Source organism: Furipterus horrens, unplaced genomic scaffold (assembly GCF_987537825.1).
Source record: "Furipterus horrens unplaced genomic scaffold, mFurHor1.1.pri manual_scaffold_3, whole genome shotgun sequence".
NCBI classification, from domain to species: Eukaryota; Metazoa; Chordata; class Mammalia; order Chiroptera; family Furipteridae; genus Furipterus; species Furipterus horrens.
This window is the reverse complement of record NW_028327173.1, coordinates 15,827,486-15,883,069: the sequence shown is the minus strand read 5'-3', so window position 1 is coordinate 15,883,069 and position 55,584 is coordinate 15,827,486. Positions and strand designations below refer to the sequence as shown.

At 41.9% G+C, this 55,584-nt stretch overlaps 2 protein-coding genes across 4 annotated transcripts; one reads left to right on the top strand and one right to left on the bottom strand.

Annotated features, from left to right (window-relative positions):
* Positions 1 to 576: 576 nt before the first annotated feature.
* Positions 577 to 31,558, top strand: RHCE (Rh blood group CcEe antigens). 3 transcript variants are annotated; one of them, XM_090268814.1, is made up of 10 exons: positions 577 to 807; positions 7,701 to 7,890; positions 15,017 to 15,167; positions 16,558 to 16,708; positions 18,399 to 18,565; positions 20,596 to 20,733; positions 24,136 to 24,269; positions 26,351 to 26,430; positions 29,484 to 29,557; positions 31,377 to 31,558. In XM_090268814.1, the coding sequence occupies exons 1-10, from the start codon at positions 663 to 665 to the stop codon at positions 31,401 to 31,403; spliced, it is 1,257 nt and encodes a 418-aa protein (XP_090124940.1). In that variant the 5' UTR covers positions 577 to 662; the 3' UTR covers positions 31,404 to 31,558. The 3 variants fall into 3 exon arrangements, with proteins under 3 accessions (XP_090124940.1, XP_090124939.1, XP_090124938.1); XM_090268813.1 differs by lacking the exon at positions 20,596 to 20,733 and having other exon boundaries at positions 597 to 807; XM_090268812.1 differs by lacking the exon at positions 26,351 to 26,430 and having other exon boundaries at positions 597 to 807.
* A 1,482-nt stretch (positions 31,559 to 33,040) lies between these two features.
* TMEM50A (transmembrane protein 50A) lies at positions 33,041 to 54,135 on the bottom strand. Its single transcript, XM_090271497.1, has 7 exons — positions 53,980 to 54,135; positions 51,212 to 51,317; positions 47,582 to 47,694; positions 45,040 to 45,107; positions 43,025 to 43,117; positions 38,965 to 39,025; positions 33,041 to 33,321 (listed from the first exon to the last, which is right to left on the bottom strand). Exons 2-7 carry the CDS (start codon positions 51,302 to 51,304, stop codon positions 33,276 to 33,278), a joined length of 474 nt encoding a protein of 157 aa, XP_090127623.1. The 5' UTR covers positions 51,305 to 51,317; positions 53,980 to 54,135; the 3' UTR covers positions 33,041 to 33,275.
* Between the last annotated feature and the right edge of the window lie 1,449 nt (positions 54,136 to 55,584).

Here is a 55,584-nt window from a genome sequence, read left to right as displayed (position 1 = left end):
AAGTACAGATTCAAATACATACGATTTCAGCTATGTAACTCTGAGGAGTTAGTTCTCCATGGGGCCTGTCTATATCCTCCCAGAACTTAGCATTATACTTTGCTTTCATCCATTCACTCATCCTCATTTAATACATCCTTATTAAGAGCTCACTGGATGCTCTCTGACATGTGGTAAGGTTTTAAAGAGAAATTTTGCCAGTCCAAAGCCTCTTCTGAGCCTCAGTTTCCCCATTTGTAAAATAGGAGTATTGATCCATTCTTTGCCTTTCTTGCAGGAATATGGTGAGGGTACTAAAGGAATGAATAAAGGAGGATTCTTATGTTGGTTGCCAAGTGAATGAATGCTTTCTTTTAAACCGAGCACAATGCCTGCCCTACAGTAGGAATGCAGCAACCTCTTGTTACATGAACAAATGAATAAAAGAATGAATGAGTAAATGAATGAATGAAAGCATGAATGTTGGGAAAATGCATTTCTTCCCCCTCGCTGTCATAGTCCCTTTGATCCTGTGTTAACTCCATAGACAGGCCAACAGAGCCGGCCTTGCAGCTTGTGATAAGGCCTTTGGCGGGTGTCTCCCCATCACTCCCTCCAGTGGGTGTGGGGACAGCGGGATACTGCTTGGTGCTGATGGAACCACGCACAGAGAAGCACAAAGAATGGGCTCTAAGTACCCAAGGTCTGTGCGGTGCTACCTGCCCCTGTGGACCTTGATGCTGGAGGCAGCTCTTATTCTCATCTTCTTCTTTTTCACCAACTATGACAGTTCCTCAAAGGATGGCAAGGTCATGGGGCCTCAACAAGGTGAGTGACCAGAGGAGAGGTGGTCAGAGAGGCTAACAGAGGCAGGGACAAAGGAGGTCAGTGTCCTCCAGAAGCCTAAACATTCCTTTCCACAAAGTCTCCAAGGAAAGGGGTTCTCTCATCTTCTTCCATAGATTGCACAGAGACACAGCCAAAAATGTAGGTTCTCTTTTAGGACTAGTATAGACATCACTTCTTCTATGAAGCCTTCCTTGCTTTGTCAGGGCAGAGTGAGGAGCCTCCTTTTCTGTGTTCCCAGAATTCTCTTTGCCAAATAGTCCTTATAATTCCAGCTTCCCCCCAACTTCTCTCTCCTTCGCGGCAAGGAATTTCACATTGTTGCGTTTTTAGTTTTTGTCATCTTGTTTGGGTCTCTCTTGCTCATTTCTGTACCAACATCCTTTTAGAAGCTTTAGTCTATTGCCCCTCCCCCACCCCCAGGCCTCTTCTCACTTGGGGGCTGGAAGAGTCTGCATTCTGTCAGCAAATAAAAAGCCATAAGGTATAACTGAAGGGGAGTGTAGGATGGTTGTTACTTTATATGCAGCTAAAAATATTCACAGACAGTGACGACAGCAACAGTAAACAAGATAGATGTCCACAGTGGCATGACTGTTGCTTTTTACAAAAATTGAGATGAGTTTTCAAGCATCTCAGTGGGCAATATGTTGTTCATGATAATGGACAGGCTTCCTTGAGTGACATTCTTGAGCTAACGCTGATGCTTGAGTTCAGCTGAGTACTTGCTTGTTCCTTAGTGATGTTAACTGACTTGTTAACTGGAAGCAAAGGGAAGGTATCCCTGGGCCCTCTGCAGTGGAAAGTAGGACATAGGGAGAGGGAAACCCCTACACAACTCAATGGGCTGGCCCAGAGGGGCCCTCACAGACAAACAAGACCTGGTCACTGTTCTAATTCATTTCCATTTACTTTAATTCTTTTCAATCCAGTACAATGTAATTCAATGCATTCATTCATTCATTTATTCATTCACCATTGTTACAGCCAGTGTGGGCTCCAGACACATGCTAATTAGAGCTGGTATTTATTGAGCTCTTAATATATACCAGGAACTATTCTAAATGCTTTCACTGAACCCTCGCAATAACCCCATGAGATGGGCACTATTATGATCTCCGTTTTTCCTATGAAGAAGTCAGGCGCGTGGATATTAAGTAATTTGCCCAAGGTCACTCAGCTAGCAAAAGCACAGCACATTTAAATTTAGGCAGCCTGGTTTAAGTTTCATTCACTTAACCATTATGCTTCATGGCCCTACTTGACAGTGAGGTAGAGTCACTTGTCATATAACCAGTAGGTGTCAGGGCCAGTATTCCAACTTCGTTGACTGGGCCCTGGATCTAAGTCCTTCACTCCTATGCTATGCAGCTAATGTAGCTATAAAGTGTCCTCAAACACTCGCTATATATGGAAGCACAGAGAAGGACCCACAACCCAGGCAGGAAGGTGACTTCCCAGTCAGGTCTTGAAGGTTCAGTAGAAGTTATATGAAAACAGAAGGTCAAAAGCACAGCAGGAACCATTGTGTGTGTGCTCATTGGAGTGGACCAGGTGAGGGTTTGATAATGCAGTGTTGTTGGAGCATAAAGAGGAGGCAGGGCAAGGTGGATCCACTCGATTGAGTAAGGAATTCAAACTTCATCCTGCTGTCTGAAGAGGAGGGAAAAAAATCAGCTGCGCTTGGTGAAAATCAGGGAGTTGTCAAAAATGGCTTCAGATGTGTGGTTTGGCAGATGGAGGTGCCAGTTCCTGAAATGAGAGGCATGGGGAGGGGCATATTGTGGGATAAGTAAACAAGGATATGTTCATTTTAGGGTTGGGATCGAGATGCCTGTGAGATACTTAAGAAAAGCAGAGAGTATCAGTTATCTATTGCTACATAGCAAACAGCTCCCAAACTTAGCGTCTTAAAATAGCAACCATTTAATTTGCTCAGGATCATGATTTTGTGGTTTAGCACTTTTGTTTGGGCTCAGCAATGCGGTTCTTCTGTTGGTTTCACCTGAGGACACTCATGCATCTCCAGCCTGAAGATTTGACTGGGGCAGACAGCTTCAGAGGGACTCATTCACATGTCTGGCAGCTAGCTCTTGTGGTTCCATCTACCAGACTTCTTCACATGGCAGCAGGAGAGTTACCACAGTAACAGAGGGCAAGCCCCAATGTGCAGGTGATTTTCCAAGCCTCTGCTTGTATTAAGTTTACTAATGTCCCATTGCCCAAAGCAAATCACAGGCCAAACCCAGGTGGGAGGGGTCTACATTGGAAAGCATGAGTCATTGGGGGCATTACTGTAACAATCTGTCACACAGAGCCTACTCTAAAGCTGCCAAATTGGGGAACCAGCCCGGGCCCTGCACTGTGTCTACCACCCAGTGCCACCCCTGTACTCCTCAGAAGCCAGAAGGAGATCTGCTGAAAGATAAAAGGAGCTTTGCCAGTGACTCAAGAATACTACCAAATTCTGGTGCCTTCCACACCTTAGCTTTGGCTACCCCTCTGATTGGGAAATCTCTTTTTCTCTTCTCAGGCTGCTGCAGGGGGGAGGATGGGAGGAAAGAGTGTGGGAAGGGGAAGGCAGCATGAGGCTCCACAGATGGTCCCAGTCTGGGGCTGCAGATGTCTTCCCAGTTAGCAGTAGAGAACAATGTGGAGGTCAAGCCCAGATCCTGAGGGCAGAAGGTGGCCCTGGCTTCAGAGTTGATTGTGCTGAAGTGTCTACAGGCCAGAAGGAGGGGCAAGAGCACGTGGGAACACAGAGCTAGAGTCACTGGGCATCCAGGCCAGACGTGGGGGGGGGGGGGCACAGTCTTGCCCAGTAACACAGCTAACAAGTGGCAGGCATGGGATAATAGTTACTAGCACTTACCAGGCACCCAATGCTAGGTTCAGTGATCTGCATGAGCCAGCGAGCTCAATGCTCACAGCAATCTTCTGAGTTGGTTCCATTGTTTCACACCCATTTTACAGATTAGGAAGCTGGGACACAGAGGGAGAGCCAAGCTGTGAGCTCTAACAACCTCATTCAGAGGCCCACACTCTTCACCATTACACTATATATGCTGTATGAAGGGCAGGATTGTGTAGTGGTTATACCCAGATAGTCAGAATTCAGATCTCCTACCACCATTTGCTAGCTGCGTGACCTGGGTTAGTTGCAGCATCTCTCTGTGCCTCCCTTTCCCCATCTGTAAAATGAGGGTAATAAATAGTGCCCACCACATGAAGCTGTTGCAGGTTAAGCCTGTCAGGTGCTTGAAACAACAGAGCCTGGTATGTGGAGGGCGCCATATATGTGCCTGCTGTTACAGTGATGGTAATTATTGCCTCATCTCACACTGCTGGACTCCCAAGTTAGATTATCTTTCTCCAAGTCATGCCTTAGATTATAAAATTCTCCTCCGGAGCCCAGTCATTGGGGCCCCTGGAGCACATCCATTCCTTATCAGTCTTGAACACCTTAGAGTCATTAGCTTATTAGACCAGTGGCTGATGCGGGTGTAACACAGGCTCTGAGAGAGGAGGCTGACACTGATGGGGATGCCCAGAACTGGGCCCCAGCCCTGAAGTGGGGGTCCAGGCAGTGAGACATGGGAGGAGCAGGTGTGGGCTGAGCACCCTGGGAGGCTGGGAGAGGAAAGGGCAGGGTACAAGGGGTAAGAGAAGAAGGAGCCTGAAATCAAATGTTACTCACTGACCAGTGTGGGGTGCATGGGCTCTGTCAACAACTCCCAGAAACTGCCACCCTGCCTTTATCCCCCTGACTGAAGCACAACTCCTCCCTCAGGGACAGTGTAGGGCCTTGGCGAGGAAGACCCTGAGCTCCTGTACCCAGCAGGGGTGGCAGCTGTGCCTGATGAAGCCCCCACCCAAGATCCTCTGACTTTCTCATCTCTAGACTCTACCTCTGCCCTAATCCTGGGGACCCTCCTCTTCTCACCCACTGGTACCCTCCTCTGAATATTCCAGAGTGGTGGGGTCCTTAGAGAGTATCAAGTCTAGTTTCCATGTACTACGGACAGGAAAACTGAAGCCCAAAGAGGGCAAGGGACCTGCCAAGGTCCCTTAGCAAGGGGAGGGCAAACAAGAGCAAGAGATGGCCTGGCCTGGTGGAAGGGCACTGTGCCAGGAATTCAGAGCTTGGCTCTGTTACTGGCATGCTGTGTGGCCTTGAGGAAGTCACAGGCTCTCTCTGGTCCCCTTCTATAAAATGGGGGGAAAATGGAAGGCTCTCCCTATTCATGAAGTCTTCAGTAAGTCTGAACCCTATGCCTATAGTGTTGCTGCAGAATGGCAGGTGTGTTTAACAGCAGCATTTAATAAAAGATTGAATTTGAATATCTAAAGTGGGGCATGCAGTGTCCATGTGGTTGCAGGCCTCACCACTTCCAAGTAGGCATGGCGCCTTTCACACACATGGTTTTCTGCTTGGCTCCTGGAGGAATCTGAGCAATCCCAAGAGGAATCCCAGTACAAAATGTGCCCTGCCCACCTCCAGTCCAGCCCCATTCCTAAGAGGATGCAAGCAGGAAACTGAGACATTGCCTGAACCCCTCGCCTCCCCCTTGTCAGAGAAGAAGGCACAAGAAGTTGAATCCTCCTGGATGCCCTCTTCTAACCCACTCGCTGACTCCCCAGATCCCACGGAGGCCCTCAGGGGTCTCCTATATCCCAGTGCTGTCAGATTGATCTAGGAACTTCAACAAGCACCCAAGCCCTATGTGCAAGACCCTAGATGTGTACATTTTTAAATGAAAATAAATGTAAATGTAAATCGAAGGGGCTTTTCTTGACTTTGGAGAGTTCTGATTCTGAGCGCTTCCTCCATGTTATCAGAGCCCGGGCTGGAGACCAGGTGAGTTCTTATTGCTGTGATGGTGATGGTGGTGGTGGTGGTGAATAAACAGCCCCTACTTACTGAGCCTTCTCCTTGTGCCAGGCACTGTGCCAAGCACTTGAACAAAATATTTCCTACATATCTCCCAGCACCCTCTGATGGGAGGGATAATTGCCCTCATTTAGCTGATGAGGAAAGTAAGCAATCTACGAGGCCACATGGCTGTGAAGTCAAAACACATAAACTGCCATTTTTTATAGGTCAAAAATGGTTCAAATGTTGGCAATTTAACATTGTTTAACCTAACAGAGAATGATAGAGCTAGAATTAATCAGAACTGTCTAAACTCAAAGCCGGTGCTTTTTTTCCTTGTTGTTTAAAAAGCTGTTTACTGTCTACAACTGGTTGTAGAAAATTTAAACACTGGAAATATTTTTCAAGTAAAACTCCCAAAGCAGATATAATATATCCATAGGGGGAGAAACTTCCTTCGATATGTCTCTCCAGACATTTATACACATATAAAAATAGTTGATATTTGTTGATAAAATAGTCTTTATTATTCAGAGTGATTCTGTGCACTATACCATTGGATTCTGGCAACCTCACAAAGGTGGTATGATTGTTTTTCCCATTTAACAGATGAGAAAACTAACAGGGCAGATAGCGTTTTAGTTGAATGTACAGTCTTCAGAGCTGATCCTCTAGGTTGAAATCCTGTCTCTACCAGCTGGGACAAGTTTCTTAACTCCTCTGTGCCTTAGTTTTCATACCTGTAAAACTGTAATAATAACAGCATCTACCTTTTGGATCGTTCTGAGAAGTAAATGAAGTAGTTTATGTAAAATGATTAAATCAGTGTTGGTACAGAATAAACACTTAATAAATGTAGCCTGTTATTAAAGCTCAGAGATGTTAAAGAACTAGATTAAGACATCACAGCTACAAAGTGCCAGAGCCCTGATTTGAACCCAAGCTTGCCAAGTTCTGGAGACCAAGCTGCTAACCATCCTGCAGGCCTGGAATTAAATCAAAGCGTCCACCCCTTTTCTTTTGCTGGACCTCTCTCTATCATCAGGTGAGTCTCCTGCACTCACCTGACATAGTGGGCCCTGCACTGTGTCTGAGTTTGGGAAGGTGTGGGTCACCCAGATGGCCCTGGTGTTTACTGCTGGCCCACCAGGTCTGTCTCAGCAGGTGGCCAAGGGAGATGGCTGTTTTCTGCAAGGATAATTTCGTTCTTGCCAACAGAACCTCTGGGCCTGCTTTTCCTCCCTCCTTTCTGCATGACCTGAGCCAAGCCACAGGCTTCTATGACCTTATTTTCTCTTTCTCATGATCAGGAGGTTGAACCTGATCCCCAATAGCAGCAGTAATTAATTACCTGTACTGAGTGTCAGCTATGTGCCAACTACTGGTCCTGATGCTCTATACTTGCTCACAGCGTGATGTGTTCAATAATAACAAAAACTGTTACATTTCCTGAGCATTCACAAAGGGCCAGGCAGGTCCTGCCTTTATGCTTAATCAGCTTAGCTCATCCTATCCTTCTTTCAACCTTTCACGGTATCCATGTACTCTCCCCATTATTCCGATGAGAAAACTGAGGCTCAGAGAGTTGAAGTAACTTGACCAAGCACTCTCAAATGATCTTTAATGTTCCTTCCAGCTGCCATTCTGTAAAACTAATTTCACGCAAGCCTCTACCTCACGATTTTCAACTGGTATGCCGCAAGAACTTTTAAAACATGCAGTACCTGACTATTTAGTCAGGGGCACTGATCTCTTTTCCCTTAGATTGTCAAATTAAAAAAAAACAAAAACAAAAAAATGACAACACCCAACAAAACAATAGCCATCAGTGTAAATGAATAAAAATTATACCTACTTTTTGGTCAGATCAGCAAAAAATGTATTTTTTGGTGTGCCAAAGAATTTTAGTAATTAATTTGTGTGCCTTAAGATGAAAAAGATTGAAAATCGCTCGTCTACCTCGTCAGCTTCTCTTCCTCCTCCTCCATGTTGCGTCCCTTAGCCCTCTTCCCGGATATCACCGTCATGGCGGTCCTTGGCCTGGGCTTCCTCTCCTCATCTTTGTGGAGATATACCTGGAGCAGCGTGGCCTTCAACCTCTTCATGCTGGCCCTCGGGGTGCAGTGGGCAGTCCTGTTGGATGGCTTTCTGGACCAGCTCTCCTTTGAGAAAGTGGTCATCAAACTGTCCAGGTAACTGGTGGCTGGATCGCTTTTGGGTCCTTGAGGGTATGGGGCTGGAGAGGGTGGGTTCTAGAAAAGCCGGGATGGCCCCTTTCTTTCTAGCAATGAGACCATGCAATATTTAGGACATACTTATACTAAGAAATTACTCATTGTTTATCTAAAATTCAAATTTAATTGGGCATCATATATTTTATCTGACAACTCCAAATCTACAACTCTCCCTAAGTCGCTTCTTTATTATTGAATATGATTTTGTAAAGTTACACAACCAATATGGGTTCAAAGAAAAATTAATGGAGATAAGACAGAAAGAAATAGAAATAGAAATGTTACACTCAGTGAGACAGTCTCTTGAAAAGAAAGAAGTACTCTTAGTTTTCAATGCTGATCAACAAGAAATAGCTGCGCTTTTACTTCCGTTAAATTTATTTTGGTCCATTTAGATGCATTGATATGAAATCCTAAGATGCAACAAAATTAGCCCATGTTACTAGAAGTCAGAATAATGGTTACCTGGGGAAGGTGGTGGTTATTGATTAGGAAGGGGCACAAAAGAACCTTATGGGATGCAGTAAATATTCCCTATGTTATTTTGGGTAATGGTTATACAATGGTGTATATATATCTATCAAGCTGTACACTTAAAAAGAAAAAAGTATTAGCTAGTGCCTGACAGGAGGAACTAGGTAAAAAAAATTTCTTAAATTATTGTTTTAAGTAACTCTGAATCTCTGACCTGCCCCAGATTATTGTAAATGCCATTTTAGGTATCTTATGGAACCCGTCGCCTCTCAAGGTCACTGCATCCACACCTCTAAGACCCTACTAAACCTCTGGGCACTGCTGTTGAACATCAGCTGATGAGTCAGCTACTGAGTCAGGCACTATGCCAGGCACTTGACAAACATTGTTTTGTGTAACCCTTCTAGTAGAGGTCTAACCTGGTGGACAGACAAGAAAACAAGCTCAGAGAGCATAAGGCACTTGCCTAGGATCACACAGCTAAGTGGTGACATGGCTTTAGCTTTAACCATCTTCCAGTACAATCCAAGTAGTCATGACATGCAATAGTCTTGTCAGCTCCCTACTGGCCCTGAAAAAAACTCCACATTTTTTTCCTTTTAAAATGTTTTAGAGCTGATTCCCATGGTGATTCGATAACCTCAGTAAGCACATGGGAAGTGACAAAGGGCACTCTGGGAGAACTCTGACAGTGGTGGCCCTGGTCTGGTGTTTCTGATGCCTGGGCGTAAGGTCACATAAGCTTCCAGCCTCCTGTGCCTCAGTCTACAGGCATCTGTGGGCTGCTCCCTTCTTCTGTGGTCCTGCCTGTGGTGACCTATTTATTCCTGACTCAATCCACAAAGACAAGAAGATGTCATCTACATCCTGAGTGAACTTCCCTGCCCCACCTCTGACCGGTTGGATCCTCCCAGTTGTGACCCCTGCTGAGAATGGCATCACAGATTTGAGTGATGGATTCCTTCCTGACCTTTCCAGCTGGACTGGGCTGGTGGGTGGTGCTCAGTCCTGCTGCCCAGATAGGGACTCTCCCTCTCCCTCTCCCTCAGCCTCACCCACTCTGTGAAGCCTGACTTGGCACTGAATTGGTTCTGCCTTGAGTCACCCATGACCAGTTCCTTCAGGGCAGGGTCCTATCTTATTCAACTTTGTCCTTGTCCTTTTCCTCACATAGTAAGGAATTCTAAATAATTCTAAATAATTCCTTGTTCCTGTGAGACTCCTCCCCTTGCCCTTTGCCCTCTGACCTTCCTTTTGAAGTCTTGAGCCTTAAACAGGACTCTACATTGGCAGCAAACACTGGGGAGGCTGTGTTCAGACTTCAGAGGACTCGCTTTGAATCCAGGCCAGCTAGGTTTGAACCTCACGTTTGTCATAAACTAGCTGTGTGGTCATTGCCAAAAGAGTCTCCTCTTCTAGTCTCAATGTTCTCCTCTCTAAAATGGAGGTACTGAATGACACCCTAGCACCATTTACAGAGGGTTACCTGAAGGGTTAAAATTTAAATGAGATAGATCTAGCCACAGCAATCATACAAGAAACCTAAAGATTCTACCAAGAAACTACTAGAACAATTAAAAATAAATTCAGTAAGGTAGCAGGATACAAAATTAATATTCAGAAACTGGTAGCATTTTTTTGTACAACAATAATAAAACTATAGAAAGAGAAATTAAGAAAACAACTTTATTTACAACTACATCAGTAAATAAATTACAATACCTAGGAATAAGTTAAACCAAAGAGGTAAAAGACCTGTACTTGAAAAATCAATAGACATTAAAGAAAGAAATTGAAGACAATACAAATAAGTGAAAGCACATACTGTGTTCATAGATAGGAAGAATTAAAATGTCCACACTACTTAAAAAAATCTATAGATTCAATGCAATTCCTATCCAAATACCAATGACATTTTTCACAGAACTAGAAAAAACAATCCTAAAATTTATATGGAACCACAAAAGACCTCAACTAGCCACAGCAATCTTGAGGAAGAAGAGCAAGGTTGGAGGAATCCCACTACCTCATATCAAACTATACTTAAAGGCTATAGTAATTAAAACAGCATGGTACTGGCATAAAAACAAATACATAGATCAATGAACAGATTAGAAAATCCAGAAATCAACCCATGCCTATATGTTCAATTAATATATTAGAAAAGAAGCAAGAATATACAATGAGGTAAAGACAGTCTATTCAATAAATGGGGTCAGAAAAATTGGACAAATATGTGCAAATAAAGTAATTAGACCACCTTCTTTCACAATGTACAAGGATAAACTCAAAATGGACTGAAAAATTAAATGTAACACCTGAAACCATAAAACTAGAAGAAAACATAGGCAGTAAAATCTCTGACATTGTTCTTAGTAATATTTTTTTCTGATAAATCTCCTCAAGCAAGGGTGAAAAAAGTAAAACTAAACAATTGGAAATACATCAAACTAAAAAGTTTTTCACAGCAAAGGAAACCACCAACAAAACAAAAAGACAATCTACTGAATGGGAGAATATATTCATCAAAAATACACCCAATAAAGGGTTAATATCCAAAATTTATAGATAACTCATACAACTCAACACCAAAAAAATCCAATTAAGAAATAAGGAGGACTTCCAGCCAAGATGGAGGCGTAGACAGACATGCTGCATCTCCCTCCACAACTAAGAAGGAATACAACTACCTCAAAACTAGAGACAACCAGAAGTTCCATAAAATCAAACTGCATGGAAGTCTAACAAACAAAGATATAAAGAAGAAATACTCATCCAGACAGGTAGGAGGGGCGGAGCTGGGGCGGAGAGGACGTGGTGTGGTGGTGGCAGCAGCAGCGGCAGTGGCAGGCCAGTGGAAAGCATAGTTACAACGTTTTAAAAAGTCAGGACGGACACCTGGGGAGCGTTCTCAGCTCCTCACCAGACTGCACAGCTCACAGTCCCAGTGCCGGGGAAAATCAAGCCTCATTGCTTCTGACTGTGCAAACCAGTGGGGGTTGGGGCGGAGGCAGAAACTGCCAGTCTCTCAGCAGAGTCCACTTGTTTAAAGGGCACCCACAGTCCTAGAATGTCTGCAGACCCACCCACTCTGGGAATGACGACCAGGACAACAGCTAGAGGGGTGCCAGTCCCATACTGAAGTGGGAGAAGTGCCGGGAAAAGGGCCGAGTGCTGGACAAGCGGCATTGTTCCCTCTCAGACCCCTCCCCTACACACAGCGCCACAACGTGGTGAAACAGGTCGCCCTGTGCTGACGAATCCCTAAGGCTCTGCCCCTTGCAACATAACAGGAGCAACAGCTCTACCTAAGACACAGTGGCAAACAAACACAGGAGCCTGTCAAGATGAGAAGACAGAGAAGTATGGCCCAAAAGGGGGAGTGGATCAAGATTCCAGTGGGAGAACTAAGTGATGAGGAGACAGTCAACCTAACAGATGCAGGATTTCAAACATTGGTGATAAAGATGCTCACAGGCTTGAAAGATATGCTTGAGTATGGCAAATGCATAAAAGAAGAAGTGAAGGCTATGCTAAGTGAAATGAAGGAAAATCCACACAAAACCAATGGTGAAGGGAAGAAAACCAGGGTTCAAATCAATGATCTGGAACATAAGGAAGAAAAAAATAGTCAACCAGTACAGAATGAGGAAATAAGAATTGAAAAAAATGAGGAGAGGCTTGGGAACCTCTGGGACAACTTTAAACGTGCCGACATCCGAATCATGGGGGTGCCAGAAGGAGATGAGGAAGAGTGAGAAATTGAAAACTTATGTGAACAATTAATGGAGGAAAACTCCCCAAACTTAGTGAAGGAAATAGACATACAAGTCCAGGAAGCGTGGAGAGTCCCAGGTGAGCTGGACCCAGAGGGGATCACATCAAGACACATCATGATTAAAATGCCAAAGATGAAAGATAAAGAGAGAATCCTAAAAGCAGCAAGAGAGAAATGGAGAGTTGCCTACAAAAGAGTTCCCATAAGACTATCAGCTGATTTCTCAAAAGACATTTTGCAGGCAAGAAGGGACTGGCAAGCATTATTCAATGTGATGGGAGGCAAGGACCTACAGCCATGATTACTCTATCCAGCAAAGCTATCATTTAGAATGAAAGGGCAGATAAAGTGCTTCCCAGACAAGGTAAAGCTAAAAGAGTTCATCATCACCAAGCCATTATTATATGAAATGTTAAAAGGACTTACTTAAGACAAGGAAGGTCAAAACTATGAACACTAAAATGACAACAAACTCACAGCTATCAACAACTGAATCTAAAAAAGAAAAACAAAATCCAAGTAAGCAAACAACCAGAATAGGAACAGAATCATAGGTATGGGATCATTTGGAGGGTTATCAGCTGGGAGGGGGAAGGGGGAGAAATGGGGAACTGGTGCAGGGATTAAGAAGCATAATCGGTTGGTACAAAATAGACAGGGGCAAGTTAACAATAATATAGGAAAGGGTGAAGTCAAAAAACTTAAATGTACGACCCATGGACATGAACGAAGTTGGGTGGGATTGCTGGAGGGAAGGGGGGTACTGGGCAGAGGGGAGCAAAGGGAAAAAGAATTGGAACTACTGTAACAACATAATTAATAAAAATATACTTAAAAAAGAAATAAGCAGAGGACCTGGATAGACATTTCTCCAAACAGGACATACAGATGGCCAATAGACATATGAAAAGATACTAAATATCACTAATCAACAGAGAACTGAAAAATTAAAACCACAGTAAGATATCATCTCACACCTGTCAGAATTGCTATCATCAATAAACCAACAAACAAGTATTGGTGAGAATGTGGAGAAAAGATTTCTCATGTGTTGTTTGTGGGATTGCAAATTGGTAAAACCACTATGGAAAACAGTAGGGAAATTCCTCAAAATATTAAAAATAGAACTACCTTATGACTCAGCAATTCCACTTCTAGGTATATATCTGAAGGAATCCGAAACACTAATTTGAAAATATATGTATGCACCCTTATATTAATTGCAGCATTATTTGCAATAGCTAAGACTGGAGGGAGGCCAAGTGCCCATTAATAGATGAATAAACGAAGATGTGGTCCATATATACAGTGAAATATTACTTAGCCATAAAAAATGAAATCCTATCATTTGCAAAAACATAGATGGACCTACAGGGTATTACGCTAAGTGAAATAAGTCCGACAGAGAAAGACAAATACCGTATGATTTCAGTTATATGTGTAATCTAAAGAACAAAGTAAATGAGCAAACAAAACAGAAACAGACTCATAGATACAGAGAAAAAACTGATGGTTGCCAGATGGAAGGAGGTTGAGAGGCTGGGTGGAAGAAATTAAGAAGTACAAATTGGTAGTTACAAAATAGTCATGGGATGTAAAGTACAGCATAGGGGCTATAGTTGATAATATTGTAAAAACTATGTACGGTACCAGGTGGATGCTAGAATTATGGGGGGATCACCTCATAAATTGTATAAATGTCTAATCACTATGCTGTATACTTGAAACAAATAAAAAATAATATTAAATGTCAACTTTAATTGAAAAAAAATTAAATGAGATGATGTGGTTGCAAGCCTGTTTATACATGATGCTCAATAAATTATTATGATGGTGGTGATGGTTGTAGCATCATCATTATCAACTCCCAGGTGGAGGGGTGAGTCTCAGAGCAAGGTACCCAGGGGAGGATGGATTGGTTTAGCCACCATAGATTGCTGTATTCAGCAACACCTCCCTCAGGAAGTCCTCCTTGACTAGCCCAGTCCACACTGTTCTCTCTCTCTTCAGTGTCTCCCTTCAGCCTCATTATAACATGGATAGTGCTATCAGGGTTCATGATGTCAGCTCTGTCTCTTCAGCTGAATCATAGTTCCTCAGGAACAGAAATTGTTTTCTCCTCCTGAATCCCCACCCTGAGCTTGCTCATTTGTTAAGGGAAGGAAGGAATTAGTAATAATGCTAATGCCGCATTCTACTCCTCAGTTCTTTGTGCCGTCACGGTGCTAGACACCCATGCACGAATATTTGTTCTAATCCCCCCAGTACTATCATGAGATAATTTTATTATCATTCGTAGTCTACAGATGGAGAACCAAGCTCAGTGAGATTAAACAGCTGCTCAAGCGGAAAAGCTGAGACTGGAAGCCAGGCTTGTCCTACTTCCAAACCTGGTGGGAGAGCAGATAAAGGTGGCTAGAGGGGTACGCAGGTGAAGAGCGCCCTCTATTGAGCATTCGTGAGTGATGACGGCGGAAGAAAAGCCGTAAGCAGAGTCCCAGTTGTCAGGTCCCAGAAAGGAGCCGTAAGGGAACATTTGGCCTCTCTAACTCGCAGTAACATACCTATGAGACCCTCTGAGCATCCTCAGTATGGATGCCACCCTGAGGGAGGAAGAGGACGAAGGGAACCCCAGGCTGGGCAGCATCAGTCCCACATGGAGGCAGAGACCTTGTGTTCTTATTCTTCTAATGTGCCCAGAGTTTCTTGAACAGTGCCAGGCAGAGAGTGGTAGATCCTCAACAAGTGTTTGTTAAATGAGTGGATGAATGAATGAAGGAATGAGAGGCATCCTTCCTTCTCAGCCATCCCTGTCTCGTCCTCTCTCCCCAGGATTCAGCAGGCCACCATGAGCACTATGTCTGTGCTGATCTCAGCGGGTGCCGTCCTGGGGAAGGCCAGCCTAATGCAGCTCCTGTTGATGGTGCTGATGGAGGTGACAGCCTTTGGCGCCCTGCGGGTGGTGAGCAAGAAATTCCTCTATGTGAGTCGTGGTTCTATGAGGAGGGGTGAGCAGGTGGAAAGGGTGGCGTCCATTTGGTGAGGCTTCTGGGATTTAAAAAAATAAAACCAGGCCCAAATGGGGTTACAGAAGTGTGGTCTATGCTAAATGTTTAACCATAGCAAATGAATGCCTTAACTTCCAAAGTACTGTAGGAATCACAAGATAATTATGGGATGTATAAAAAGATTATTAATTCCCATGGCCCTACCAGCTATGGGCCAGCAAGCTGCATGACCAGCATCTTCTTTCAAACCAGTCAATGTGTGTCACTGATTATACATCCGATCTCATTGAGGGAAGTGGTCAAAAGTTGAAGGCTGAGGCCAGACCAAATGGTTTTCCCAGCTCTTCTGCTAGTTGCAACCCTGAGATGCAATCAGATACAATCAAGTAAGATGAAGGCTGATCACAGATGAGAAAGCTGATGCCCAGAGTGGGGAAGGGATTGTCCAACATCACATAGCAAGGTAGTGGTGTTTGTCTCATTGCTGAGGATGTTAACTTTGATCCCTTGTTAAGAAGGTTAGTGTAATAATTTGGGGTTGAGGGGATGGTGGCTTAAAACAAGAGGAGGTCAGGGAGGTGTGGTGCTAAAAATTCTGCCAATTCTGGGTATTTTTTGAAGGCACAGTTGATAGGATTTAGGAGTAGCCCACTAAGTGAGTTATTCAGGATTGCTAAATTTGATATTAATAAAGCAAAATTAGCATATACCTAAAATTTACTAAAGACTCCAGTTCAGTTGTGAGATGTCTGGCTGTTTGCAAAGTTTATATCACTCATAACTCCGTGAAATTCTGCCACAAAGTAGAAAGCAGTGAGGGTGTGTGATCATGTGGCTTTTGTTTGGCCTCACCTAAGTGGACCTCAGCCAAAAGTATTTAAAAGCTACTGATCAGCTCTGGCCCGAACGGCTCAGGTGACTGGAGCATACACTGAAAGGTTGTGGGTTTGATTCCCAGTCAGCGCACATGTCTAGGTTGTGGGTTCAATCCCTGTTTGGGGCATGTACAAGAGTCAGCCTATTAGCCAGCTGACGATTCTCTCACATCCATGTCTCTTTCTTTGTCTCTGTCTCTCTGTCTCTCTCAAAGCAATGAAAAAATGCCCTCAGGTAAGGATATAAATATATAAATAAAATAAAAGCTACCGATAAGACCAACTTGCAACCTCCCTAGAATAAACACTTAGCCTTTCGCAGGGCTCCTCTGAAAGAGGAACTGCTGGGCTGGATAAGTTCCAAACACCAGTCTCATGACTTCAAGTCACACCTGCTATATGAAGCTCAGAACTTTCTCCAAGGAACAGAGGCCTTTGCTCTTGGGCAGGAGATAGTGATGCTTACTGCTCCCGCTGGGTTTTGTTGCAGATGGGCGATGACCACTTAAACCTGATGCACATCCATGTGTTCGCGGCCTACTTTGGGCTGACTGTGGCCTGGTGCCTCTCCAGACCTCTGCCCAAGGAAGCAAAGGAGAAAGATCAGAGGGCAACAAGCCCCAGTTTGTTTGCCATGCTGGGTAAGGACATGGTGGGGGGGTGGTCTGGTACCTGGAGTGAACAAGAGGCTCCAAAATGCTCTGCAGAAACTCTCTCTCATCAGCCTGCCCTGGTTGTCTGAAGCCCCTCTACAGTGACATTTCCTCAAGTGGCCTCTGATGAATGCAGGCATTCAAATGAAGCCTTTCCCTCTAGGAGACCTCTCTTCATGCCTATCCAAAGGAGAGGAGAGACTCCCTACATTTAAATTTAAATAAGTTTATCCAACCTGTTTGGCCTCAACTTTAAGGAGGGAATTGGACAAGTGAAGAAAGTAGCCTCTGCCACCCACTCCACCCCCCATCCCAACCCCCCACCACCAAAGTGGAGGAAGGGTGAGGGGTGGGAACAGAAGAGTGATGATAGTGTCTTTTGAAAAGCTATGGTGAAAATGATGAACTCAGATCGCTGGGAGAGGCTTAGAGGAAATCAGCCAGTGAGCTTGACAGCTGGCAACTGGGTATCAGGCCATGGGGATGAAATGAAAGCAGCAAGTTAATTTTTTGAAATAAGCTTTTGGCCATTACAAGATGATGGGGTCAGGATGTTACCGAGCAAAAGGGTGTTCTTTCACGTGGTCCCTTGGTGTAAAACCCAACAATTAATTTTGAGGAAAACAGGTCTTTATTTATAATATTCCAACCTGGGGAGGGAAGTGAGCACTTCAGCTCAGCGTCCTATTTGTTCTCCCATGGGACCCAGCACTTCCCTTTTTCCCCAAAAGGCTAGAAGCCAAAACCATGCCCAGAAGTTCCCCATCCGTTATCTGTCAGCTCTCTCTTTCAGGATCTGGGGTACGATGTCATCAGCCTTCTTATACTAGTCCAGGAAAACATGTGCCATGTTGTACTGGGTCATGGTAAAGTCCAGGTTTTAGCAGAGTTCTTCCCACATGTGAAAGTTCATAAAGTCCAGGTGTGCAAAGTGGAGTCCTTGGTGGCCTGGGGTCTGCTGAAGCAGGCACAGGGGAAGCAGCAGCAGGCCGGCTTCCATACGAGCCCAGCACATGGCCCCCCTTTCCTTCTTTCAGACTGCCTGGCTCCACGCCCTTTCTAAACCGCATGGTTCTCCTCTACTTCCTTTCAAACCGCATGGTTTTCCTTAGTTTAATGGCTGCCACCTTATTTTTAAATTTCTAACCTTGGCCTGTGGTGCAGTGGGTATGATAACCAATTCTGGCCAACAGCAGAAACTTGCGCAGGCCCCACAAGCTCTTTTGTCACCATTCTATGGCCAAACCCCCTCCCATCTCCTTGGCGCCTTGGAAGGTTGTGGTCATTAGCATAACTAAGACACTAGCTTATTGGCCATAGACATGCAAAGGTATTTCTTAGGAAAAATGGCTGTGAGCCACTGAGTCCCATCCCCCCATTCCCCAAACCATGAGCTGTGGGAATTTTGGGGACCCCTTTTTTCCACCCCTTAACAAGGAGGCCTGGGGTTTAGTGATCTCAAATCTCAGGGCCTGAGTTTCCTTGCCTGTGAAGTATGTTAGCTGGACCCCACCAACTTTAGATTTCAGAAAGAACATAACTTGCCCAACATCACATAGCTAGAGAGTGATGAAGCTGAGATCTGCCAGCCCCAGGATTCTCCTGTCTGACGTCCGCAGAGGTTCAGGTTTTGGATCAGGAGTGCTGGTTCTGGACAATGACCTTCTCTGGCCCCCAGGTACCCTCTTCTTGTGGATGTTCTGGCCGAGTTTCAACTCTGCTCTCCTGGAACAACCGAATGAAAGGAAGAATGCTGTGTTCAACACCTACTACGCTCTTGCAGTCAGCGCAGTAACGGCCATCTCCACCTCAGCCTTGGCTCACCCCCAAGGGAAGATCAGCATGGTGAGGAGGGGGGCTGCTCTGTGGGCAGCACTTGGGTCTTCTGGGCCTGACACACATATCCGCGCCCTCTCCCCGCAGCCCCAGCCCCATCGTTTGTGAGAGAGCAAGCTTGGTGATGGGGCCTTTTCTCCCGTGTCGTGGAGCACAGAGAAGAGCGCTGGGTTGTAAAATGGGCACTGGAACTTAGGAGAGTGTCCAATGATCAAAGGCTTACTGGCGGAGGTGGGGGCAATAATTTAGTCATCAGCATTGACATCTAACAGACCTAGTTTTGAACCCCTCTCTGTTGGTTACTAAAGCCAGGCACCATGAGCAAGAGTCAGCAGAGAAAAACTAAAATAGAATTAGTCAACCTTTCTGCTTAACCCAAGAAATTTTCAAGATTGGAATGATGAAAATCAGGAGTAAAGAAGTATGTAAACCTTGGTACATGGCCTTGGTTAAGCCGCTTAAATTTTGTATGTAAAGTGCTTCATATGGAATAAGTGCTGGGCAAACATTAGCTGCTATTATGAGAAATGTTCACAATAAAACACCGGGACGCAGGACTTAAGCAGTCGACGAGGCATGGTTTCCTCACAGGTCTGCAGAGCTGGGCACACAGCCATATCAGGGACATGCGTGTGTGTGTCCAGAAGCAGACAAGCAAGTTGGTTTTATACTAATGCGAGTAGTAGCTCTCCCCTTTCCCCCTCCCCCTTCTTCTCCACCTTTCCATGCTGGATACTCTGGAGTTAAAATCTAATGTGATTAAATTAACTGAGGGTAGTAACTAACTAAGGGTGATCTGGTTATAGGCCTGTCTCCAGCTCTTCTTTGAAGTTTCCCTAACTTGTTTGGTGGGCTGTCTAGCTACATTTTTCCATTTCTCTGTGTTTGGTGTAAATATCTTCCCTCTTTGATCTCAGAGGTATTTGTGCTGAGCTGCGGAATATCCCTTTCTGACTTGTCAGTGTGCTAAGACTGTTGACTCTGACTCGCAGACCCCCTGATTCAAGATTTAATTACATTTGTCCTTTGCTGCTAATTTTTTCCTACTGGTTTGAGAGTCACCAGTTTCTGTGTCCCTTCCACTATTATCAATGGAGCCGGGAGATCATGTGTGAGTTTTTGGTGGGGGGAGGTGGCAAAAGTGTAGAGCTAAAGGCAAAACAAGTTCCCATGGTGATCAGGGCATGGGGTCAGCCGGCCAGAGGTGGTAGGGAAAAGTCTAAACAGATAGTGGGGCCTGAAGTGGAGAGAATGTGTCCATAGATGGCAGGTTAACAGTACTAAGGGGAGGAAGGTGTCCCCACAAGTGAGCGCCATTGTGACAAGGTGGGGTCATCCAGGGAGGCAGATTTGGCCATCAGGTTAGGGAAACCCAGAAGCTGGTCCTAGACCTGGCTACAGTTGAGCAGGGCAGGGGTGACAAGTGTAAGAGAAGGCAAGACCCAGTCCTGGAGGAATGAAGGACATAGCAGAGATGTGACTTGGACTCAGTTTGTTAGGTCCAGTCCTACAGGGTGGAATAGGCACCAAGAAGCCAATACTTCCAATAAAAATAATAAGAACAATAACAATGGCTTTTACGTATTGAACATTTACTTGCATTCTATGCCAGGCACTGGGTTAAAGGTTTTATGTGTGGTAACTCATTTAATTCTTACAATAAGTTGTATTAAGCAGGTAAAATCAAAACCCCATTCTTCTGGTGAAAAGCCAAAGCACCAGGTTAGGTTGTCCAGTACCCAAGCACACGACACTAAGGAGTGTGAAGGTGGCCGAATGCTGAGTAACTGTACTTTCAAGCTGATTCCCTAAATGCCTCCCAATCAGGGTGACTACTCCCTGAGCCTGAGAAGCCGGGTGAGAGAAAACCACCAATAAAGGCCAGGGAGTCTCAACGGAGGGGAGTGGATGGTTTCAGGATCAGTGAAGCAGGGAGCACATTACAAGGTTGCCTTACTACCAGCTTGATGAAGAACTCTGGGCAAGGTGCTATCTTCTGTGTGCCTCGCTTCATTCACCCACAAGCTATTTCTTTGCAGGCTCATATCCACAATGCAGTGCTGGCAGGAGGTGTGGCTGTGGGTGCCCCGGGTCACCTGATTAATACCCCTTGGCTTGCCATGGTGCTGGGCCTTATGGCTGGGCTGATCTCCATCGGGGGAGCCAAATGCCTGCCGGTAAGGAGCTGGGCAACAAACACCCTCTGCTTTATCTTAGACCAGAAGGACCCTGGAACCATGGTGGGCCACCATATGGTGCCACGGGCTGCATTAGACAGGTGTTGGCACCCTCTCAGTTTGGCTTCAAAGATTGGGTGAGGGACCCACCCTGGTTAGATGGTGAATTTGTTAGGATCTGGGGAGCAAGTAACAGAACCCAGTCAAGCTTGCTCAGACATAAGGGAGAATTTGTAATAAGGATCCTGGGATGTCACGGAACCCAAAGACAGGAATGCTGGCACCAGGGATGAGAAGGTCGTGGGGAGCCCAAGAAGTCCCTGATCTTTGTTTTACCTGAATATCTGTTTTATTCTCACTCTGTAGACTTCCTTTCTGTTCTCCTACTGCTATTCCACATGGTGGAATGTAGTCTCTCTCTTCAGGAAAGCAGCTAGGTAGCATCCCTTGGCCCCAATTCCAAGTCCTTTGAAGAAGGGGCTCATTGGTCTAACTTAGATCATATACCCATCTTTGGCTGGGGCTGGAGGTGGGGCATATCGTACATATATGGTTGCTGCCCATGAACCATGAGAATGGGGGTGGGGAGGGCAGCACCCGGAAGAAAGATGCTGGGTTGGTAATCCAGGTCATATCCACTTCTGTATGTTTAGTTCTTCTTCTAAGTGGATGGACTTTTCTTCCTGCAATATTCAACAGGCACATATAATACCAAAATACTTTATTATAGCTTATTTGTTATGACACACTTCTAACAAAAATATTTAGGAACAACAAATCTTTGTGGGTTTGAAGGCTTGGTGGAGAATAAAGGAATACACTTTTGGGTGGCACAGGAAGCTAAATTTTATTGACAGTGGATATTCAGGGAGGCAGTTTCAACTCCAGGAAGAACTTTCAACAGTTTGATATGAGCAAAGATGGGGCAGTCTGCTTTTCATCTTTGGAATGAGAACAGATGCCTTTTACCTCTTCTGGCTTTGAGGCCCTATAATTAAAGGGGATAGTGCACAGAGCAAAAAATGCATAAGTTGCCCTGGCTGGTGTGGCTCGGTGGATTGAGTGCTGGCCTGTGAATCAAAGGGTCACTGGCTTGATTCCCAGTCAGGGCACATGCCTGGGTTGCAGGCTGGGTCCCCAGTTGGGGGCACACGAGAGGCAACTACACATTGATGTTTCTCTCCCTCCCTCTTCCCTCCCTTTCCCTCTCTCTAAAAATAAATAAATAAAATCTTTTTTAAAAATGTGCATCTTATCATCAGGCTCAGAGTCCATTGTTTTCTCTGTGTTTCAATTTCCTTGATTCTATTACTGGGGGAATGATTCAAAGATGATTCAAGCCCTGACCGATGTGGCTCAGTTGGTTGGAGCATTGTTCCATAAATCAAAAGGTTGCAGGTTTGATTCCTGGTCAGGGCACATGTCTAGGTTGCAGGTTCAGTCCCCCATTAGGGTGAGTACAAGAGGCAACCGATTGATGTCTCTCTCTTGCATTCATGTTTCTCTCCTTCTCTCTCTCCCTCCTTTCTCCTCTCTCTAAATCAATAAGTATGACCTTGGGTGAGAATTAAAAAAATTTAAAAGATGGTTAATTCATTTTCTCATTCATTCATTCATCACATATGTTTTTTTAAAAAAGACTTTTATTTATTTTTAGAGAGAAGGGAAGGGAGAAAGAGAGGGAGAGAAACATTGATGTGCAAGAGATCTCTCTCTCTCGGCAGCCGTCCGTCTCGAGAGACGATGGTGTAGCTTCTTAAGAGTCTATCTGCACCGCCGAGAATGGCTGTGCAGTCCGACTCGGGAGTGACACGGTATCTGTCTCCTCCCGTGTTGAATCGACATCTTGCGATGACGCTGGAGTATCCTCTCCAGTGGAGCTGAAGCTACAGAGCCTGGGCAGGGTGATATGTAGGGTCTGCTGTTGCCCATGCAGCAGACCCCCCCCTCTCTTCGCAGCTGAAGGGTCCAAGGGAAAGACGGAGTCAATACAGCTTGGCTTCAGGTGCGCCGCAGGAGTTGCCGGTGTTGACTACAACGTCAAACCGCCTTAGGGACTCCGGCTCCGGATTTTCTGTTGGGGTTTACTCCCTTAGCCTTTCCCCAGAAGAGGTATGCCGCAAGGCAGCGGAGGTTTTTTGGAGTTAGAGTTTTCCTGTGCAAGAGATACAGATACATTAATTGGTTGCCTCTCCCATGTTCCCAGCTGGGGACCCAACCTGAAATCCAGGCATGTGCCCTGACTGGGAATCAAACAGGTGATCTTTGGGTTCACAGGATGGCACTCAATCCACTCAGCCACACAAGCCAGGGCTCATCACATATGTTTTAACATTTATCCTACTTCCCAAGCTATAGTGTAGTGAAGAAAATGGACAAATAAGCATAACTCAGTGTGATAACTGCTCCAGGAGCATATCTAAGCCAACTTGAGATGGGTCAGGAAATTCTTCCCAGAGCAGAGGATGTCTCAGCTGAGCATTGACAGAAATAATATCAGTCAGGCAAAGGAGTGGGAAATGCATTCCAGGAAGAAGAAACTGTGTTCAAAGGCTCAACAGTGAGAAGAGCATATGGCCCAGCCAGGAAACAGAAGGACGTTCTAATGACTGAAGTATTAGAGAGAGTGGTGGGACCAGAGTCTTGAGTGATGGCAGTAGCTCAGGTACATCTGCTGCGCTAGTCGAGGAGTCTGGAGTTTTAGTTGGAAGACAATGAGGATTCTAAGATAGGAACTAGCCTGATCAAATTCTCATTTGTATCGACATCTGTTGGCTCATGGCCATCTGGGAGGCTAAGTGGTGAGGTGGAGGAGCACTGAATGGGAGTCTGAAGGTGTGGTCAGATTCTTTTCTTCTGATTTTTCTTCTAATCAACCATGTGGTCTTTGGGATCGCAGTGAAGTTGGGTAGGCTAGACCAGTAGGTCTCAATCACCTCCCAGGGACATTTGATGATAAATGGAGACATTCTTGGTTGACACACTGGGTTGAGGGTGCTATTGGCATCTGGAGGGTACAGGCCAAGGATGATGCTAAACATCCCACAATGCACAGGACAGCCCCCCTCATACCACAGAATTGTAGCCCAAAATGTGAGTAAGATCTGGGCTAGATTTTTGCTTCTCAAAGTGCAGTCTGTGGGCCAGCAGGCCACGCTGGCATTCCCTGGGACTTTGTTGGAAATGCAGACTCTTTGGCCCCAGAACCACTAAATCTGACTCTTCAGTTTAACAAGCTCCCCAGGTGATGTGAGTGCATGTTCAAATCCGAGAAGTGCTTCTTTACGTGAGCCCTAAAGCCTACCCCTTTGTGGTGGCCCTGGATGACAAGGATCTGTGAAAAGGTGGGCAGGGAATGCCAGTCTCACCTGTACATTCGCTTATAATGACGTTTGTCCCCAGGTGTGTTTAAACCGCATGCTGGGGATCCACGACACTTGCGGTGTGCACTATACCTTTGGCTTGCCAGGTCTGCTTGGAGGGATCACCTACATCGTGCTGATGACGCTTGAGGCAAGCTGGACCAATAGTTCCATGTGAGTCACTTGCCTCACCCTCTTAATACCCCCACCTAACTCAGGAAGAACTGTGCCCAGAGGCCTTAGCCGGAGTGCATGCATTCAGGGCCTGGCACTCAGCAGCCCACAGTGAATATTTGTTGACCAATTTATTCAGAAATCCTGCCCAGCTCCTAATTTGTGTGAAATCATCACATCTCCAGGTCACTTCTTTCCAAAGAGGGCAGCTTAGGTGCAAGGCAAAGGCAGATAGTCCTGAAGTCCCCCAAAAGCAGACACAGCAAGGCAATCAGGCCCAAGCCAGTTGAGTCCATTTTCCAACATCTGATGGTATAGGTCATAGTGAAGGGTGTGCAGTAGAGTCAGCCTTGTCTTGACCTCTTACTAGCTGGGCATGCTATCTAACTTCTCAGCTTCAGTCACCCAATTGTACATGAAGATAACGACAATACCTCCTCTCACAGGGTTGTTGGAGGCTGCCTGAAGCCAGGAGCTATGTGGTTAAGAGGATTTAATAAATTAACGCAGGAAAATGCTAGGTACTCTCCCAAAGCATTGGCAAAAGATTCAAAATCATTAGAAAAATCATGTGGGCCAGACTCTTCTCATGGGCTGCCAGCCTGGATAATCTGGACCACTTGTTGTTCTAGATCCCAAATTCTGTGATTCTGTGGCACTCCTGGAGCAGTGGTGTTCAACAGCATCAGCATCACTTGGGAATTGGTTAGAAATGCAAATTCTAATATCAGGGGGATCACTTTGTAAAGTATATGATTGTCCAATCACTATGCTGTACATCTGAAACTAATATAAAATAATATTGAATATAAACTGTGATTGAAAAATGAGTATCAAGTAGACAAATTACAGAGTCTAAAAAAACATAGTTAAAACAAGTGTTCCATTGTGTGAATACAGCATAATTTATCGATCCATTGTTGATGATCATTTGGTTAGTTTCCAGTTTGGAGCTATTATGAACATGCTCGTATTGCTGCTATATACATTCTAACACTTTTCTGGAGGAACAAATGGATGGCACTTCTAGGAAATATATGCCTAGAAGTAGAATTCTTGGATCCTACAGTATTCGTACACCCACTTTAGTGGATATTGCCAGTTTTCCACTGTGGTTTGCACCAATCTATACTTGAGAGTTCCCTTTATCCCATATATTTTCTAACACTCCATATTTTCCTTCCTTTATATGTTAGCGACGTAAACATCAAACTTATTGTTTGAATTTTAATTTCCCTAATGACTAAGTGGAGCACTTTCCATGTGCTTTTAGGACATCTGAGTAACTTTTCTTTTGAAATGTCTATTCAAGTTCTTTTGCCCATTTTTCTATTGTCATTTTGTCTTTTTCTTATTGATTTGTAGGAATTCTTTATATGTTTTGAATATAGATCCTTTGTCAGATATATGTATTGTGAATACCTTCTTCCACTTTGTGGGTTACCTTTCACTTTCTTAATAGTGTCTTTTGATGAACAATTCTTAATTTTAATATAGTCCAATTTATCATTGTTCTCTTTATGTTTAGCTCTTGTACGTCCTGTTTAAGAAATCTTTGCCTACTGCAAGGTCATGCAAATATCCTCCCAGGGCCACTTAATTCTTTAAAGTGAAGTCTTGGGTTTGCATTGAAGGACAGCGAACAGGGAAGTATGTTCAAGGGGGGTGGCCACGGGAGATGGAGCTGATAGCCAAACTGTCCCTCTCCTTGACTTGATCTTTAATTGCTGAATGAGGAAACTCTGGGCTCTGAGAAGTTAAATGACTTTCTCAGGGTCATGCAGCTAGTGACAGAACTGGGACTTGAAATTAGTTTTTCTAACTCCTGGTCTAGTTCATTATCCATGGGTTCCAAGGATTAAAGTAAACCAGAGGGGATCTTGGAATCCCCACTTCCCCTCCTTCATGCCTGCATAACTTTGCAGGAAAATGACAGGGAAATGCACCACCAAGAAGAGGACACTTGTTTTCCTGATGGCCCCTCCTGACGGTGTCACTACTCATGCAAATAGTGCTTTCTGTCCTCACGACCTCTGCAGCCTGATACCTGAACATGACCACCTTTGCTTTGTCATTTCTAGGATCGGCTACCAGGTGCTCATCAACGCTGGGGCACTGAGCTTGGCCATGGCCATGGGTCTAACATCTGGTCTCTTGACAGGTCAGTGTAAGATCACCCTCCTGCCACCGCCCAGGCCCAGGGTCCAAGTGCATAAGCCCCATGGCTGGATGTGTATGAGCCTATCCTGTCCCATGAGGCAAAGGGCTCATACTTTGATTAAAAAACAAATGCTGAATCAGATCATTTCAGAAATGGAAAGGCCCTCAGAGATCACCTGCAATAGGGGTGGACTCTGAGGGCCAGGGAAAGAAAGAGACTGTCCTGAGGTTATAAGCAGGAGTGAGTGGTGGCATTGCAGCCCCTTAAGGCCAGGGCTGGTGATTTCACTCAACTTTGTACAGAAGGCAAAGAAAATCCTGAAGCTGAAACGCTTGCCTCATATTCCCTGAGGACATCCATAATATTATTTGGTTCAACAAATATTTATTCAGTATCTACCATGAGCCAGATGCTAATCTTAGGCACTGGGGACACAGCAATGAATAAAACAATTCCCTGACTGCATGGAGCTGACATTCTATTTGATAATCAATAGACAAATAAATGCATACTATGGAAGATGGCAATACATGATATGAAGATAAATAAATCAGGTGAGGGAACTAGAGTCAGTGTGAGGGTGGGCTGTTCTTTTGGAAGGGTGGGAAGGGAAGGCCTGTCTAGTAAGCTGACTTTTAAGCAGAGACCTGAATGGAGAGAAGAAGAGACATATGGCATGCTTATATTGGAGACAAGCAGTCAATGAGAAGGAATAGCAAGTGCAAAGGCCCTGAGGCAGAAACATGCTTTGTATGTTTGGGCAAGAACAAGGAGGTCAGCATAACTGATGTGGATAGAGTGAGGGGGAGAGTGGAAGGGGCTGGAAACAGTGGTAGCAAGGAGCCAGATCACGCTGAAAGATGGAAAGCCATTGGGGTTCGTTAAACAGAGGATCAAAGCATGTTTTTGCTCCTGCAATATGACAGAACAGCAAAGAATCTTGAAGAGTTACTAATTTGCCAATCTTACATACCAGGCAAAAATATGCATTCTGTTCAGAAAGGTTGACTTTTATTCTATAAGTGAACAGCTTTTCTTGGTTAGACGCTCATATATTGTGCCCTGAGTGGGAAGTGGATGCCAAACAAGAGATGAAATAGCACAAGCAGACACTAGCAAGTTGCCTGACATCACACCACTTTCCTTTCTGTGGGCTTGGCTGGCTTCTCTGTATAATGAAAAGATTACGGTAACTAATCATTTGGCTTCCTTTCAGCCCTAAAATATATATGAAGGTACTTTTTGGAGTTACCCGGCTAATTTTAGAGTGAGATTGTCTAGAATGACCTTAATATACCATTTGGCCTCAGATTTTGACATGAGGTGATTATTTAAAAAGAGATGAATGTACAAAGAAAAAAAAAAAACACAAAAGAGAAATAAGACAAAAAAGAAAAAAAACACACATAAAAGTAAAAACAAAAAGCAAATTTAAAAAAAGCCTTCTTCCATAAGTTTACATTCTATCCCGAATAGGGTTATTAGATTTAGCAAATGAAAGGATAAGGTACTCATTTTTTTTAAAATTCAGAATTAGCTGAGCATCTCGTATTTCATCTGGCAACCCTATACCTGGGCTCTTCCATCATTCACCATTAGTCACTGTATTACCAAAGTGACACTGACTTGCAATGTCTTATAAAGGCCTTGGGGGTGAGGGGTTCCTTATACTTAAGAGAAGAGCAGAAATGGCAACTATATTATTCCTTTAAGAGTTAAAACCAATGATCTTTCCTTATATGTTGCTTTGGACATGAGGGAGCTAGTAATTTTTAAAAATTTGGGCAATGGAAGGGGAAGGTGGCCCCCAAGCTGCCAAAATAGCACCAAATTGCCCTGTGAAAGCCAAGCATTTTACTTGTCAGGAGACCCCATTATCTGAGTTCTGACTATACTGTGTAAGGAACAATCCCATCAAGCATAGCTGTTGGGTTTCCAGTTCAGGAAGACTAGAAATAGCAGATTAGAGGTGGAGTTGGTTCCAAGAGGTAAGGCACACCGGTATGTTAGAAGTGAAAGCAAAGAGCCTCAGAGGGGAAATTCTTAAAATCGGACACAAGACCACAGAAGGCCTGGGTGCAGAAGAGCAGGCCAACAACTTCCACAGCTACACAGCTTCTCTGCGTTATAGCAGTTGTATAAGTCAGTGTTCCTAGCAACGGTTAAAAACGACTAAATGTGTTCAGTGATGACTCATAACAAGTACAATATGGATTTATGGATTTAAATGGATTTTCATTAGTGATGTGTAAGCCTCACTAATGAAAATTCATCTGGAAGATTCATGTAGGCCATATAGATAATTTCTGAGGAATTCTAGCTAATTGCACCATACCTGTCAATATCAGGTAAAGGCATGCACAATAAAAGACAATATGAATATGCGTGTGCCTTCTCATTAATCTTACTATTGAATACATTGGGACCAATCATCATTAAAAATACACACATAAATCTACGAATGGCATTTCCCTGCTTCATGTGAAAGGTAAGCTCTCCCTTCGTGTACCTGGGAAACTGGGCAGACCTTGCACTGGGGGAATGCATAGCGCCACGCTCTCTGCACAGAGGATGGACAGGTGAGAAGAACAGGCACAAAAGCAAACTGTTATAACTACTTTCCTAACTACACAAGTGGAATCTTGAGCTGCGCTTGGCAGGACTTTATTGGGCCTACAAGTGTGCCTACCTTGACTCACTCTCCATGGTAGTCCATGCATTTTAAACGGATAAGCTTTTAAGTGGGAGCCTCGTCTGACGGGACCATCCTATTCTGTCCTGGGAAGCATGTCAGATCCATGGTTATCCTATACATCTCAGTATAACCTTAATTTTTCCAAAGTAATTGCTCTTGCCAGTTCCTATTAAAAGGTACCTATGGAATTAAATAAGCTAGTGCAGGAAGAACAGTGCTTCAATTTGTCTGTTCCTGGCTGTGGAAGAAAAAAGGATTTCTGTTGAGATACCATAGTTGACATATGATATTTTGATTAATTTTGAGATAACAAATGCTGTGTTCCAAATGTTTAACATTTAGTTATGACTTTAAACAGGTGTACTCTTAAACCTCAAAATATGGAGAGCACCTCACGTGGTTAAATATTTTGATGACCAAGCTATCTGGGAGGTAAGATTTTTTAACCTATTAATGTCATAGATTTTGAGTGTGTGAACTTAAAAAGCTACCTGGGCATATATATTAACTTGGTGTTTATGAGAGTAAAATAAAAACAAATGAAAATGAAGTAAAGAGCATGCAAGGAGGAGCAGCTCCATGACGTACATGTGTGTGTGCGCGGCGGGGAGGATAGAGGTAAAGGTTACCATTTCCCTGATGCCTCAAAGCCATTGAGAGCCAGGGATAAGAGAACTGTCTCTTGCCACACTTCTCAAAGTGGGCAAATAGTCTGACGTTCAGGAGCTAGAATCCTGAATGCAAGAGCCAGAGGACCACAGAGGCCAGCAAGTCTAATCCCCTCATTAGATGGATGCTCAGAGTGGAGCCAGGACTGACCGAGTGCTCACAGCGATTAAGTAGCAGAAGGCATCGTGAGGGGAATGTTGAGAGTGAGAAAAGGAGAGGCATGAAGCAACCTAGCTCAGCAGAGGGGGTAAAGAGAAGGATGAAAGATGGGCTAGAGTCCCCTGAAGCATCCTTCAGGCAACTGGAAGCTCCCAAAGGTTTCCATGGGGGAAATTATGCAATAAAATGAATGTTTTAGAGTTGAGTACAATGATAAGATGAAGCACATGGGATGACTGCAATGTGCTGAAGATCCTCCATTGGCTTCTGAATAACTATTTGCAGTTTCTTTTTAAAATAATGTGATTGCCAAGAAATAGAAACACCACCACTGTTTTGGCACAAAAACATGACAAAATGTGTGAAGAGTGCCTCCTGCTGTTTTATGCAAAATTCTCAAAACTGAGTCTTGTCACTCCTGCTTCTGATTGAAAATAAATGTTCAGACATACAGTGAGAGTCCAACATACGCTTGTTCAATCAAAATGAGAGCTCACTCTGGAAGCAAAGTGGGAAAACAGATGAGGAGCCTGCCAATGACTCCTTCCCTCTGGGAGAGGCCCAGTGCAGAGCATTGTTCTGGAAGACGGATCTGAATTCTAGTTTTAGCTCATCTCTGGTAGGCTGGTGCCCTCAGGCAAGTCACTGCTTCCTTGGGGCTCTGTTTCCTCCTTCATAAAATGAGGTCCAATTCCACATTCTGGGCTCAGACCGATCTGGGTCCTGCCACCTCTAACTCTGTGGTCTCTCAGAGCTTCCGTTTCCCCATCTCCGAGATGAAGATAATGATAGCAATGTCTCACTAGGTTGGTGGAAGGATTTAAAGGAGAGAATGTCCGTGAAATGTTAGCAAACTGATCCATAGAAAACACCTCACACGTTAGCTACTCTGAGTTCCAGTTCTAGAATTCTGTGATCCAAACAACTCAGTGAGCAGTGATGTTGTAACAAGGCAAAACTGAAGAATTCAGGCTATAGTCAACTTGCAGAAGAGAAGACCCAAAGGAGACCCAAGAACAATCTTCAAACGCCTAGAAAACTGTCATGTAGAAGAAAAAAAAATTTTTTTCTATGCTTCTCCAAAGAATGTACCTAGGCCTAGTGGGTGAGGTGGTATAAATTAACAATTTGAACTGTCTGAAAAATGGAATGAACTCCTTTAAATGATAGTAAGTCCATTATCACTGGAGGTCTTCAAATAAAGCCAGGTGACTATTTAGCAATGATCCATAAAGAGCTATACAGAATGAGGTCTGTCTGTCTAGGAGCTCTTCCAGTTCAGATGTTAGGAGAGAACCTCCAAGGGCTGTGATGAGGCATGTTGGTCACATAAATTCAAAAGATCAAGCCAGAATCAATATGGGTGCACATGTTAAGAGCAGAGGGTTTATCTTTAATAAAAATGTTTGCTTTGCTTTTACAGTTTCCTCATTTGGCTGTTGGATTTTAAGCAAAAGCATCCAAGAAAAACAAGGCCTATTCCAAAACAAGAGCTTCCTCTCACTGCTGCCCACATTTTCTTCTGTGCTCAGCAAACACTTGTTACTGCAGCCTCCTTATGTGTGACAAAATATTTGGTATGAAAAATAAAAGACTGAAAACGTGCTTAAGTGGTAATTTCATAAGTTTTAGAAAAGGTTTGGTTTCATTAAAAATGGGGCTACCAGTATTTTCTTAGGTGCAGGCATATAAAATTAAGGTTTTGGTTAAATTTTATTGACAATTGTTAGATTCTTTTCCATGCTTAATAACGTATCCTACCCAGTTAACTCTTGTCTACACCAGCAGAGCAGATAAAAAGTAGGGAAAAATTAAGAACTCACTTATATTTAGTCCTTGCAGACACCATGTTTTATTCCAGAAATTTTCAAGGTAGTCCTTATTCCCTGAGCACCTTCTCAATTTAATAATGGACGTCATGGTCGGTGGTGGAGGTACACAGCCTCAACATTAAAAAACTATAGTTCCATGACCTGAAGGAAATAATTTCATTTTCCATGGTCTGGGTTCTCTCATCTGTAAAAGGAGAAGCGGGACCTCAACCTCCAAGATCCCCTCCAACTCTCACGTCCTATGGATCTAAGAACTCACCATGACTGATTTGCTGTGGCATGACAGAAATAGTTACCTCTTTGAGTAGTGTCTAGATGCCCAGCCATATTCAAAACAGACCTATAGAGAGAGAACTATGGTTGACATGGAAAAGAAATTTAAATCATCTGAGATTCTGTGTTTAATGAAGGGCTAATTGTAGAAAGTTTTATTGAAGAAAACATTTCAAGCTGTAGTTCTGAAGAACATGTATCCCATATTTCACTAGTTCCTTAAAAAAAAAATTTCCATTTTACCAAGGTGGGGAGCCTGGGCGATAACAGAGTTCCAAAGAGGAACAGACTGAGAATTCCCAGTAGTTAATGTTTGTAATTACAACTGACCTGGCTGGTCTATGTTGAGCTTAGTGGTTCAGTACAGAGATACAATGAAACATGGAATCCAACTTATTATCGAACCAACAACAAAATTTGTCACCTGAGCATGTCAAGTCCCTATCCTTTTCTTCTTTCCTTCAACGGTGGATGTGGAGTGGCTGTATGTCCCACCAGAAGCATGTGTCAGCACAGCTGAATTATTACCAACCCCCACCCCCACCCCACCGGATCAATGGCACAGAAGGAACATTTTTGAGGAGCCTGGTGGCTGGATCAGAAGCTGTTCTCTCCCCCCTAGAAGACCCTTAATAGCTATTTACACTGAAATGTTTTCAGGACTTTCGGCACAACTATATAAACCAAACACAAAGTATAGTGAGAAAGATTTCTGACCTCTGACATCTATAATAGTGTAAACAAAAAACAAAACAAAAAAAAGAATCCTGACCACTGGATAGTTTTTAAAAACAAGAAAATGTTTATATTTCACTTAACATTTGACACAGAAGAGTCTACATTTAAATAAACACATATCTTCATAGCACTTTAATTGCATTTTGGACCTCAGGTATGACAAATACTCATATAACATATATCCACAATTCCTTTTGTAATTTATTTTTATTTTTACAAATTATACCATGATAAAACAATAAAAATTACTCATGTGAAATATTTTTCTTTAACATTTTATAAGTTAGTCAAATGCATACCACAATAGATTTTTGTTGAGTTTAAATAGGGATCTCTCATGATTTTAGTATCACACAAATTTAAGCTGAGACTACACTCAGAAAGAAGTTTAGAAAACGGCATTACAAAATGCTGGGAGTGAGTAGTAAAAAAACAAACAAACATGCTGGCTGCTGCACAGGAGTATAAATCAGATGTTTTCACTGCCATAAGTCTTCTGTGCGGCCGAACTTAAAAACCAGTCCTCTGTGAATAAAACAAGAAACATCACATGACTAGCTAAGTCTGGAAAAAGAAAAGACATGTGAGATTGAGAAGTGTGGGAAACTAGCAACAGAGAATAATCGATGAGTTGTATGAAAAAAAACCACAGGTTATATTAGAACAGAAACTGATCACTCTGAGGCAGTAAATTCTTCCAGTGCCCAGCTGTGCTATTTATTGTGGGGGACCGCTCCTTGTGGTTTCAGGAATTGTAGCCCAAACCGTGAGCCAGCCCCGCCCCCGCGCCCCGGGAAGGTCTTTACATCTCAACAGGAAACTGGAGAGGCTAAGAGGCAGACAGGACCCAAGGCCACTCAGAGGGTTCCCATGGGAATTGAATTTAAAGAATGCTTATTATGCTTTGAAGCTTGCTCTGCTTTTCTTATCTCTCAGTTACTATAAACAATCTGTAGCTAGAAATGTATGAAGCCTTGCACCTGATGTCAGCATGGCCTCAGGCTGTTTTAACAGACCCTGACAGACTGGTCACTGTGTTCTCTATATTGATATCTGTGATCAGTAACTGTCAACTGTAACCCAAACGTCTAAAAGCTTATTGATGATTTGTAAGTCTTGACCTTGTATCTCCCGAATCCCCTCAGTAAAAGGCACAGGAGATGGAAGTTCTGCGCTCTTCTCCGCTAGAGAGATTAGCCACCTCCCATCCCTTCAGACAAAATACAGTGTCCTGGATAAATTCGTTTCTCCGCCATGGTCCTGAAACCTCTGCGGGACAGGGAGTTTCCAACCGAGTCAGGGCGTTGGCGGCAGGACAGCCTCAATTTATCACCAGCTTCCCCACATCCTTAATTGTGAGTATTGGGGACATATGTCACTCTTAAAAAGTTAATCAATGCTTAGTATGTAACCATTATGTGTCTGATTTTTAACAAATCTTTTTTTGAGTATCAAGGTGCTAGGTCCTAGGTGCTAGAACTATAAAGATAAAAATAAGGTAATAGTCCTTGCCCTCAAGTGGCTCACATTTTTGATGACACAATGTGGTAAGTGTTGCGGGGGGAAAGAGGTATATATACCAACAAGTGTGAAGGGAGCAAAGAAACAGAATATATTCTGTCTGAATGTGTTAGAAAAGGATTTACAGAGATGGTAATAAACTCTAAAGGCTAAGCAGAAGTTCGAATGGGAAGTTGGTAGGTATAGGAACAAAGGGGAAGATGAAGAAAGATGTTTCAAGAAGTGGAAATAGTGTATCAAAAGGCCAAGAGGAATAAAAGACCATGGGGGCTCAGGAAAAGCCCAGATCGAGGCGTCAGGAATATGCCCTCACAGAGCGTACAGTCTAGGGTCTAGGTGGCGAAGCATCTACAGTTGAATTGAAGCCTTCAGTTTATGAGGGGCAAGAGGGCAATTATATACACAAGAAGATATTCATGTATATCTGAGGTGTAGTAGGAAGCCAGTATGGCTAGACTATAGTTTAAGAGACAACTAGGATATGGCATGAGATGGCCAGGACTTGATAAGCCAATTGGCAGGGCCTTAGGGGCCTTAAATAAGCCAAGGCGGCAGGTGCCAGCCTGTCCATTCTACCAAAGGGGGCAAATGGTAATCAGGCCCAGGCAATGAATGAAACGGGGCTACGCAGAGATACACTCCCTATTTAAAAGGAGCAACTGTTCAGCTCCAGTTGATTGTTGTTATGTGGGGCCCAGGGTTGTGAGACCTTCCAGTTTTTTAAGCAAAGCCAAAAATTCAGATTTTTATGTAAAAATCTCTTGATTTTCAAATGTCAACTCAATAAAACAAAAAGTACTGTGTAAGCTAAATAAAACAGCACCGTGGGCAGAACTAGCTGGGTGGCCGCTAGTGTTGATCTCTTCTGCAGACAGCTCTGAGTTCTAAACAATTTTAAGATGGAAAATGACAGGATGAGAGCTATGTTTTAGAAGAAAAATTAACAACAACAAAACCAGATCCAGGGAAATAAAACTGCTCAGGAAGGCATGACGACAACTGAAATAAACAATGGAAATGGACGAAAAAAGAGCAGGTATAAGACAATCCAGAGGCAGATTCAATAGGGCTTAGATGTGGTTGGAAATAAGTGTGACTGAGGAAGTGAAGACAGGAGAGGTTTCCTTGACATGTGCTGGTTTTCATTTTGTCGTCTCATCTGTTCTCCTACTACTGGTGTGTACTCAGGGTTAAGTCCCCAAGCATAATCATCGATTTAAAACAGGTTTCACTGGCCATCATAAAGGTAAAACACTGCTTGCTTTTGATGAAAAAAATGCAACCAGGAAGTCAGCTACAGTCTCTCTTGGAAGTATATGAATTTCTATTTATAAAGGACTCAAACCTCCAAAAGGCGATATGCTCTCTGCTCTACCAGTTAACATCAGACCTGCTGCTGCGAAACAACATCAAACAAACAAAACAATCTGAGTTAGTTACAGGGGCCTCTGCGCTCCAGTGTAAGGAGCCACGGTAACTTCAGGACCCTGGTCAACACATGGAAATGGTAAACTGCAGTTTGGTGGGCAAGCGCCAGTCCCTCCTACACGGTCAGATGGTGTCCACTAGTTGAATTTAATTTTGATTTGCTTGTAGTATTTTCACAAAACTGGGTTAGTTTTTAGATCTAATAAGTACAATAGTAACAAATGAGAAATTAACCAAACTTGATGCATATAAAAGAAGTTTATTATAACTAATTTGAAATATCAATGACTAGTTTCCAAGGTTTTGTGAAATGTGATAATTATTGAATGAACCTATGTGTTTCTTTCTTCATTGGAAGAGATAAAAAATTTCCCACAAATCTTACTCCTCAATCCTCTGTTGCTTCCTGCTGTGACAGAGTAACTTCTCTGCCAAAAGCAGCATCTCAAAGTGGAACTTACTTTAGCCTTTATCTTTGCCAAAGAAAATAATGATTAAAATAAAGAAGGCTGCTGTCTGTCCCTCCCTGGCTGGTTCTCAGTAAATCCCCTCTGCACCACTCCATCCTGAAGCCTTTCTTACTCCTGCCTTTGCCCGTTACACTACCTTCCTCTGCCTGAAGTTGCAGGGCCCTGAGTTACCCTAACGACCTCTAACCCTGTGGAGATACTGGTATAGTGAGCTCAGGAGGCCTGGTCCATCTTTAAAGATGCTTAAACCTGGTCCTGGCAGGGCAGCTCAGCTGGTATCAACCTGATATGCCAAGGTTGCAGGTTTGATCCCCAGTCAGGGTATATACAAGAAGCAACCAATGAATGCATAAATAAGTGGAACAACAAACCAATGTTTCTCTCTCTCTCTCTCTCTCTCTCAAGTCAACTTTAAAATGCTCAAACCTCAGCATTGCAGCTTGAATGGAAAAGAAATCCTAAATATCAACACTATCTCTCTCATAAACACAAGCTACATCGCCTACAAAATAACAAACTCACACAAACTTTATTTCATAAGTTAAGAGGTGAGGTTCACCCATACTGTATTTTTCAAGTACAGCATTACATTATTATTTTATTTTTAAAGGAAAGTAACAAAACTAATACTAAACAACTGGTTGAAGACCCAGAAAAGGGAGAAAATATCAAGTGAACTCATCCCAAATTTCAAATTTCAACATCACAGCAGCTAGAGTCTGGACCCTTGAGGCAGACAGCACAATTTTAGCCATATGACCTCAAACAAGCTACCTAACTTCTCGGTGACTGCTTTCTCATATATAAAACGGGGACAATAACAGAGCCACCTTCAGAGTTGTTATAGGGATTAACTTCCATGTAAAGCACTTAGAATGGTGCCTAGCACGTAATAATTGCTCAATAAACTGGTCACTATTTTCTGCATAAAATCAATGGCTTAAGTGTTTGTTTTGAATTCTTTTGAGGTTTCCCACTAGTTTTAGGATACAAGGCCTGACCCAAGAGGCGGGGTATCTTGCCACATGTAAGCTCACATTTTTCTTATTCCCAAACTGATTTTATAAAATTGCAAAATGCCTGGTGGCAAAATGGAGTAAGTGTGAATACCAACAGCTGACTATTACTGAAGAGCAACTATTAACATTTCATGAGTGGTTCACGTAGACATGGGGCCTCTATTTCCTTTCTGGGGATGACAAGGGAGAGGGAAAGAAAAGTCCTAAAACAGACTGTCCTAGAATATACAGCAATTTTGAAAACTTTTTTTTGGATTAGAGACTTCTTTGAAAATCTCTTCCCAGGAACACCAATGTCTTGCATATGGAAATGCCTGGTGGATCCCCATCATCAGAAACCTAGCCATGGAATGGAGGTTAACTCCTGATGCAAAGCAAAAGGTTGCCAGTTTGATGCTGGGTTAGGGCACAGGCCTGGGTTGTGGGTTCTGACTGCACACTCTCCCTCCCGTCCCTACTCTCTAAAAATAAATAAAATCTTAAAACAAAACACAACAAACAAACAACTCTAGATGCAGAGGGCAGAAATTTGGTTTGTTTGTTTTTTTTGTCTTTTTGGGGTGAGGGCGTGGAAGGCCAAGGATAGCAGAGAAGGTAGGCCCTAAGTGTCCAGGAAAGAATAACACCAGATAAGATTATTAATAAAAGTATTAAGGTTTTTAGGGGTTTTATTAATCTTCTAATTTGTCATTTCATCAGAAGGATAAAAGAATGTTAGGGTTTTTCTGTTATATCTCCAACATCATGCATAAATGCCAACGACACCAAGGATAAAAAGAACTATAAAATGCACCCAGAAATAAAATTTTCAGGAAAAATGGTGCTAAGTCAGCTTTCATTAAAAGCAACTGCTAGAAATACAGATTTAAAATGAACACTGTCAGTGTTACATAACTCAATCTACAAAAGCCAGTTCTTCATTAAAGGGGAGGTGGCGGCAATTTTATTTTTGTAAAGAACCCCTGGTTCTCGCTTAAGATCTCTCTTTAATTTAATTTCCTACTTTTTTTCTTTTTATTTACTGATTTTAGAGAGAAGAGAGAGGGAGGGAGAAAGAAACATCGATTTGAATAAATGACCCGTGGACACAGACAACAGGGTGGGAAATGACTGTGGGAGTGGGGGGGGGGGCAGTGGAGAGCAATGGGGGAAAATCGGGACAACTATAATAGAACAACAATAAAAACGGAAATAAATAAAAAATTTTTAATACCAAAAAAAAAAAGAACAAAAGAAACATAAATTTGTATTCTTGTAGGTGCCCAGACCTGAGATCGAATCAACAACCCTGGCATATCATGACGACATTCTAACCAACTGAACTACCTGGCCAGGTGGTGATGGGAATTTTAAAAATCAATGTACATTTCCAAGGTTGGCAGCAAACTAACTCATGTATTAAAAATATCTTTCTCATTCTTGATATTTTATGACAATAACATAGGGGAGGGGCACTGGACAGGGGTAAATAAAGCAACTAAAAATATAAATGACATTAAAGAAACAGTGGATTAAGTGCTGGCCTGCAAACCGAAAGGACGCAGGTCTGATTCTCAGTCAGGGCATACGCCTAGGTTGAGGGCCAGGCCTCCAGTTGGGCGTGTGCAAAGAGTGGCCAATGTTTTACTCTCTCTTTCTCCCTCCCTTCTCTCTCTAAAAATAAATAAAATCTTAAAAAATAATAATTTTTAAAAAAGGAAGATAGGATGAAAAATGCAAAACAAACTTACCCAAAAAAGATGAAGGCATTTTGGAAAAATACAGCAATTCCAGGATATACTACGGCTTTTTCTGTTAAGGAAAAAAAAAAAAATTAAGAGGTTTATCATCGCAAAACATTTAGTTTCTGATAATCTGTTGAACATTAGTTTTCCTAATATAATCAATTTTACTGGTAACTATGGTTGGTTTGAGTATTAAATGACATAATACATATGACAGCGTCTAGTACTGGTTTAGTAATTGATAGAACCTTCATTCACTTAACAAATATTTACTGAGTGCATACTATGTTCAGCACTGTTTAATGTGCTGAGAATACAGTCGAAAATAAAACAGGCAAATTTCTTTGCCTTCATGGATGCAGATAATATAGAGAATAAATAAGGAGAAAAAAAATATAGGAGGTGCGGCAAATGATGGCATTTCATATAGGTGGCCAGTAAGACTTCATGAGAAGGTGACATTGACATAAGGACAGGAAGGAAGTGTGGGCAGGGGCCACACAGAAGCAGCAAAACAGCAGCTGCAAAAGCCCTGGGGTGGCAGCACAGTGGTGCATTAGGGGTGGTCATGTGAACAAAGAGAAAGCAAGAGACAGATGAGAGAAATATGAGGGGTGCACTGGGTGGTGAGATCCTGCAGAGCTGGAGAGCTGGGCAGTCACGGCACAGGCTTTGACTATTTTTTTGTTTTTTTAAAAGGAGGCAAGAACATACAATGGGGGAAAGAGACAGCCTATTCAATAGATGGAAAATTGGACAGACATATGCAAAAAAAGGAACTAGACCACCTCCTACACCACACACAAGAATAAACTCAAAATGGATTAAAGAATTAAATGTAAGACTTGAAACCATGAAAATCCGAGAACAAAATATAGACAGTAAAATCTCATTTTTAAAAATAATTTATTTATTTGTCTATTTATTTTATGTTTAGAAAGAGGGGAAAGGAGAAAGAAAGGGAGAGAAACATCACTGTGTGGTTGCCTCTCACTTGTGTCCCCAACTGGGGACCTGACATGCAACCTAGTCATGTGCCCTGACTGGGAATCGAACCAGCAACACTTGGCTCGCAGGCCAACGCTCAATCCACTGAGCCACAGCAGCCAGGGCTAGACATTTCTTGTAGCAATATTTTTTCTGATATATCTACTCAGGCAAGGGAATCAAAAGAAAAAATAAACAAATGGGACTGCATCAAACTAAAAAGTTTTTGCACAGCAAAGGAAATAATCAACAAAATGAAAAGACAAGCCACTGAATGAAAAAAAACATATTCGGCAATGATACATCTGATAAGGGGTTAATAAAATTTATAAAGAACTTTTACAACTTAACAAAAAAATAACAAACAATCCAATTAAAAAACGAGTAGAGAACTTTAATAGACACTTCTCCCAAGAGAACATACATCTGGCCAATAGACACATGAAAAGATGCTCAATGTTACTAATCATTACAGAGATGCAAATTAAAACCACAGCGAGATATCACCTCACGCCTATCAAAATGGTATTATCAATAAATCAATAAACAGGTGTTGGTGAGTGTCACGCTGCCTTTGCTCTGAGAAATTACCCAGAGAACAGTCTAAGGTTTATTGAGGGAAGAGGAAACTCCTGGTCCAACTCGAGCACACGCAGGAGCAAGGGAAGGGAGAAAGGAGAACTCCCGGTCCACCTCAAGGGCCCATAGGAGTGCCCTCGAAGGGCTTTGACTTTTACTGAGTGGGTGAGAGGCCGCTGGAGGGGAAAAAGTGACATGAGCTGACATATTTTCATAGGATCCCTCTGGCTGTGGTGCTGAGAGTGGACCAAAGGGCCAAAGGGAGAAACACAAACCTGTAAGCAGGCTGCTTTGGGGAAGCAGGCAGGGGACTGCAATGTACTGAACCAGGGTGGGAGCAATGGAGGCAGTAAAAGGGGTCAAGTTCGAGATACAGTTTAACAGCAGAGTCTGCAGGATTTGCTGCAGGATTGGGTGTGGAGCGTGAGAGAAAGAGGGATCATCTTTGACAGGCCGTCGCCACCCGGGTTTTGGCCTATACTCCTTGAGGGACAAAGTAGCTGAGACAGGCAAGACTGCCAGAGGAACATTTTGTTCTGATTTTATCCTCAAGTTAAAATTCTCATAAATTTGCACTATTGGCTGTCAATAATTACTTGCTAACTGACAAACCAAGGCATGATGAATAGATGAACTGTCAACTTTTCCTCACAATATTTTTTAATTATTCTGATTTCACCAGAACAGGTCATTTGTATGGGCCTTCATGACAAGACCACATTAAATATTCTACCTTAAATAACTACTATCACTACAATGGCTCATAGAGACCCTATAGAAAGGCAACTTTATAAAATTATAGATCTGTTACTAATGATTCTCAAACTATCACCTGGCTCCAAAAGCTTTTGAAAAAAATCTTAAAATTCTATGAGATAAACACTTTCCTATAAAAGGGAACTCTGTATTAGTAGCTGTATCTGGGAAAGAACGATCAGTACAGTAGTCCCTCTATATCACGGTTCACTTATCGTGGCCTCATTGTATCGCAGGATTTTTAAAAAATATTATATTTAATTATTTATCGCGGATTTTTTGCTATATCGCAGGATTTTGAGGTACTGTATATGTATGTTGTTAAAGTTACGTAGGTTTGAGTGTAGAATGTGTTTAAGAACATAAGTAGTGTTTATAAAAGTGTGGGAAAGGTTAATAAGGGAGTGGGAAAGGTTAATAAGGGACTGGGAACGGTTTATAAGTGTGTGGGAAGGGTTTATAAAGCCCTATAATACATATAAATACTAAAATAAATGTAAGGTTCCTACTTCGCAGATTTTCACGTATTGCGGGGTGGGGGGACGGTGTCTAGAACGTAATAGCCGCGATAAGTGAGGGAACACTGTAATTGTCTATTCTTCTTTGAGCTCTTATACAGTCTCACTTTTCTACAATGAACAAGGATTATTCAATTCAAATGAAAAACAGAGTAATTTCTTTGTTTTTAAGATATGATGGTAACAAAAATTTTGTAGCAACAAGAGAATTACTTTATTATGCTAAATGCAAAAGCAGAGCTCAAAACTTTATTTATACTATAACTATATAAAAAACAGAAGAGACCAAAGAAAATATAACAAAATACTTAAGAGCAGTAAGATTATTATAGTTTCTTTTTCGGTTCTTTCTTTTCTACATTTTTGGTAACATAGCTTTAATAATAAATATATATGGGGAGCATCTGAGATCTTGCTTCCTGGCATGTCTTCAATTGGCTCAAATAAACTCATAAAAATTCTCAAAAAAGTATAAACAAATAAAAATATAAATATTTTAAAATGCCCATCATTTCTATCTATAAGACTTAAATGACTTCAATAAAAATTGGGGACAATCATGATTTTAATTCAAGAACCACATTTTATTCAAAGAAGTGAAGGGTTAAATATGAGCTAGATTAGATCTTTGTTGGTCCAATATTTTGTTTTACTCTGATAAGCAGAGTCAATTTTACTTGGAACGGTAAGTGGTTTTCATATTTTTCTGGTGTCCCTCAGGTGAAATTTCAGCCAAGAATCTAAGAGCAGGCCTCTTCCTGAGCTTGCCTTAACTTGGCCTCATATAGCAGATGTACATTAAATGTTAATTTATTTTTCTTTCTAAAAGGAGACGATATCATTATCAGGAAGGCTTATTAGCTCAATAATTTCAATTCCAGGATGTTAAGAGCTTTGCATGGATATTACTCAACAAGTCAAAACCTGCCAAAGAGCTGAAGAACATATACATTATGCTTTTGAGGTTCTTTGAAGCCAAAGAAGAGCAAGGTTTACAGCTGTGTCCCACTCCTTCCAGGCTCTAACTCAGAAGAAAAAATATAGAAGGGATAGTAAAAACATACCAAACAAAATAAAATACTGAGGGAAAAGGGAATTCCTAGGCATAAATACATTGCTAGTAGCTGGCATATCTATATGAAAAAAGCTTTATTCTAAAATAACCAAGTTTAATGCTCAATTTCAGTATTCCACTTAAGTAAAATATAAGCTGTGCTCTCTCTTACCTTTAGCAACATAACCACCGAAGAGAATCCACATAGATGCAATCAGAGAGCCGAAGGCCAGCATGAAGCCAATGAACAGCCAAATGCGAGCACCTTAAAAGAAATAACATTTTACCAGAATTGCTTCTCATATGGCAGCAGTCAGTTCAATTAACTTTTCAAAAAGAAAACAAAATCCCAAACAGAAAAAATGTATAGTTGCCATTTAAGTCTAAAGCAAGACCAGGAGATGTGTTGAGTATCTTTCAACAGTGAAGACAAGACATTGGTCTTTTTCTTGTTTGCTGGTCTGTGTATTTTAGAGTGCCTATATTTACTTTCCCTAAATATGTACACCAAGCAAAACTGTCCTCAATCATCCAATAAAAGTCTTACAAAGTATGTTTCACCATATTTAGAGGCTCATTCTCCATTATTTTTAGAAATTGTGCTGCAAAACTTAAAGTCCTCCAACAAAACCTTCAAACAAAAACATAGATATACTTAACAAAAAACTCATATTCAGCAATATGGGAATCTAAAACACTACCATATTTCATTTTCAGGGAAGTCAGACAGCAAAATAAATTCAAATTTATTGTGGCTGGCACTTAGGAAAGCTGCACTAAAATTTTGATTTAAGGAAGACTTAAATCACATTTTATGGTATTTATGAAAATATGCTATAAAATAAATGGTATCATTAGACTGCCTAAAATGTATTCTGAGATGAGTTTATTTAATTAGCACAAATAAATTTTAATAAAACCACTGGCATTCAGTAAAGCACAGCAAATAGAATGCTATATATAAATTTCAGATTTTATATCCAAAACATAAAAGTTATGAAATAAATTCAAGGAACTAGTATAAATGACCCGTGGACATGGACAATGGGGTGGGGATTGACTGTGGGAGCTGGGGGGGCAGCAGTGGAGAGCAATGGGGGGGCGATTGGGACTGTAATAGAACAACAATAAAAAGTAAATTAAAAAAAAAAAAAAGCTGTTACTCATAGATGTGATATAACAGGCTCTGAACCCCCAAAGCTAAGCTAGCTAACAAATTTTATTTAGAGATGTGATGGCCATATTCCAGTCCTGGCTCTAGCTACGACAGTCTTATTTTCAACACTAACTGCTAACATTCACCTGTTCCCTTCTAGAGTTTACAAGGTTATGGTAGGTCAGTGTTTCTGTATCTCTTCTACTTTAAATTCATGTACAAAGAGTGAACCAAGGAGAGTCTGAAAACATCGACCAGAGCTAATAGTTTCTCCTGTTTCATTAAAAAAAAAAAACAACAACCTTCCAATTGGCCTATATCCAAGTTTTTTTGTATAAATGTAATATTTTCAGTTTATCATTTAAATCACTTAATAAATATTTTTCCCCTAAAATCTTTGAGGAACCTGGACTCTAGGAAACTGTACCAGTGTCCTGTGCTGCCTGCCCTGGGTGCAAGACAACGGAATCCAGGCGACATGAGTGCCTCAGTTGAGAAGAAAGGCCCGGATGAATCCAAGCACTAAAATTTTACTATTACATTCAGTTTTACAAGATAAAAAAGTTCTGGAGGTTAGTTGCACAGCAATGTAAATGTATTTAACACTTCTAAACTGTACCGTTAGAAATGGTTAAGATGGCAAATTTTAAGACATTAAAACCTATGATTCTAAACTATTTCAAAATGCTAATTCAATCAAATAAGGTTGACAAAAAGGAAGGAAAATATATGGTATAACTAAAAGTACTATAAGTTCTGTTTTGCATATATATTCATTATATACTGTTCTTTGCTGTATAATTTATATCTACATATGTTGCACAGGATTATATATTCAAAACTGTGTATTCTATACTTTAAAGCCAACTTTGACCAAATGCAACTTTTACCTTATGCCTTGGAACCTCTAACCTCTGCTCTAGATACTCCTTCCAGCCAATCCCTGATCTGAAGGAGTTAGACAAGTGTCCTTTCCATGTATAATTCTCGTTTTAAGGATGCACGGTAAGATATTGTTGGCCCCTATTTACCTGTTTGACCCAGGCAACCTTCACTGTAACTGTCACCTCGGACTTGTCCATTCGATACTGCATTAATCCTGTATAAATAAAACCAAGAAATCAGGTCTCTGACTCTTAAGAGGAGACTATCCATGACATCAAATTACCAGATACAAGAAACTCGTGTTTCTCAAATTTAAGGTTAGGCCTCCAAAGTCTTGAAAAATGGTTTCACATGACCTTAAGCAAGTCCCTCCCACCAGACACCCTCTAAAGAAGTGCTTATAGTCCCAAACCAGCAGAATCAGGATCACCTGGAAACTCATTAGAAAAAAATTTCCAGGCCCCACCTAAACTTTCTGAAAGAGAAACTCTGGGTATGGGGTTCAGCAATCTGAGTTTTAACAAGTCCTTTAGATGACGCTGATGCTTTTTTAAATGTGAGAGTAAAATTCTCAAAATAGTCAATTATACCTCAATTTAAAAAATAATCAAAATTATATCTTGCACCTGGCTGCTGTGGCTCAGTGGATTTAGCATTGGCCTGAGAACCAAGTGTAGCTGGTTTGATTCCCAGCCAGGGCACATGCCTGGGTTGCACATCAGGTCCCCAGCTGGGAGCACATGAGAGACAACCACACAGTGATGTTTCTCTCCCTCTCTTTCTCCTTTCCCCCTTCTCTATCTATCTATCTATCTATCTATCTATAAATAAATAAATAAATAAATAAATAGTTAAAAGAAAAGAAAACCACTGTTCAAAAAGAAAACATCTTGCTAAGTTTGTAACAATCTTTAGCTTGGTCTTATCTAGCTTTCCATTTGTACATATCAGACATACTCAACATAAAGATATTCAAGTGGTAAAATCGTGTTTTTTCAATTCCTGATAGATGTTCCAAACATTAAACGTCTTTCACTAGTCAGTGAAAGAGTAGCACTCTAAATTCAGATAGCCTTGCCTTCTTTAGAGAAGTAGACTTCAAAAAAATTGTTAAGTCATGGGAAAATGTTTACAATATATCAAGATAAACAGTTAAACATTATATATATTTTATCCACACCACTAGAATGTAAACTTTGCAAGGGCAGGGGCCCTGTTTATCTTGTTTCCCACACATAGTAGGTGTTCAATAAATGTGTTAAATGTCTGAACTCTAACTTTTTTCACAATAATATAAAGTCTTACTTTATTCATTCAAATCTAAATTTTAGAATGATCAAAATACCTGTAATTATTTTCAGTGACCTTTGTATTAACGAAATTAACTATATAAAATATAGTTTAAAACAAGCTTCATATTTGTAAAATGCAGATGTTCCTGGGTTAATGGTGTTTAGTTCTTGCTTCTTCTTGCTGAGCCATTTGAATAAACTTTATAACTTTCTATCAGACAGCGAAGACCCTGCCCTGTCAGTCTTAACTATTAAGCACATTCTCAATCTCTACTTGTTCTCTACTATTACTAGTTTCATATATAATCTCAAACTTACAGAAAAGTTGTAAGTACAGTTCAAATAAATTATTTCCCTGAAACATTTGAAAGTTGTCAACATGATGCCCCACAACCCCAGAAACTGTACTTCCTACAAACAAGACATATAATTACATGTATTTCCCACAAACAAGACATTTCTACAGAACCACAATACAACCATCAAAATCAGGAAATGAACAATGGTTCATTATTATTGCCATTATTTAATCTTCAGAACTCATTCAAGTTCCTCAGTTGTCCCAATAATGCTCTTAATAGCAAAAGGACCCTGTCCAGAATCATGAGGTATATTTTGTTCTAATGTCTAATGTCTCAGCCTCCTCAGTCTGGAACAGTTCTTCAGTCTTCTTTGGCTTTTATCAGCATGAGTCCTTACACCAGTCCCACTGGTCTCCATGCCACAGAGCCCTTGCACTTGCTGTTCTGTCTGGAATGATGCTCTTCTATTCCCCACAACGAGCTCCTTCATTTCTTCAAGTCTTTTCTCAAAAATCACCTTTTTGAGTGAGGCCTTCTTTGACTTAATTAAAATATCTACCCCTGCTGTTGACATCTCCTATCACACTTCTCTGCTTCTCCTCCCTAGGGCTTATCATTATCTAACACTCTATGTATTTAACTTATTTCTCTTTCGTTACTATCTGCCTCACTCATTAGAGTATAAATTCCAGAAAGGCATGGATTTCCCCATCTTAGTCACTGCTTCCTGTTTCTACAGCAGAGTCTGGGAATATAAGAGCTTAACAAATATTTGTTGAATGAACAAATAAACAAATCCTTAGACAAAGTACATGGTTTTTGACCTAAAAGTAATGTTATAAACACTGGTAGTATAGAAATAGAATAGCTGGGAGAAGCTGAGAGACAGAAGTGGAGAAGGAGAGGTAAAAGGAAGGAAAGAAAAGAGGGCTGTTACTTTTCTTTGTAAGTCCTTCTCTACTATTTGACTTCTAAACTATGCCCAATATGTTAATTTAATAACATTTCAAAAGTTTAAATCTACTCAACTACATGTAAAACATTTTTATTTTGTGACAAGCTATGTAATAAGTGTCACTAACAACGGCACTTACATTAGGAAGGCAATGGTTGCTATGACACCGCAGGCATGGTATGAATGGTTGAACTCTTCCATTGTGGGATAGATGACGGCTGCATCTATGATAATCCACCAGCCTGTGAAAAACTGTAACAAACAAAACAGGTGACACCAAGGAGAAATCTCATATATTACTGGCTAAAAAGAAAGCAAGGTATCAAAGTGAAGAGATCCCTTCTAATGAAATGCCCAAATTTTCTTGAATGTTCTAGCAATTTCTTACATGTAATTGGTACATGGCTTAATATATAATTAAATATTAGATACCCTTAAGTCTGACAGCAATGAATATTTATTAACATTAACTTATTTTCTAAGTCTACTTTAGTCATTGTTTTATTTTTCCATAATAGTGTCCGTAATCTAATTTTGTGAACTAGAAATAAGTTACAATTACCTCATGGCAGGAAAAAGAAAAAAAAGTGATTGAAACTCCACTGACAAAAAGAGGGGCCTACTGATTATAAGCCTCCAAAAAGATATATTTATTGGAAATAAAAACAAATTCAAAATAATATGGAGAATAATGATTTTGGATAGAATTTTAGCTAACCTCTTGATGTTCCGCATAAGTAATGAGCAAAGTTCTGCTTTTCTATTGATTAATTATAGTGCAGTCTACAGATGGTTTCAGGTGTGATGCTAAATTCAATTTAACACCAAATTATAATTTATCTTAATTCAATCTGGTTCTGGATATTATCAAGGGCAAATATATAGTGAAAAACATTAAAACTGCACAAATGTTTTTTATCATCTCAACAGAAACTTATAAAATATGAACCAAATACTGACAAGTGGCTTAGAAGATTCTGAAAATAATCCCTTTTCCTACCTCCACTTCCAATCCTGACCCAGTTAGCTCTGGAAATGCCATCTTCTGACAAGTATTTTAATATAACTATTTTAAACTTATCAAATTATTTTTATCAAGTCACAGATAGATCCATATTATATTAATGACATTTTTACTGGTAAACACAAGTACTCTTTCACATTTTTACCCTCAGCTCAATATATGCAAGATATTTATTTTCTTCATAAATGAAAGTTCAAAGTTGTTGTTTGTTTTGTTTTGGTTTTTTTTTATGTTTATTAGAGCAGAATTCTACGGTAGTTTGACCTTACTTTGGAAAAACATAAAGATTATTTTTTTTCATAGATTATAAGTATCAGACACTAGGCAAAAAAGAGATATTTAAACTTAGATTTTGTTTACTTAAAATTCACTCTGAAGCATATTACAACATAGTATCGTAAAATACAAATATGAGATGCCTTAAGGGATCTGCAATGTAAATAACAATTTTATACTGTAAGTCACTTCTAAGCGGTATTTTTAAATGAATTTTCTAGGTTTTTAAAAAATAAAAAAAATGAGATTGAGAAGCAAGTTAACTGTGGATTATGTAGAAAAGCAATCTCTTCATTAGTCTGACCTGTTTCTAAAACACTTCCTGGTAACTTAACTTACTTATTAAGAGTAGGCATAATCCACTTCCAGCCAAGATGGAGGCCTAGACTGACACGCTCCGTCTCCTTCCACAACTAAGAATGAATACAACTACAGCAAAACCAGAAATAACCAGAAGTTCCAGAAAATAAATGGAAGTCCAACAAATGAAGTTATAAAGAAGTGGTGCTCGTCCGGATGGGTAGGAGGGGCGAAGCTGGGGCAGAGCGGTCAAGCTGTGTTGGCAGCGACAGCTGCTGCGATGGTGGCAGGATGGGGGTAAAGCACAGACACCTGTATTTAAAAAGAGGTGAGAAACACCTGGGGAGCACCCTCCACTGCAGGCCAGACTTGTCAGCTCGCGATTCCAATGCTGGGGAAGGCAGACTCCCATTGCCTCGGACTGTGAGGGCTGGTGGGGGTGGGGACAGAGGAAGAAGCTCCCGGTCTCTCAGCAGAGAGTAAACGGCAAGAATCCATCTTCGACCCCCGCCTCAACACAAAACACTACAGCGTGGTGGTCAGAAGAGTAGCCTGGTAGTGACACACGGGGCTCCGCCCCCTCTAGCGTAGGAGGTGTGACTGCCCCACCCAGGAAGCAAAGGTAAACACAAAACTGTCAGGATGGCAGAGAGCATGATAGAGAGCCCAGTAACGCAGCTGACTAGCCAGCAAAATATCTGATCTAATGGATCAGCGGATAGGAAATCTTTCTGAAGCACAGTTCAGAGCTTTGGTTATAAGAATGCTTACAGACCTGACAGCAGATCTTAAACAAGACGGGGAAAGAATGAAGGCTAGTCCTGCTGAAATGAGTTAAAACACATATGAAACAAGTGGTGAGGGAAAGAAAACCAGGTCTCACATCAACAAATCAGAACATAAGGAAGGAACAGTCAACCAGTGCAAAAAGAGGAAATGAAAAGTGAGGAAAATGAGAAGAAGCTCAGAAACCTCTGGGACAGCTATGAGCAGGCCACCATCCAAATCATAGGGCTGCCAGAAGGTGAAGAAGAAGAACTAGAAATTGAAAAATTATGTGAAAAAATAATGAAGCAGAACTTCCTTAACTTGGGGAAGGAAATAGACTTACGGGTCCAGGAAGCACAGAGAGTTCCAGAAAAACTGGACCCAGGGAGAACCACACCAAGACACATTATAATCAAAATGTCAAAAATTAAGGATAAAGAGAGAATCTTAAAAGCAGCAAGAGAGCAGAAGAGAATTATGTACAAAAGAGTCCCAATGAGACTACCGCTGAGTTCTCAAAAGGAACTGCAGGCAAGAAGGGACTGGCAAAAAATATTCAAAGTAATGAAAAGCAAAAACCTACAACCACAATTACTCTATCCAGCGAAGCTGTCATTCAGGATAGAAGGGCAGAGAAAGTGCTTCCAGGACAAAGTAAAACTGAAGGAGTTCATCAGATCCAAACCAGTGTTATAGGAAATGTTAAAGGTACTTGTTTAGGGGAAAGAGGATCAAAACTATGAACATTAAAATGAAAACTGTATCACAACAACCACCAACAGAAGCCAGGGAACTGAAACAAAGGCAAACTAAGTAGGCAACGAGAGTGGGAAAAGAATTATAGGTATGGGGAACGTTATGGGGGGAGGTCAACAGGGAGGGGGAAGAGGGGAAAGGGAGGGAGATGATACAGGAATTAAGAAGCATAGTAGGAGGGAGTGGAGTAGATAGGAAGATGTTGAGAAGAACTATATGCACAACCAATGGGCATGGACTAAGGGGGGGGACAACTGGAGGGAGAAGGGTCACTGGGTGGAGGGGAACAAAGGGAAAAGAAATTGGGACAACTGTAACAGCATAATCAATAAAACATTTTTTAAAAAAGGAGGCATAATCCATATAATGAATAAATGTATAAAATATACTGTCTCTTATTATATCACGCAGTTAAAAGAAAAGCAATCGATCTACTAATCAAATTTCAAACCTTAATTTCAACTAAGAGTTGGAATGAAATGAGTAACTCAACCCTCTCATAAACAAAATAGCAACATTTATTAAAATAAATTCAGTGTTCAAAGATAAAATAAATAGTACAGATTTTAAAACATCATACAGAACTTAAAACATAAAAACAAACACACCAAAATAACAAAGTCCCAAATTATCAATGGCACTTACTAGAACACCAGCAGCAATGGAAGCAATAGTATTCCGTTTTTCCCCCCAATCAATGCATTCTGAGCATCTCAAACCTTCTAGAAATCCAGACATTTTCTTCAGGTCACTTAAGAAAAACAAACAAACAAAAGCAATTTAGAAAGTACTTCTATTTACTTGCTTCAAACCTGACATATTCTTAGAAAATAATAAACAGTTCAGGAATAATTTAATAAAAGTGAAGTTACAAATACAGTTGACCCTTGAACACATGGGGGTTTAGGGGCACCAAACCCCACAGAGTGGAAAATCCAAGGATAACATTTTTTTTTTAATTTTTAAATTATTTGTTTCTTTATTTTATTTTTAGAGAGGGAGAAAGGAGAAAGAGAGGGAGAGAAACATCACTGTGTGGCTGCCTCTTACTCGCACCCCCAACTGGGGACCTGATGTGCAACCTAGTAATGTGCCCTGACGGGGACTTGAACCAGCGACACTTGGCTCGCAGGCTGACGCTCAATCCACTGAGCGACAGCAGCCAGGGCTCAAGGATAACTTTTTAACTCTCTAAAAACTTAACTACAATCCCTAGGTATCAGTGGGGAATTGGTTCCAGGATCTCCGCAGATACCAAAACCCCAAGATGCTCAAGATCCTCATATAAAAGTGTGGAACAATGCATACAGTTGGTCCTGCATCTGTGGATTCCTGGGATGGGAAACTCTGGGATGCAGAGGACAGTATATTTATTGAAAAAAATCCACCCATAAGTGGACCTTAACAATTCAAACCATGTTATACAAAGGTCAACTGTACTTTAGTTTGGCTACATATACTTCTTCAGAATATTTGATTTAGCTTTTGATAAATTTCCACATTATAACTCTGGAAAATAAAAATTGGATTCATTCAGTATTTTCCCTTTCTATTTCCATTTAGCATTTTTCTTAATTTAAAAGATGGTTTTGGCTTGCATTTATAAAATAAGTAAGTTCTGGGGATGTAATGTACAGTATCATGACTATAGTGAATGTTGTATTATTTGAAAGTTGCAAACAAATGAGCAAAATAGAACCAGAGGCATGGAAACAAGGAACAGACTGACAGTGACCAGAGGGGAGGGGGGAGGAGGAGAAGAAAGAAGGGGAAGGAGCTAGTCAAGGAACTAGTATAAAGACCCCTGGACATGGATAATAGGGTGGGGATTGACTGTGAGAGAGGGGGGAGATGGGTGGGACAGGGGAGAACAACAGGGGTGGGGGATGGGACAACTGTAATAGAACAATTTTTTTTAAAAAAGAAGGTTGCTAAGAGGGTAGATCTTGAAATTCCTCATCACAAGAAAAAAATTTTGTAACTATTTGTAGTGACAGATGTCAACAAGACACTGTGGCGATCATTCTGCAATATAATAAGTATATCCAACCATTATGTTGTACATCATAAACATAATATTATATGTCAATTATATCTCAATAAAAGAAATGGTTTTGGTATATTTAAATAATATGAACAAAAATGGATACCCAAATATTTAAAATTTTTTATGATTATTAATCTAATTCTAAACCAAGTTATCACATGATTTTGATATTTACAGTCCAGGAGCACTAACATTGTGAAGACAAATGATAAACTTTGGCTCTGAATTAAAGCATTCAGTCAGGTGAAAAATACTTGTCTTAGGAATAGAGAACGTATTTCTTCACACTCAGATTAAGAAATAAATACTGCACTGCAGGTCTTCTACCCACATCACTTCATTATTTTTTCCTTCTCCAAGCCTGACTTTTGGAGTAATTTCTACAAAAAGAACACCCATTTCCTTTTATCACTATCTCTGATTCTAACAGATGCTTTTCAGCCAAAAGAGAGTACAAAATTGAAATTAATATTCAGACCAAAAAATCCACTGTTAAATTACCACAGTTGACCTAAAATGTCTTAACAATTACATAAAACATTCCTCCAAGCTGAGCTGTACAGACCTGGCTTGAGACACAGACGGAGTATCTGTTTCAGAGTATGAAAAAGCCAGAATCACGTGAAACTTGCTAATAATCAAGAAACACCCAAACTCCTGTGGTGAATTTGAACCCGTCCATTAAAGCTACTCTGTAGCCAGCAATCATGACCGTCTAAAAACATGATATCCTAAACGGGCAATGCAACCAATTGTAATTTCCCTATTTAACATTAAATATTAAAACCTGTTATACATCCAGTGCTAATCTGCCTTTAGGACAAGTTTAATTTTGCTACTTCACTCGTCTTATTCTTCCCTGGGAGGAACAGCACCCCAGTTTGTGTTACTTTCGGTTCTTCCCAATGACCCCGCCTCGAATCCATTTTCCTTTGCCTGTTACTGGCACACGCAAGCCCAAACTCCGCCCTACAGACCCTGGGGATTGTAGGTGTGGAGAGTGGAATGGGAGGTGGAAGATCTGGAAGCTAGTTCTAGCTTGCAGTGTCAAACAGCCAGGTCTCGGTTTCTCCAGCTCTAAAGTAGGGGAGGCAATGTAATTTTCAGGGATCCTGTGAGTCCCGGGGAAGGGCGCGGTCCGGCAGCCTGGCGGAGTCCGGATGCGGTCGTCCTCTCTCGTCGCCCGCCGGACCACGTCAGGAGAAAGTAGCCAGGAAGGGTCCAACAAGGCACAGCCCAATATGCATCTTCCCAGAGGTGGAGGCAATGACCCAGTCAGCATCAGCTGGGCACTGAGTCCCGGGTCCGCGCACTATCTGGGCTGCGAGGTTTCCTCCCTTTCCCCCCGCTCCCGCCTGGCACTTACGTCCAGCCCCGGCCGTGCAGTCGGTCCGGAGCCCGGTATCGCGTCGCAATGGGCCGCTTCGCTCTCCCAGTTTTACCCAAAAAGCAAAACCACCACAGGTACAGGCCGCCGGATACCCGGATGGAGCAGCACCGCCCCCGGAGCTTGGTCGCGCATGCGGAGACTGGGACTGAGGGAGGGGCGTGAGGATGGGAGGAGACAGGGCGGAGGTAGGGCCAGAGAGAGCCACGCCCATGACGCCCACTACCCTGCGCATGCTCTGGAGCCAGCAGAGGGGAGTTTTACACGGCGCTGAATGCGCTTCTAGACGTCGGGAATAGTACTATGGTTCCACCTTAAGACGGTGGTGTGGGAAGTAGCTCTTTGTCCTAAGGTTTCGAAAGGGAGGCATCTGTTGGGCTTTTGTGTCTGTCTTGAGTTAGGTGGAAAGTTTTCTAGTGCTGGGTCAGTGCCGCAATTATCTCAGGGATGGGTGGCATGAGAAGTGCACGCTCCTGCGTGGGGCCAAAGGTGGGTCCAGGTTCAGGGCTCCACAGCACTATTGAGGGTTTTTAGTCTCTGAGCCTGGCCCCGCGCTCGTCCTAGCTCCTCCAGGAGGCGCTATTTCAGAGTGAAATTTTGTGAAGTTAAATTTAACTTTGTGAATATTCTGAACATGTTTTCTAAGTCACTCTTAGGTGGGGACGCTCTGGTTCAGCGTGTGAGCAACTGTGTGTCCCTAATCCCGGTGCTATGACCCATTTGTGGGATTGGACATTTTTTTTCCTTTTTTTTTTTTTTTTTTTTTGTTTCTTTGCTTTAAGGCAGGGTTTCTCAGCCTAGGCACTACTGACATTTTGGGCCAAATAATTCTGTTTATGGGGGCTGACCTGTACACTGTAGGGTACTCGCATCCCCGGCCTCTGCTCACTTGATGCCACCAGTATCATTCCTACAGTCGTGACAACCAAAAATGTCTGCAGACTTTGCCAATGTCATCACCCTGAAAAATCCTCAGGGTTAGAACGGCTGTTTAAGAGATAATGGGAGATTGGGGGAAATGACCCTTTTCAAAAAGCAGAAGCAGTGATGTCTTAGATATGTGAAGGACTTATGGATGGATGATCCCCTTGAGAAGCTCTCAGTCCTGTTCTAGCGTCTTTTCTGGGTGGTCGACCGCGAGTCGGAACTGGTCTCGTTCCAGAAGGCACCACCAGAGGAAGCCCAGGCTGCCTCTCACGGTCTTAATCGCGGAGCTGCAGGTCCTACTCTCGCGGAAGGTATTACAGAAGGGCCTACATGATCACGCGGTTGTCGTTAAGAGAAGCATACAGGTTCACCTTTTTCACGTGGAGGGACACGGTATATAAGTGAGCTAGGGAACCAACGTTGTTGGGTCGTTTAATTTCTTTGATTTCCTTAGAAACATGAAATCTGTAGCTTTGGGGTTTGGGAGGGGGACCATTAACTGACTAGAAGACAAAACTACAATATAATCTATGGCATATATCTAGACATCATTCTAACCCGTCAGGATTAATTGAGACTGTTAAATGAGTCAGGGTGGAGGAATCTGGCGCAGGAAGCTCTTTAAATGTCGATTAATAATGACAATATTAGTTTAGC

What these genes read in the sequence shown, in the direction of transcription:
- TMEM50A (XM_090271497.1), bottom strand. Translation starts at nt 51,304, where the DNA reads ATGTCTGGATTTCTAGAAGGTTTGAGATGCTCAGAATGCATTGATTGG. An exon ending in CCATTGCTGCTGGTGTTCTA is followed by an intron (nt 47,695 to 51,211) that starts GTAAGTGCCATT and finishes TGTTTGTTACAG; the next exon opens with TTTTTCACAGGCTGGTGGAT. An exon ending in AGGTTGCCTGGGTCAAACAG is followed by an intron (nt 43,118 to 45,039) that starts GTAAATAGGGGC and finishes ATTTCTTTTAAG; the next exon opens with GTGCTCGCATTTGGCTGTTC.
- RHCE (XM_090268814.1), top strand. Translation starts at nt 663, where the DNA reads ATGGGCTCTAAGTACCCAAGGTCTGTGCGGTGCTACCTGCCCCTGTGG. An exon ending in GGTCATGGGGCCTCAACAAG is followed by an intron (nt 808 to 7,700) that starts GTGAGTGACCAG and finishes TGCGTCCCTTAG; the next exon opens with CCCTCTTCCCGGATATCACC. An exon ending in GGGGAGCCAAATGCCTGCCG is followed by an intron (nt 20,734 to 24,135) that starts GTAAGGAGCTGG and finishes GTTTGTCCCCAG; the next exon opens with GTGTGTTTAAACCGCATGCT.